The sequence below is a fragment of the Pagrus pagrus genome (genome assembly GCF_965226575.1).
Source record: "Pagrus pagrus genome assembly, chromosome: 14".
Lineage (NCBI taxonomy): Eukaryota > Metazoa > Chordata > Actinopteri > Spariformes > Sparidae > Pagrus > Pagrus pagrus.
The window spans coordinates 26,151,004-26,208,822 of record NC_140198.1 but is presented as its reverse complement, the minus strand read 5'-3'; the positions used below and the strand labels follow the sequence as shown (position 1 = coordinate 26,208,822).

Below are 57,819 nucleotides of genomic sequence, written 5' to 3'. Positions count from 1 at the left end.
ACACAGACAGGTTGTCCAGAGCTGAATAAAACAGTAAAATAGCCACTGCAGAGGAATGCTCTGTCCTGCTCTGTCCTACTCTGTCCTACTTCACTGTACAGTTAATGCAATTAGTGTAATTAGAAGGGTCCCCAGGGCGCGGGTGTGGGGGTGGAGGGTCTGTGGCGTAGGAGGGGGAGAAAGGACGGGACGGGCCTTTCCTCAGGAAAACATATCACCTTCCACCACAATAGAGCCCGTCAGGAAACCACAGGCAGCCACATTGCTCTCTTGAGTCACCGAGTACTCTCGGACACGCTCTCACACTCATCAGTCACACACACATGCACACACTCCACAGCCTGGCAGCCCGCACAGCCAGCACACTCCAGGATGACATTGTACTGAAACACTGCAAGGCAATCTCACCAGGTAAGTCCCATTCTCTGTGTTCACACAGTGTTGGAGTTTGGAGTCTGGTGCTTTAACTTTAATCTGGGTCAATAGGAAGAACTGTTTTGTTCATTCATGCATCCATTGATGATTAAGATCAAATGTTCAAATGATCGTTTCTCTGTAGAGGGCACGTTTTCAAGCTGACCCCTGCACAAATTGGTGCCTTTTTGTGTTTGTGGAATAGGTTTGAAATAGTTACTGTCACTAGAAAGTGAAGATGTGTTTGTTTGTTCAGTATTCTTGTAATGTTAAAGTGAGAAAAGTCACATTTGAATAGATTCTCTCCGTCCTGGTTTGACTTTAGTTCACACGATTATATGTGAACCTAATGAGGACTGACTTCTTTGACCTATTGTATGAAGACTTCTTAATGATGTCTGCTCTCTTCATATCACCTATTGTTCCCTGTACTGGTTGATAACTACTTTACAGCCTTTTGCAGATGTTATCCTGCCCTTCACTCTTCTGAGATATCTGATGAACAGTACAGATGAATTAAGTAGTTTCAGCGCAGACTTTGAAGAAGTAAAAAATGACACATGCATGATGCCACACAGGCAAACTGCATAAAAGCTGAGAAAAGAATGGAAAGCATAACAGAATATATACCTTCTTTACTCTCCCATTATGTGGCACTACATAATGTGAGATTTTTAAACTATAATGCAACACTGCTAGTGTCCACTTTGCTCTTTTAATTACTACAAACAAACTTGAGTATTAACAAATAGACCATAAATAAGCAGGAAGTTGAACTAGAACCAAACAACTTAAACCAGAAATACATGGACATGGACTATAAATTTAGAAGTCTCATTCACAGTAGAGTTCTTATGAAAAAGAAAAGCTTTTATGAAAAATACTGTGACTGTATGAACTGATGATTTCTTTAAGGATCAGCCTTTCCATGTGGTGGATAAATGATTCAAACGGCAAGAAATTAATTGTTTCCAGTATAGAAGCCAGTTTTTTACCAGTCATTATTTTCAATCCACAAAAAAACAGTAATCCCCACTGTCTGGACTGGAGCTGGGCAGCAGCTGAGGATTGTAGTTATACAAGGAAGCTTCCAGGTGTGCACATACACGTTGTGAGGGAAGAACACAACCCCGCTGTGGACAAAGAAAATGTGGATTTTAGACATTCAACATCCGGAAGGTGGCAATTAATTTGCTTTAGAATAACTTTGTTTTTTTTTTTTATTTCAAGATGCCCCCAGATGTGTTAAACTTAAACTAAAACTAAAACTAAAAATTAAAGTCTAAATATGTACTTTTGCATACACTTAACACAACATAATTTAGTTTCCAGGACCTTAAATGACATCACGGTTTGGATTATTACAAAGCAAATGTATTGAGAAATTGTAAAAATGTTTAAAACTATAGTAGAAATGATTTTTGTATAATATACAGGTGTTTTAAAAACAGTTTTTCTTTTTTAAAAATGCTTTAATTCTGTTAAAGACCACAAATATATATATAAAAACAGTGCTTAAGGATAGGTTTACATTTTCAAGTCTATCTGAAACAATATTCACATGCTCATAAGTACTTTGAAACACTTATTGATGTCCGTAATTATTCCTCCTGCCAATACTCACTGTGAAGTGATCACTTTTGCAGTAACAATGAAAATATGCGTTCTAAGTTACATTTGGATTTAATGTGAGACTTCAGCAGTCGCAGTCGGCTGTCAGCCACAGTTGCTGTCTTTATAGTAAAATGTCCTCTTTGTCTTTCCCTGAACAGAGTTTCCTCAGTGAGCTGCAGAGGATAATGGCACAAAGTTTCATAGTTAACAGTCCACTTGATATGGCTTACTCAGACTGCTAGTGTCTCATGTTAGCTTTGGTTGATTTAGGAAGCAATAAATAAATGTGGATTTTATTGGAGCTTGCAGCCAACAAAAGTTCTTTAACATCAACATGGACACGAGAGTTGTTTTAGGACGGAGTTGAAAAATGACAACAAAAAAAAGAAAGAAAAGAAAACAACACAGATGCCAGATCAAAATCTTGATTAACCACAGATCAGAAATGTTCAAACAAGGAACCAGATTATTTTCAAAGAAACAGATGATTGAATCAGAGTCTCCTCACAGTGAATATTTTGCTTTATATAGTTCTCCTGCTACTCGTGTTTTTTTCTTAACAAGCTGCAGATCGACTTTTTGTTTCTCAATTGTAAAATATTTATATAAGAGTAGTTCAGCACGTGTAACCGCAGCAATATTTTGGGAACATATTTCCTACTTGTGTAGCGAGGTGCGTTGCGTAAGCAGCATGTGAAAGGATGTTTTTGATTCCTGTTGTATAAACACTCAGATGGCTTACAGCAGAAAAACAGTTTCCCACATTAGATTAGTTATTAATTCTCTGTGTGTGTCAATGTTACCATACCAGATTCCTATGCACTGTGTTTAATTTTTAAAGAAGTACCGAACAGATTTCAAGTAAATGTAGCCAAATAAAGTAATTCATTCTGAAGTTGATTTGATAATCAGATGGTCATATATTTGCTGTTTGGTTGAACATTCTGACTAAAGCTGACATTGCTCTTGTATTGCAGTTTGTTAGAATCTCAAGTGTAACCATGCCCATTCTGAAGAAGCTCCCGGGAAGGTCCAAGAGCTGCCATGAGTTCCCCAGAGTGAACGGTGAACTGATCCTGCCCCGGCTGGACTTGGACCTCAGGGACTTGAATCATCTCAATGATCTGAAGGAGCTGAACGACCTGAAAGATCTGAACAAGAACCTTAACCCCTTTGAGGATGTGGACCTGGATGAGGATGAGAGAAAGGGAGGCGACATGGGCCTCATCATGGGGGAGGTCAGGGGTAACCTCCAGCTCAGGTCCTCCCGTGATGGTGAAGAGGAGGAAAACGAGGTGAACGCAGAGAGACACGGGGCAGGGAATCCTAAAGGGAGGCCCCTCAGGGGGACCCTGGAGAGGATCTGTGGAGTGTCGCCCCTCAAAACCCTTGGAAAACTGGGGAAGGGGCTGCGCATATCAGGACGCAATGTTTGGGGGAACAACACTCCTCACTACAGTCCTGGAGACTCAAATACTCTCCCACCCGAGAGGGAGAAAAGGAAAGGACTGCGCAGAGGCTCCGAAGGAATTATGACCCTGCTCCGGTGAGGAGGGGTGGGGAGGAAGAAGAGTTCAGATCTTAGAAGATTTTAGCTTCACTGAACTGTGAAGAATTTGGATTTCTGTTATGAAGATCTTAAATGCTCCAGCAGTTGTGGATGACAGTCATGTTGAGTGCTGTTTAAACCCAGAGATAGGAAAAAATGTAGTGCATTTTTACATTTTAATAGAACCATGATGGTAGAAAGCCTTTTTCAGGAGCTCTATGAAGTAAAATAAAATAAATTATAATAAAAAAGTGCAAAAAGCTTGTAAGATAAAAATAAATCTTCGCTACTTACTAAAGCACATTTTCAGGAATCAACTGCAAATGAATATCTAAAGAAATAGGCAGCAAATAACATCCCATAATATCAACAGAAAGTCAAAAGGAGGCCAAACACTACAGTAGTGCAGCTATCACAGAAAGACTGTTACCCAAATATGTGAGTCAAGGCCTGTGTGAACAGCTGACATCTGAGTGTGTGACAAATTAGAGTCCCAGAGGAGAAGCTGTTACGTCTCTGGTCAGTAATAGAATAACATATAGTTTGCTTATTTCCTGACGAGTTATGTAATAAGCTATAGCAATTTGTTGATCTACGGAAGTCTCTTTTGTTTGTCACTGACATGTTGTGTACTTGCTGTGCTCACTGAATGGGACTATTTTTAACTGAGGCAGTCGTGCTTACAGCAGCTTAACAGATGTGAGAATATGTGGCATTCCAAACATAGCTGCTACTGAGCCATACTGTAAAGAACAATACAAAGCTCACGTCTCATAATTGTCGTTCCTATTGTACTGGTTCATGCAAATCATGCAGTCTGATAGTGTATCTTGATCAGTCCTGTGGCATTCATGTTCTTTGTTGCTGCTGTGGATGCTCTGCAGCTTCACAGGTCGACGTAAGGAGGAGCGCAGAGAGAGCCTGCCCTGCGGAAACCTGTGCACGGACAGCGAGGCGGAGGCTTCCAGGCGGCCCTCCTTCCTCAGGATGGTCAGTCTGGGCAAGCTGAAGAGGGAATCCATGTCAGACAAGGCATCCCAAGAGACTGAGGAGGAAACAGTGGAGGAGGAGCCAGTGGTGAAAACCAGAGAGCCCCTCTCAGGTAAAAATCAGGGAAACATCAGGTGCAAAAAAAAAAAATCCAAAAACTACACTGACCTAGAAAAATCTGTCTCCTGCGAGGACTTTCCTTTAAGCTTGAGAACTTTACTCCTCCTGGTCAAGCTTCAGCAGTACTTCCTCCCAATCCTAGACAACTCTCTGATGAACCTGAGAGGTCCCCAGATCCCTGAGTCACTGGGTTCAATCACCACCAGACTGTGAAATCAGGAAATGACCGCACTTCCTCCAACCCCAGGTTCCTCTAGATAGAAGTTCTACCAAGCTACTGTTCACAGACTCCACAGGGAACCTTGCTAGGAATAGAAGAGTGTGCAGAAAGAGCAACAAATAACCCAGTTTGTCAGTCAGGCACACGCACAACTACTCAATAACCATAAAGATAGAAAACCCTTTCACTACTTGTTGGTCAACCATTGGCTTTGTGAAATAAACATTGTTTTTCTCTCCTTGCTCTCCACAGTACTAGAGATCCTCCAGCTGGTCAACAACAGGGACCTTCTCCTGGCCGACACACACATTCAGGAGCTGGAGCGAGAGTGTGAGCTGCTGTCCCTCCTGCCGACTACAACTAGTCCCATCCACACTCCTACCCTCTGCCCCAGCCCCCCTCCCACCGTGATCACCTTATCATCCTCATCCTTAGATGAAGCCCTCAGCTCCAATGCAACACTGGACTCGAGCAGGCGGAAGGCAAAGGACGTGGAGCTGCTGTATGAGGCCCTGCAGAGGGAGATGTGGGACGTAGTGCGGGAGTCCCTCCGCCAGCCCAGCGCTGGTCCCAACCTTGGTCTGGTGGTGCTGGTGATCCAACAGGAGGAGCATGCTGATGCTGCCTGGGCACAGAAAGAGCACACCAAGCCAGAGCGAGAGAGCCCTCAGATCCAGCCCAGCCACCGTCCCCGGCGGCTGAAGACGAAGTGGAGGCAGGCAGTGGCGGAGGCTGCAGACTGGAGCCTGCCACATCAGGTAGACACCCAGGCAGGCCAGCTGGCCTCTTACCTTGAGCGCCTGAGGAACCGGATGGTTGATGACCTGGATGCAGCGAGGAGGAACGCTGTGTCTATTTACCCAGAGGAGTTCACTGCCTTCCAGGTGTACGTGGAAAGTTACCATCGAGGGGTCGCCAAACGTCTTCGAACCATTACCAGCGGCCCGCTGCAGGTCACTGACGTCTACTCACTGCTTGACTGGTTCTACAACATCTACAACAGGTAGGGTTTCTTATTTGACAGCCGACCAGGCTCTCTTGTATAACAAAGCTAAAAAAATGAACTTCTTCAGTAATGATTTATAATTTTGTTTTTATCAGGGATGTCCTTGGAACTATTGGCACCACCACACCCATCAGCTATGCTTCACTGGAACCCATTCTGCCTCAAGACACTGTGGACAGACTGGAGCAAGACTGCATCAGTATCGTCAGGGTAAGAGATCTTACTTTTGCACAACTGCTTCTTAAAATATCTGGATGGTTGACACTTTTTAATTATAAGTTGTGATTTTCAGGAGAAGGTGACAACAGAGCTGATTCAGGTTCTGGATGAAGAAGAGAGGCGATGGGCCCAGACTCTGCACATAGAAGAGTATCAGTCCCACCTGGCACGCTCAGTCATCCAGGTACATTGTCTCATGTCATTATCACTGTGAAAACTGACTTTTTTATCATTCAGTTCAATTCAAACCTTTATTTAAGCCTCAAACATCATTGAGGTTTCCCTTATTTGCAATGATATTGAGAGACAAATCAAGAGACAGATCAAGAACCATCAGTATGCATTGCAAAGAACAATACTCAGTAAAAACAATTGCACACTGAGTTGAAGTGGTTGAGATCATGGTCTTGAATTGCTCAAGAGTGCTACTGAGTGTCCATCTCAGGAATGTTTTGTAGATGCCACCATGTGCTCAGTGCACAAAAACTCAAGTTCAAAATCCAGAAACCTGCAGGACTTGAAGCATAAGACAGTTAGTAGAATGAGTTTGAAAGCATCCTGTTGTCCAATCCAGTATAGATGGTGAATTAGGGATCCAATCACGGATTTATTAATGAAAAGATGTTTATTACGTAACATACAGCTGTCTAATCTCTCATGTCTTTCACATTTTCAGAGGCTGAAGGTGGACTTGGACAGATCCACATCTGTGAACCAGTTTCTTGGGGCAAGAGTGGCCCGCTGTAGTCTGATCGGACTGGCTGACTTTCTCTACAAGTGAGTATATGCTATCAGAGAGGCCGAAAACCAGGGGATTTAACAAACCTGTAAAAAATGTCACCCTTAACTTAGACAGTAAGTGAAATAAAAGATAAAAATTTACTTCAGCAGGTGCAAAGTTGAGAACTCCTGATGTTAGAATATATTCTTTTGAATGTGCTGGTGTTTTTTTATTTTATTTAAGGATGTCTTGAATACAGAGCACATTTTTTGGCCAAGCTGCAGGACAGTACAGGATTGTTCATTTGTAGACTGTATTAACATAGTCTGTACAGTCTGTAGGTTCTCATAAAACCTTTATGTGACCAGTTTCCAGAGGAAGGCGGAGATGTTTCATGACACTCAGGCAGAATTTGGAGACCGAGGGGATGGATATGTTTCCAGGACCATAGCTCTGGTCAACTGCTGCCCTCCTCTCAGGTAGATAACAATTCATTCATTCATTTCACATTTTTTGAAAGGATTTGGTGATTGGCTGAAGGTTGACCACCTGTGTATCCTTTAGGTCCTTGGTGGAGCGCTGCAGGCAGTGTGACCCACAGGGCAGCGAGGAGTCGGCACAGAGAGCCAACTCCTCTCTGGACAGGATCATCAACCAGTCAGTGAGGGTGCTGACTGACAGACTGTTTGAGCACATCAGGGTGAGTAAGTCAATGGGCAAGTCCCATCTCAGATCCTATCCTAAATCTTGTTTCCCTTACCAAAAAGTCCCACAATGTGCAGGATACATGATTAATTGAATTTTGACTGTGTGACTGTAAATGACCAGAATGGACTTTTCCGTCTCAAAACTTCCTTTCCTGGTTTTCTTGGATCACAATTCTAAAAGACAATCAAACGGGTTTCCACAGAAGGGCTCACTGCGGAAACAGAATTACTGCCATACTTATATATAAACAAGTTGTCTAATACAAAAAAGATGAGTCATTGGAAAATGCCATCAAATGCACTGCCTTGAAACACAAAGTTATCTATGTAAGTTTCACTTTCATATCCATGGAGCATGTCAGCTGTATAGTCAGCTGTATAGTCAGCTGTATAGCGGTGACATAAGTATTCAGATCCTTCACTAAGAAGTTTTTATGTAGCTGCTTTAAGTACATGTTAAAAAGTACCATCTGTTCAATTTACTTAAGTTAAAAGTACTCATTATGCTGCCTAATGAGCCCTGTCAGAGTTTTGATGTTACATATTTCCTTATTCCATCAATGGTTAATGCACTTTACAACACAAGTCAGCATTCACACACACATTCCTACACTGGTGCCGGAGTCTACCATGCAAGGCACCACCTGTTCAAATTCATTTGATCAATATTACTGATACATAAATGTGTAAGGCGCATTTTATTGTTGTAACTCAAGGTCAAACTAAGTGTAACTACTTTAAACTAATTTAATCTTCACAAGTCATCATATTTTATAAGATAATATGTTTTACATGTAAAATCGTCCAAGTAACCAGCAACTGCAGCCATCCAATAAATGTAGTGCAGTGAAAAAGTACAAGATTTACTCATAGAGGTAGCAAAAAATCTCAACATTGCACTTAAGTGCAGTATTTGATTAAATGTTAATCAGAACTTGGTCTGTTGCTGTCGTTCCAGCCTTTTTTCGACAAACTGATAAAGAGAAAATGGCTGAACAACACTGAGGCCTTTGAGGCCATTGAAGCCAGCATCAAACAACACTTCAAGAAGTTCAGAAGGATGGACCCTCCACCATATCAGGTAACACTTGTTTGATCAAACATGTTAAAGTCCTCTACAGCATTTGCTTGTAGGTCATCTATATAGTGGATGGGTGATTCATTGTATGAATGACTGACAGACGCTGGTGGGTGAAGTACACCGGCGGGTCCTGGTGGAGTACGTCCGAGCCATCATGCGGGGACGGGTCATCTGCACATCCTCCAAGATGAGGAAGAGGATGGCCTTCCGCCTGCAAGATGAGGCTAAACAGCTTAAAGGACTCTTTAAGGATCTGGTAAGTCTGTACTTGTATTAGACTTTAAAGAGGAGCCATTTAGTCTGATTTAACCTGGACATAATGCTCTTTAGTGTGACAAAAAACTGTTCGGACCCTTAGAAGGAGAATGAAATCCAGAGCATCCAAAACAGAACTAATAATTGCCTTTCAGGAGACCCTCAGTATTATAAATAATTCCAAAATGCTGATTCTTAAAAACACTGAGCAGATCTGGCGTACGTCTGGTGGCTGTGAATGGAGCCTGACCCTCGAACTTCCTAGGTCAGGAATAACTCAGACAGTGTTGATACAGTGAGCTCTGAAAAATGGCTGCTGTCAGTGAGATGGAGATGGATGAACCGGGCTTACGTTAGCACTTGCCAGAGGGGGGAAGAGGGTGTAAAACAACTGGGCCTGACAGCGAGGCATTTGCCCCCTTTCTGTGCGCGAGTTCAAACAAGTGTCCGTCACCTCGGCTGACAACAGGAAGCCGCTGTGTTCAGAAGGAACTTCCTGTTCCTGTCAGCTGGCTGGCTTTGATGTGGCTCTGGGATGGCCTTGATGGCCTTTTTCGCCGAGGAGCGGGATGAAGTGTCTGTGGAAACTGGGAACACGGGGGTGGAGGTGGGGGGTGGGGGTGAGTTTTTAATGGCTGTCTAAAAACGACGTCGTTATTTTTAGTGAATGCCAAGCCAAGAATTCTGCTTTCTTTTTCCTGAGTGTTTAACTGAAAAACAGGACCAAGAAAAACAGGGGTGGAGTTTGTTATTCACTTAATAAATGACCTAAATGTTTGGCCTCTGGCCCTCAGAGGTATTAATCTGTTGGCCGTGCCTCATCTGAAAAACACAGGGAAGAAGAAGACGAAGGAGAAGAAGCCATTTGAATAAGAGCAGTTAACATTACATTTAGTTGAACAAAGAAAGTTTGAAGTTTTGCTATTTTAATGAATACTTGATTAAACGATGATTAAAATGTTGCTATCATCTTTGTCTTCTCTCTACCTCAGGAATCGAGCTCATCCTGGTTGGACAGCATCATCAGTCACCTAGCTGACATCATTCTCCTGGAGGACACTCCCTCTATCCAGATGGAGGTTGCTGTCCTGGTGAAAGAGTTCCCAGATATACGGTGAGGGCTTTAACAAATTAACAGGGTTGGAACATTTCTATTACAACCAGGAAGCGTCTACAAAAACAGATATTCTCTGTACTGTACCCCCGAAGGTGCTATATTCTTTTATGCTTACGGCTACATATTCACAGTGCTGTTTTTGGCTCTTAGCCAAAGCAAGGAAAATGTAAGACTGTGTATGGGTTTTTTTTGTTGTTTTTTTGTCACAATGGATCAAAACAAGGAAAAGAGGCACGGAAATATATCTACATTAACTTTGCTATTTTTGGAGAGGTGTGCGGCTCTGTTTTGAGAATGGATGAGGCTGAGAGGCCTGGGGGGGCGTCCCCGCCGCTGAGGCTGTTTGTGAACAGATTAAGACTCAGGTGACGGTTGGCAACCTACGACCGCGTGTGACGCATTACCCTCTGCGGAGCAGACAGGAAGCTGCTGCCGAGTACTTCCTGTTCCTGCCACCCTGCAGGAGACAGACTGGTGCCACACTTGGAATCAAAGAGGGAGAGGTGTGGAAGAGGAGAGCAAAACATAGTAGTTGAGACCTGGAGACATGCTAACTGACTGCTTGACTCAACCCTTTTGTTTACTGTATGGCATCCCCTGCTGGTATTTTAAGAGATCAAAGGCTGCCGGCCTTCCTTGAGTTTTCTGGGTGCTTCATTTAACCCCGGCAGAGTCCATTCATGCACATGTGACTGTGCCTACACATGGTCAAACACGTCAGTCTTTGAAAATAGATCCTCCTCCTTATTCAAACATGTACCTAAATGCCAATGTTATGTTGCAGAGAACACCAAGGCCCAATCCCATTACACCCCATGCTCCTACAACTTAGCCCTGTGCTTCTGTTTTGCGTGTTGTTCTGATTCTTGCTGGGATAGGGTTAGCTTAGGCCCTCCGTGTGGCGTTATTTTTAGAGGCACATTGATCCCATATATCATCATCATGTCAAAATTGTTGCGGCCCAGATCCGGCGTACACCATATATGTGAATCCGGTGTAATCATGGCACTTGGGAGGTGCCATAATTACACATCTGGAGGTTTGCCAGATATGAGCCATTAGTAGGCCACACCATGGCCACATATCAGCCAACAGCGACCCGAATAAACCAGAACTGGCCCAATTTTTTTTTTTTGTTGTTGTTTTCTTGTCACAATGGATCAAAACAACGAAAAGAGGCACGGACACATATCTACATTAACTTTGCTATTGAACCCAATTTGGTTCACTCTTGGCAGACATTTGCCCATAACATGGCCTTCTCATGGCTCAGATCTGGCAAACAGGAGCAGACCGCCCAATGCCATCATTCCACGCGGTGTGGGCCGAATGCAGGTGTTAGGGGAGGGTTATGAGAACTCCCTGTTGTTTCAATAAACTATGGACCTTTTCTTTATATCAAGCATATAACAGTCACTACTAGTTTGTTCATGTCTAATAGCAAACTAGATAGCTAGCTAGCTAAAGCTACATTATTACTGTTGATTTGTGAATTACATTTATGTATTTCAAAGTTGCATTCCCCCCCCCTTTGATGGTAAATGATGCCTGAAATTTGGACTTTAGAAAGTCCGCCAGTGAAGGACTTTAGCATACTAGACTGGCAGGGTAGGAGCACTGGTTGCTAATGTTGGCCTATAAAGCACTTATAGTGACTAGCTAATGAAGCAGTGTTCTTTTTTAATTGATGACTCAACACAAGAGAGCTGAAGACAACATAATGGAAATGTGCGGTCACATCTGTTCACTGTAAACACTGTTAACGTCTACTGATAACATGATGGTCTTGAATGGTTGTTCCACTTAACAGGAGGAGATTTCAACCACTAACCCTGTAACTCTATTCTGAGGGGCACTTAAAAACTTGAATACAAAATGTACCCATTCACTGGGAAAAATAAGAAAAACTACTTTGTCGATGATTCCTGTCATATATGCTTATTTAAAGCGTCATCTTATCGACCTGTCTTATCAGCAGAAATGTTCATTTTGAAGCTGTTTTTGGTCGATACTGTTAACATGCCGATAATATCTTGCATCTGTAAGTAGAAGCCATTAATAAGAACAACTATTTCCACCTGCAGACTGGGTGGCTTATTAGACAGTGAGAGATGCATGCAGTATTACCAACATTTACAAGTGGGTTATTACCAAATGGGTAACAAATTCACATTAAGGTCCTTGTGAAAAGCACAAGTTAATAGTAATAAGGCCCTTATACATTCATATATTGTTGATGTTTTATCATGTTTATTAACTATAATAAGACTATTTAAGTGTTAATAGCATCATAAACACATTTATTGTATTTTATTGTATATAGACAGTTATAAGAACTTATGACGCATTAACAGTTTATAGACAGTTTAAGAATGTTAATAAAAGCCCTATGAGTTTGTTATAATTGTCTTTAATAGCATTAGAAACATTTATTGAGTTTAAGTTTAAAGACTTTTGCAAAGCATTTTTTCAAACTTGACAATATTAATAGGCTACATACTTTACTTTACTTTTTGCAGCTACTGGATCTAAAGGGATAACAATACTTAAACATTAAAGCGAATCAAATCTTTATTATGGACCGATTACAATAATTTCTTTAGAGAGATTTTTTATTACTCTAATAACAGTAATTTATACTTTTGTATTTAGTACAATAGCACAAAGCTGGAAGTGGAAGTGCTTATAAATGCCTTTTAATCTAACAAAAATGTTTTTATGATACTATTAACAACACTTAGATTTATTAATGCAAATTTTAAGAACTTATGTGTTATTACCTATTAGCTAACCCTTAATACAAAGACCTAAATATAAAGCATTATCATTAAATGCACATATACAAAAACAGTATCTATAAAGCATTAGTAATGATTTATTGACTGTTATTTAGTTAGATATATTAAACTCTTATGAATGTGCCTTTTTATAGAAAAAGGCACCAAATATCTGTCCTTCCCAGAAACAGATGATATGACTCAGAGAGATGTGACTGTTACTCAAAGTCATGGCAGAACTTTGACGACACCAAACAGACCCAAATTCCATTAACACCCGTCTGCCCCCCTTCCTCCCTGTATCCTTCCTCCCCACAGGAAGAAGCATGTCTCCACCCTGCTGAACATACGGGGGATGATGCGGCAGGCGGAGCGCCAGGAGATCCTCAACATCGTCAAAGACTTTGAATGCAGCAATGCCCTCATGTGCCGGGACCACGCCCTCTTTTCCGACATCCCCATCACCTCGGAGGTGCACTGCATCAGCCTGGGTCTCCTCCGCCTCGCCATGACCGTCTCCAACTGGTTCTCAGAGCACCGTCCGAGGCGAAACCGCCGGACAAGTGCCAGAAACACACCTCATCCTGCTGAGAGCCAGAAAATGGAGGAGATAAATAAATTTCACAGAGACGACTAGCTGTTGGTGTTTGTGTTAGGAGAGCACTCACAGACCTACTGTGAAGATACTGATGAGATGTACATGCACCTTGACCAAAAACTGATTGTACCAAATATTATCACCAGCCACTTAAAGAAACTTGACTTCAGGTACTCCTCGTACTGTACACGCTCACAGACTTATCAACATTTCTCCATCTCCAGATGTGCATTTTTAATGGGAATGTGAAACAGACTGTGTATCGTAATAGCTCACCATGATTTGTAGTATTTTTTAGCTGATCTACACATCCACAGAAGTAAAAGTGGTATCAAATATCCTCAACATGTAACTTCTTCAGTCTTTTTTTTTTTTTTGCCTTTTATTCCCCCATATCCAGTGTTGGGCAGTTACTGAGTAATGTGTTACTTTCCGCAGCAGTAGAGTAGTGTAAGGGATTACAATTTCTAAAATCAGCTATTTTATTACAGTTTCTATATTAAGTAACGCTGCATTACTGGGTCACCAGAATGCAATTAGTTTTTTGTCCTAGGTAGGCTGCCTTATGACAAGGTGTGTGTGTGGCAGGTCAGGGCAGGTCAAGTCAGCTACTAGCCAAAAAAGCTGAATGGCGGCTGGAGGATGAGGGAGAGAGGTATGTCTCAGTGAGTTTGTCCCAGTCAAACATGCAAAGAACATTGTTGTTTGTGCGAGCAGCAAAACGCTTAACCGCAAAAAAAACCAACAACATGTAATTTACTGAAGCATCTGATACCTTTGATTTCAGAGCAGGACACTGTTGTGGAGGGACCTTAAGTGGTCGAGATCTGAAGAAGCTTGTTTGTGGAGGAGATGTTAAAGTAATATAACGCGTACATAACATAACAAATGACTTTTGATACCAAATAATAAGTAAAGTAATATTACTTTTTAACGGAGTAATAAGTCAAAAGTAACTTATTACACTTCTGGAGTAACCTGCCCAACACTGCCTGTATCAAAGCAGAAACAACTGCTAGCAGATGCAATGCAATATGATGTTTTGCTGTTTAGCATGTATTTACCCAACCATATATACCCACTCTCTGGTATATCGTCCATATGTATGTGAGGATATAGTGTTTGGAAATGTAAATGTGTTGAACTCTCACTGTGAATGAAGTGGATCTGTTGCTGGAAATGTAATAAAAACCCATTGACTGGGTAGACTGAACAGACTCAGCAGCTCTGTCATTGTGAGTATAAATACACTGTCATGGTTATGATAGCTTTTATAATGGATGTGTTATTGTACAATGGTCTTAATCTGACTTTTGGTACTGTGGCCTCTGAGCATGGGAGTGTCAGACACCAAGTCTACAGCTATGTTAAACAATACATACCAAAAGGCACTTTGACAAACAGACGAGGTCCAGACGGTCTGACGCAGAAGCAATCTGCTAGTACATATACATACGTACTTTATGCCTCGATTGTTTATCTTAAGGATATGGCAGCTTTGTTCAGTAAACTTAGAGCTTGAAATATGGGGCTCCACCTCGGCTACTACATGCTCTGCCGCCGTACAACATTAGGGGTCACACACCCCGAGGCCAACAACGGGATGTTTTTGGATAAACAAAGATTTCCTGTTGTCCACCGAGGTGCCAACGGATGCTTTTATTGGAGCCAAGTTTACGTTATGTGCTAGGAGGGAACTTCCCCTCTGCTGTCCAGAGTGAAGGTGCAGCAGCCACAGAGCTTTTTCATGTCTGAGCTGCTCGTGGGCTTCTCAAAACAAAGTCAGCCAGCCTCAGCAGGGGTCATTCTGCACACTGACCCCTGTGAGTCAGTGGCTCTATATCTGAATCTGTGACCAGCTGGCTGCTCTGGAACATAGAAATAATTCCTGAGATCCACTGTTAAGTTGTTGCATTTTACAACTGGCGGTTGGACACACTGACACATAATGTATGTGAAAATAATGGCATTACAAAGTGTCTATGCACTGAGGGTTTGCAAATCATACTTGTGCAAGCTGCATATGAACCATGATGGCTTCCAAATGTGTTGTGATGTCACAGACAGACAACTGGATCATTTCCATTTTTATCAGAGTCACAAATAACAACAACACAGGACAAAACATAAGTTTATTCATTAATTTAGTTCTACAGTGAAACTGAGGTTTATAGTGAACCAATGTAAACACTGATGGTTTGATTATTTTATATCCATTACACCGTGCAATCAACAATTACTTCATAATGACACGCTGAAGCAGAAAACTTGTCTGCTGGCAGTTTAAGTTGAGCAGCAGCTTTGAAATGCAAATCTGTCTTCTAGTGTCATATTCTCTGATTCCCTCTGTTGACATGTACCTCTGTTTTAGGATTAGGTTGTCTGTCCATTACTGGCTGTTAAGTACCATGTGATTAATCTGTCAGAGGTTAAATGTAATTTACAGGGTACATGCTGTTGTGTGTGTCCCAAGTTGAATTGATTTTATAAGTTACATATTGGGTTGGAAGCGGGACATGGATGAGGGACAATGGATGAAAATTAGCCTTAATGGCTAACTCTGGCTCACTTGCAGTTTTTTTCTGTTGATCAGTGTCCCTGTCAAATAAACCAATAATAAAAAATAAAAAAATTAGTACATTATGTCTTATATAAAAATTTAATTTTGGAAAACTGTTATCAGCACCTGTATAATGAATGACAAGATATTAGACTGAATGTGCTTTTCTGATGTTTGGCTTTGTGGTTACACTGAAGAAAACTTGTAGCGTACTTTTTTATCTTCTTAGAGGACATCAGAATGCAAGATTAAAACCGTTTTAAAGACAAAAAATACAACATTCATCTAAACAAACTCTAAATTTTAAACTATTCAAAATTGCTTAACAACATTTTAAGCTCACCAGATGTGTAACAGCCAACCATTAGGACAACAAATGCTGCAGACAGAATCATAATCTCCATTGTGTTGTGGAAGAATGATTATTTTTATGCTGATCCATTTGACATTATACTCACTCATGGATACCAGCCACCTAAATACACCTGATTTCATTAAGTCCATGCAAGTGAGAGAACATTCCTAGAATCGTGCCTTAAGCCGGATCCACACAGAAACTAAATGGTGTCTATTCTGGGCAGAGACCCATCCTCCACCCAAGTTTCATGGAAACCCTTCAGTAGTTGTTGTGTAATCCTGCCAACGGACAAACAAACGGACATGGCTGAAAACATAACCTCCTTGGCAGAGGTAATTATGCAATGACAACCATATTTGAGCGTACTTGTTTTCTTTAATATGACATTGTGCTTTGCTTCAAAACAGAGCTCACCAAGCTCAAACAAAAATGGTCAAACTAGGCAGTGCTGATCAAATATGAATCAAGTGTGCAGGTGTGTAGAAGTGGACCAGATGTACTGACATTCATAATGGCCGCTGCTCAGAAATAACTTGTGTTGGAACATTCCTACACAACACTGCTTTGTTGTCACAGATTAAACGTTTCTGACTACATGCAACATGTTTAGTGCTGCAGCAGCTTCCTCTTATTGTCATGTGTTTGATTAATAAACATGTTCAGCATGCAAACTTGTGAATGCAACACAAGGGAAAGAATCAAACATTTTCTAAAAAAAGGTTTGAAACATCCTTCAACATGTCTTCAAGCTGTTTACCTGTTACCAACAATAGGTCTCACATATCTCTGACCTTGGACTGCACCGCACACTTGTTGTTTTTATTAATAAGTTCCACGAATTTGTGGGCCAGAACAGGAAGAACTTTAAGAGAAGTTGGCATCAACTGAATGTTAAGTTTGGCAGAGTGACTTCTGAGTCATATGTATATCTAAGAGTATTATCAGATATCCTTTCATATAGCAGCCTGAGGGCGGATGCTGGGCAGCTGTTTTCCAGGTATCCCAGACGGGGATTACCATCTCTGACTAAGGAGGGCAGGTAGGGATGAGGGCCAAACTCTTGGAGGTTTCCCTCGATCAAGCCGTTAAAGGAGGAACGGTGCTCAGTATCACAATACAATCCCTGGGAAGCACTCCCCTGCTTCCTCTCATTAACACAGCTCTGCGATGGAAAATCCATCTGGCTGTATTCGCTGTTTGTTTTCGGAAGCAAGCCGAGCCCTGTCTTTGTTCACACTGAGATGCACTTTTCATGGTTCCAGTCTTTTGGTTTGTTTTCTTCTCATGCAGACCTCTATATATTAAAAAGTACTCAATTAAGACTGAGTATTGTGGCTGAGAGGGGTCTGTTCTGATCGCTGGGGCTTGTTTAGTCTAGACGAGGTTCCTCCACAGTTTTTTCCTCAGACTATGGGACTAATTCTGTATACCAGCTCACTGAAGTACTGGACTGATATTGACCATTTGTAATCAGATATCAGCCAATTAGTGCTGTCCACTTCCAACGTGAAGGTGGGAGCATTAGGGTCAGTCTGTTAAAAGCAATGAAGGCTGGTTCCTGTTGATTCACGCTGCTTTAAAGGACAATGTCAGGGGCTTTCAAACTTTAACTATCCTTTTCAGAAACATGTAATTTGCTGTAGATAAACTCCTTACACCAAACATTTACTTGACTTATTTTAGTCACTTGCAGAAACGTATTACTTTATTATTATATTTATTATCGACTCACAGAAACAAGCAACTCCAGGAAGTGTAAGACACAATTGAATTATATGGTCCTTTTAACAGTATCTGTGTCTGTTTATAGTTTGCTGTGTTTGACTGTGTAATACGGCTCTAGAGCCAGAAGCGGCTCTCTTGCCTTTCTGCAGTGGCGCCCTGTGGAAATGAATAACAGTTATTTTTCTACCATTACCATTGTTGTAGGCCTGGAATGATTCTTATATTCTCCGATTCTGTGTTTTATGCTCAGGCCCGTGTGTTGATTGATGTACGTGGCTGAAGAGGATTACTTCACTCTGAATTGGACTTAAAATTAAATCGTATCTAACCTATGTTTTGTTTGTTTTTTTACTCCTTTTTACTGTTTTTAAGGCTAGGCTGCTGCTATATATTTAATTTACTGTCAAAGAAGGCTACTTTTTATTTTATTCATTTTATAAGGAGAGGACCCAATAAGGCATGCATATAGTTCTGTATTGCTACTCTGTTTCAAAGTAGGCCTACATATGCCATTTTCTTCACTTCACAAGTGTTCAGTTTGTGTGTTTTGTTGGTTTCAGCATCCCCCAATAAAAATGAGAAAAATGTAAACAGTTCTGTTGTTTCTCGTAGGCATGTTCTATAATTTCATAAATGCACCGAAACATGGTGTAATTGAAATGGAAATGCTGATTTGTGCATGTGAAAATATTAATGAATGCTTATTTATATTTATTATTAATTATTAAACTTTTTCACCCTCAACCCATGTTTTTGTATTTTTCCTGGTTTAAAATGACTACGTTTAAAGAACTTAATGGCCATTATTGTAAGTCAAAAAGTGGCAGCTTCATCGGCGAATAACAGTTTTTTTTTTTATTTAGTCTAGGTGGTTTTGGTTGTGACCTTGTCAGCCAACCCATTGCGTAACCACCCATAAACGCCCCGTTCTGACATGACCCATCAGGGCAAGATTCAATAGAAAGAACCTCCTGTCCTCTCCCATGACCAGTGTACACTGTCTGTCAGGATGGCTGCCCACTTGAACCAAAACAATGGTGCACTTCGTCACTCCTGATGGGATATCCTGATTTATGTTATCTGAGCGTATCCATCAAGTGGATCTTTATTTAGCGATGAGGAGGTGCGCGGCCCTGCCTGCCAGTGCCCACTCAACTCCACATCAGACGGAACAGACACGCCAACCTGTTTGTTTCATTATGAGCGGTCACACTGAATCATCGCTCTTCGAGCTCGGTCACAGACGGAGTGCATGAAGTTCACCTTTGTTCAAAACAGGGACAACAATCCAAAATAAACTCAGACAAAATCATTTGTCTTTCATAAAATTCATCAGAAAAACATGTGCATGCAGCAGCCTTTAATTCTTTGAATGTTGATGCACTTGATTTGTGCTAAAAGTCATCCTGGGTGGATACATGGATATAAATATTTTGCTCAGGTCTGCGCTGGCCTGATGCCACTTACACTGTAAACATCCCAACCTGTGGAGTTATTTGTTTTCCTTTGTTTAAACTATTTTGACGTCTATATAATAGTGAGAAAAAAACAGGGGGAGGCTTTGTTGGTCCTGATTGTCTGTATTTATGCGAGCACATCCCCTGGCCTCGCAGACCTGGCCTCATTACAGCTGGACACTCAGCATCAACGCCAATCAACCAGTGATACAGCAGTAAATACAGACATGAAAATCCTCTGATCTCCAGGTGCTGATCAGCATGAAAGAAGCACACCAAGTGAATTATTTTAGCCATAGTGGCATGGATCTGTGGAGGGCGGTGTTGGTCTGTCTGTCTGTTGGCTGGTCTGTGGATAGTAGATGAATTACAATTAAACTTTGTGATATTCAGGGTCCCCAGACAATGAAGACAATTGACTTTTATGGACCTCTGACCTAGAGTCTCTGTATTGACTATTTTAACTTTGCACCACCAGCACCAGGATATTTTTGACTTTTGGTGAAACATCCCACGAGACACTGGATGGATTTACATAACATACATTCTAAGTATAAAGACATTCAATGAATGATGAGCAGCTCGGTGGCTCAGTAGTTAGTACTGTTGCCTCCCTCAATCAACATGTATAGTAGCAGGCTTGGGGAGTAACAGAATACATGTAACAGGATTTTGTAATCAGGATACAAGAAAAAGGTAACTGTATTCTGGTACAGTTACAGAAAAAAAGATGTAATTAGAGTACAGATACATTTAGCAGAAAAGGAGATTACTACAGGATTACGATTTTAAAATATAGAACAATATACTCCACGAGTCTCACACAACATTACTCTGTTCTTGAGTGAAACCGAATACTCAAGTGTGTGTTCTGACAGAAGACACACTCGTTATTATGATTAAACATCTTATTGATATTTCTTTTCTCTAGTCTTTATTTGCATATGTTTGGTATTAAGGTAATCCAAAATTAATGGAAAGTAATCAAGTTAAGTTACTTTAATAAAGTGATACTTGGATAACGTTACTGAGTACAATTTTAATAGGTAAATAAGTAACTATATGGGAATACATTTTTAAAGTAACACTTATACCCTGTGTATGAGGTGAATTCTCCAGTCAGTGTCCTTGAACAAAGCACTGGGTTAAAGCTGACACCGGTGCCACAGCACCACAATGGCTGCCCAACGCCCAATGGGTTAAATGCAGAGCTCAGATGTCACTGCTTTATACTGTGTGTGATTGTATGTGATGATAAAACCCAATTTGCATTCCCATCAGGCTCAGCAGTGCTTTGTATTGAGTGCTAATAAGCAAATGTTAGCATGGTAACACGCTAAATGAAGAAAATGAACATGGCAAATATTGTAACTGCTTTGAATGTCTGCATTAACATGCTCTTTGTACACAGGAAGATTTACATTTATATGTAGGCTAACACTTACACTAATGTAAACCAGGGATTTTAGCCCACAAACATTCACATTAGCCCAATAAAGGTTGTTAAGTTTAACATTCATGTTAGCAGTCAATCCTCACCAGTATTTCCTCTGCATCATAGACCATATTCAGACTTCGGCCATTTTCCTCTGACATCGTGCTCAGGTTGGGAAGCCCAGATGATGTTGTTTGAAAGATAATGTCGCACTGCTGTTTTCCACTTTGCAAGTCTTGTAAAAGGAATCTGACAAATCCTTATGCTAACTTTCACTGGTTGATCAGCAACTGAAAACACTATGGATAGTCAAAATCAGGAGGGACATCAGCCAATAGTTCAAGGTAAAACAACATATGATAACTCAACCGCTAACATTAGCATTTAACCTAGCTAACATTACAAAACATGATAAGAAGGTTTTGAAATAATTCAGAAATACTGATGGACATCTTGGACACATGTCTAAGCTCGGAAGTAATAAATTCTGTATGTAATCAAGCTTGTAATGTAAAGAATGTTGTTTTGCCAGATTCTAGTTTTGTGTTGGTTGTAATCTGTATGAATGTTAAACACAAGTGTGTTCCAGTGAGCATAGTGTCACGCAGCATGACTGACTTAACCAGAACGTTTCTGAGATTGGTGAAGAGAAAGTAAGTAGTGACACTGCAAGCTTAATACCATGAAGTCAGAGTCAGAGATGTCAGAGAAAATGGCCGCCATGTAAATATGGTCTTTTGGGTGCCATTTCAGCCTTGTGCAATATGTAACTTCTGTCACTAGGGGGCTCTCTATCAAAACAAAACAAGAGTGTTGTGTGGGGAGGGCCAGGCAGAGTGGGGGCCAAGAGTCGCTGCTCTGTTAGAGAGTCGAAAGCAGACCAAGACCTTCTGGAGGAATAAACACCTGGAGTCACTTTTAGAAGTGGACTAATCTTAACACAGTGTTTATGTTCTATAACGTTGTCTGATGTATGGAGCTGGAGGAGAAATGTACTTGTACATGTACATCATGAATGTAATGTTAAAGCAAAGCTGTACAGTAACCTGTTTAGTTTTGTTCGCCAATTTCCCTACCCCAGAAGTAGCTGCAGGTAACCACATGAAATGCAGCGTTAACCTTGAGAAACTTGTAGATTTGTCTGGTTTGAACATCGTTGGAAACATTTAGGATAATGTAAGAACACAACTCAAAAAAAGTTGTTTTTTTTTTGTTTTTAGACATTTTGATGCAGAATCTCTGTATATTTTACATCCGAGTGGCTCCTCCTTACATTAAAAAGAGCAACATATAGCCAAACACTGTTGCTGTCCCCCATCTAAATGTCAAACATTTACATATATGCATTGTCATTATATACCAAGCAACATATAGGGAAATAATAACTGTACATATTGTTAGTTTTTCTCTGGTGCTGAGCTTGCATGAATTGAAGAGAAAAAATCAACATGCAACAGTGTTTATAAGATGATTGTCCACGTTTTAAAGAGGGATAAAGACCTCACTGAATCACAGGGACAGCATGATTAGAATAACTTTGCCTCTTTTTCTTGTTGGTGACGGAGGGCTGCATTCTCCACAGCTCCCACAATAACTTCACAAAAACAAGAGGTTAAAAATAGATGAGAGGCAAAAGAAAGAGGAGAGAGTGGGGATGACAGTGAGTGACTGTGCTGTCAGATCTTTTCATGGAAAATAGGGTGGACAAACGGACATCCTTAAAAGCTGTGTATTTTTGAGGGAAGTCCATGGCCTGTCCTAGAGGCCTCACCTTTACCCTCTGGGAAGAATTGTTGCTGTTGTTGTAACCCCCCAAAACAATCACAGCAGCCTCTCACAGGAGGAGACAGGAGCTGAGGTCCTGATGATCGGTCCTGGCTCATGTTGTGAAGTGTGAAACATGAAAACATCTGAACATGAAGTCTGAATGAATCAGATGCTGAAAAATGAATGAATCAATCAATCAATCAATCAATCAATATACCAATCAATGACTTGTTGCTTACATTTGAAAATGTCCCTGACTTTCAACCTGATGACAACATATTTGTGTCTGCCAGTAAACAATGGTGATGCAGTGTTTTTCCAACTCAAAGCGGCTCCTGTGTTCGTGAAGAAGCCTCCCCCATGCTATTTTGTCACAATCTTTTCAGTAAGTTGTCTGTTCCTACCGCTAACAACAAATTTATTGGCTCAGGCCGTTTGCAAGAACGGAAACTACTTTGCATGGCAAGGAATAAGTCTGGAGCTAAACAATGGTTGCTCTTGTGAAATATGGCAACAGGGTCTCACCTTTGGCTCCTTGTGCCTTCTCCCCCGTCTTATTTACGTAAGCAGGTTGTGTTCTGTACCCCATCAGGAAGAGGTGTTGCAGGAAACCCAAATCTGAGGTAGGATTTAGAGTAAACTCACAACATTAGACCCCAAAAGAGAGCTTATCAGATCTCTGAGGGAGGTGAAAGAAAGGGTAAACACAAGCGTGACCTGTGCACCAGAAGCCACAGGGAGCCAGAGATTCACTTTAGTGGGTTTGATTGGAGGCCGTGTTGTTTCCACATTGCCAGGAGGTTGTGCTGACCCACAGCATAACCTGTCTATTGTGTTAAATTCCAGCAATACTAATTATTGTGAAGCTTTCTGACGCACATAAAAACTTTCAACAGCTTATCACGTGATAAACAACGTGGTGAAAAGATAATAAAAACACATGAAGAAGTAATCAATGAAACACACTGAACATTGTTGAACATTGTGTACAAACCTAATGGACTGAAGGCTTTTCAGTCATACTACCAACGACTATAGCCAGTGGAAAAGTGACAGTTTGAAGAAAGTAAAAATCCTTCACTATTACTACTCACAAATTAAAAAGTAAAAGCCAGAATCATTCAGATCTTTTAATTCAATAAAAGTTATTTAGTGCAATTCAAACTTTATTACAGGTTCAGGGCCCAGATAACAGACACAATATTCCATAGAATAAAATAACATACAAAACCACAAGAAAAGATCATAGTTTAAAGGGGATACAAGTATACAAAGCTACAGCTGTATCTCCACAACTAGGATCGGTAGCTTGTAATGCTAAAACCTGATAAAACCAAGATGATTTCATTTTCAGAGACATTAAGACGGTAAGTACATTTATACAGGAGGTGTTTCTTTAAACAGACAGTATTGACTCCTGCAGCCACAAACATTTCACTTGCACTGCACCATCTAGGTCTCATGTAATATTCTTAAGGCATCATTATAAAAGCTACTTGAAGTCCATGTAAGCTTGCTCGTTTTGCAGTTTGGCCACAGTAGTGCAGTATAAAGAGGTCTACATTATGCTCTGAACAGAGACATCTTCACTCCATCCGTACACATGACAAACTTGCATGAGATCCTGTTTGTTGCAGCATTGCCCAGAGATATCACCATCATCATCTGTCATCTGCTCTGCAGTCACACTACAATTTAAAATAACTTTAATAAATGCTTGAATAATGGAAGCAACTTGGCATTATGCTGCATTTGTCCATTCAAAAGGTTGGATTATATACAGTATATTACACTGCCTGATTATTATTACTGCATTCACATACTTTACATGTTGCTATCTACTGATCTTATAAGCAAGAGTCTGGCTGCAGACCTGCACCAGGCCATGAACAGGGATCACATATTAAATTATTGAATAACTTTATTAAAGGCTATATTTGCAGTAATTATTTGGACTTGGCTTCGTCTGTGCTCTGATTTTCCTGAAGTCAATTTTCGTGCCAATTCACAACACAAGTTATCACATGACATTTTTAATTAGAGCAGGTCTAGGTTATACTCTTATGAATGAGTAATAATCAATATACACATTTTCAACGAAATTAGTTAATCATTAAATAAAGCAAACAGTCTGTCATCACCACCTTCTACCATTCAGTGTACAGTTGTACTAAATTGTCGTTATTATTGTCATCTACCAGCTGTAACCTTCTTTTATTTACATTTCACACTGGCTCCTGTTGTTGCTTCTCTATCCCTACATTAATGTATTGAAATATATTGAATTGTTAATCCTACATGGTAACTGGTACCACAGATATTCAAGATTTCACAGAAATAAATAAAAAAAAATCATCATAAATCAAATGTAAAAATCTTTGTGACAGTGAGCTAGATGTAAGTCAGTTCCTTGTGGAGTCAAGTTGTTCACTGAATGAGTCTTATTTTTCACTTTGTCACTTCTAAATTGGTTCTTTGCAGCAATCTATTGTGTAATTCTGAGAGGTTTGATAAACCCAGGCCCTCAGCGACTACTTGAGTTCTAATTAAAATGTGTTTCTTCGATATATCTCGGATAGATTAACACTAAATGGAGAACAAACATGTAACTAAAACATGGTGATGGAGGATTTATTGTGGCTGTCGGTACAACAGAAACCCTGCTGTCCACTTGGCTCGAGTACAACTGACTGTTAGTGTGAAACATTTGAGCTTTCCAAAGAAGTGGAGTGGAATGTGCCAGAAGACACAAATAAATGCTACTTCGGTGTTATCCAACTTTATTAAATTTCGATTTGGTGAGTAATATTCCTAACAAGTTTCAGACGTAGCATTCCTTTATATGTAGTTTCTTTCCATCTGACTGAGGAGAGATAAAGGAGAATAATTATCACCGGTCTATGCAAACATCAGCATTCTTCTTTCTTTCCAGATGTGCAAATGATTTAAAAGCTCCGAACACCACCAGTCAAAAATGGCTGTGAATGTATCAGCAGATTCTCTCACCCCCTCATGAACTCTGCACCATCTCTCATCAGCAGAGAGTTAGGGTTTGAGCCTAATGACTCCACATCCTCTCTGCCCTCCTGCTGACGGCGTGCCACAAACTTGCCCTCTCACACTTAACAATTGGTCTGTTTGACCTTTGACACATGAACCCACTCATCTTTTTCACACCCCTCGATGCATCTGTATTACAACCATGCTGTCTCCTGTCTGTTATACAACAGATCATGTGCACTGACTTGTGTGGATCATGAAATAGCTCAGGGGCAGTGGGGCAGCTGCCCCTCGGCTGAGGTATGTAGTGTTACATGGAAGCTCAGTGGTGAAACCTACAGGGTAGCAGAGGTATAGCATAGCATGGAGGCAACACTTTATACACGTTTATACATACATGTATGTATACTGAGCCCAAGCAGCAGGAGGCATCAGCTCCTATATGTGCACTCGAGTTAAATACAAGAACAACATTTCGATATCTAACCTTTTACATCATACTGCACATTAATATATCCAGCTTGATGATTGCAGAGTATATATGATGATTATTTAAAGCCACATGATTGCTGGATTAGTGACATGACACAAAATGGTTAATAGTGTGTCATTTTAAGAGTATTGTTGCCCTTTTGTTTCACACTTTCAGCATCCAGACAACAATGGTAAGAGACAACAGTTACACATTGCTGCCCTCTAGTGAGTTTAGAGCGACATTACAAGACCAAACTCGTCAGCCCTTCATCAAACTGTGTAAAAGGCAACACAACATTACTTGGTCAGCAAATTTCAAAGTTCAACATCTACATGAGAACAAGACATGCATCACTATTTAAAAGTACAATAAAAAATAGATCAAATGAAACTTGGATCACTGTTTCATGCCTCTGTGCATCAGTCAAGTTACTGTTCCAAAGCTGAGGCATTGAATCGTGGCCAGAACATGTTTGCAGAACATTATGACATCATAGTGAAGTTGACCTTTGACCTTTTGGATGTAAAATGTCTTCACTTCATAATTGTATCCTATTAGACATTTGTGTTAAATGTGGTCATAATTGTCATATGAATTGTTGGATAAAGGCCAAAAAGGGATTTTGTGAGGTCACAGTGACCTTCACATTTAACCATCAGATTCTAATCCCTCCATCCTTTGGTCCAAGTGCATTTGTGCCAAACTTAAAGAAATACCCTCGAGGCATTCTTGAGATATCGTCTTCATAAGACAGACACATTGCGTCCAGCCACAGTTGTCACCGGCATGGACGCATAATAAAATTAAAAAAAACTGACAGCTTTCTCCTTTTACAGCATGCAGGGGTTTAGTTTTCAGGCAAAAAAGAAAAATTTTCCAATACAAAATACACCATATTCATATGGCGGCCATTTAATTCTGGCATCATGCTCAGGGCGGGCACCTCAAATGTTGTTGCGCTGTGTTCCAGGTTTCAAGTCTTGAAAAAACTTGTAACAAATTCCTATAATTTCACTGCTTTCTGATTGTTCAGCAACTGGAAAAGTTGATGGATAATAAAAATCCAGAGGGACATCGGGCCATTTTTCAAGGTAAGACCAAAGTGTTTGTGCCCGTTCCATGTGCAGAGGAAGAGAAAGCTGTTATGTTGTATAACTTAACACAAGGCCAAAGTACTTGGACTTACAGTATAGTAGTCAGTAACAGTTCTTCTGTTTCCTTACTTAATGGTGATGATAGCTTCATGAGCAGGGCCGTCCATCAGGGGCAAAACTTTCTGGGCCTAGCTTCTGTGGGGGCAGCAATAAGAAGTATAGATCGCAAGAATCATGTTCATCCTAAATATAAGCAATGAAAACCACATTTTATTTTGAAGCAAAATATTCACCATTACTCATAAAAAAAAAGTGAAAATTCATTTTATTAATTGTTGCTCGACTAAAGTGCTGCCTGTTTCATAATGAATATTCCGAAATACGATGAATTTAAAAAAAAGAAAAAATGGGTGTTTGGAACCTGAAAACATTAAGAATGATTTGCAGGCTGCCAGCCACCTGACCTGTGAAATGTACTCATCTAGACTAACTATTAGATCATGTTGGAGTGAAAAAAATAAACCGGAACGCCAGAAAAGAAAGGAGAGAAAAAAGAGAGAGCTGGCAAGATCTTTAGAAGCAAACAATAATGTCATGACCAACTTCCAGCCAGGCTAACAAGGTGAATGATAGCTGGAATGCTAACAGCCTACATTTCTAGCCAAGAGGTACCTGAAGGAGCCAACACCTGGGAGAAGTAGTTGATTAGCAAAGACATTATGCAGAAAAGAGAGAACATACACATGTGTCGATGAGTAGAGGAGGTTTAAAGAGGGCTCATACTGCTTCTTTTCAGGGACGCAGCCATGTTTGTGTGCGGGCCTGGTCATGACACTTGTTTTTGCAGCACAGCAGCGTCTAGTTAATCTCTCAGAATTTCCATGCATCACATTTGATGCAAATGATTTTGTATCGTTCGACTACTTCTCCCATGCAGGTTAGAAAATAATATTTCTAGATTGCTCCTGGTGAGAAAATCAGTCCATTAATATGCCACCACGTCTGCCACATATGATCCAAATATGCAGCCCATGAGGACGTTCTGTTCAGCGTGTGTCGTATGCTTGAGGTACAGTTTAGAGAAGAGTTTGGCGCTATGAGGCTATATTTGGTCAGACAGTAGACATTTGAAGGTTTTCCTGTACCATACATACAGAGGCAGCAGTTATTTTACCATCTCTGAATGTGTCAGCTCATTGTGGTCAATGTTGCAATTCACTTAACAGGACTAATGGGAAAACTGGATTTACAGGATGTTTTGCATCATTGCATCATCCAGCAACTATCGTCATGAAATGTAGTACAGACACTCGTGTTCCCCTCAGGATGACTTTTAATAACTACTGGAATCATTTCACTGCAGCATCGTGCTCATAATTAAACATGTTCCAGCACTACAAAGTTTTGACATCACCATTAGCCTGAGCTGAACTTTGTGTTAAATGCATGGGTAACATCATACATCAGCATACTAGCCTGGTCACTGTCAAGATTAAATTGGATTTATTTAATTGATGTATTTGTTTATTTGACAGGGGCAGTGCACAGCTTCTTATCTGCAGCAGAGTTAGCAATAAGCTAATTTACATCTGCAGTCCCTGGGCAGGAGACAGACACAACATCTCTGTTAAGAAGATAGCATGTTGACTTGAGCATTTGGCAAAAGGCATACAGCCTCACAGAGCTGCTAGCATCTTGTTTTTGGGGTATTCATTCAATGGAGAAGCCAAAAATAGACATTTCGATTTCAATTTAAGGTTTCAAATTTTTATTTTTAGAATACATTTTTAGAAATGATAGAATCTTTTATTTATTCATTTATTTATTCATTTATTTATTTATTTATTTATTTTACAAAATCCGTATTTTCCACTGCTGACAGAAAAGGCACTCACAGTGGACCCGTGTGCCCTGATGACCCAAGTCATGAAGGTAGAATTAGACTCTGGATGACAGCCTAACTTTCTTGGAACAGACACTTGTCATCGGCAAATTTATGTCCAAATAACTATGATCCACAAAGCTTACTGCACAGATGAACACAACAACACTTTTTCTGAGGAAACATTGCTAAATTTTCACTTCTAAACAAATATTTTATTTTTTTAACATATTTTGAACTACTGAGAAGTTTTGAAAATCTCGTTCTATAGACTAAATTCACACAGCCGCCATTTTCCTTTGACTCGGGGTGGAAAACTCAGGCGTCATCCTGCTGTTTTCCCGGTTTCAAGGTTTGAAATTGTTATAGTTTCACTGCTTCCTGATTGATCAGCAATACGATACGATAGGAATGGGAGGAAATTAACTGTAACACATCAACGCACATCTTGGACACATTTTTTCCGGATGTGGTGAAATGATCATGATTTGTAAGACTGTACGCTGATATAACTTGCCTATAACCTTAACCTGGAGCACAACGGTAGGCTACAACGTTTGAACTTTCCACCCTGGTAGAGGAAAATGGCTGCCGTGTGAATGAGGTCTATGGGTAACTGTGGTGGGCCAATAGACAAGGCTTTGGATCTGTGATTGGACAAGAGAGCACCGGTTGGATCAGGGCTACACCCTGTAAACATACCACTGCTGGATCACTGTGCTGCCTCCTGAGCCACAGGAAGAGAGATGAAGGGATCCGCCTGGTAGAACTAGTCTGCCATTATGAGGATCACAGTGTAGCCATTAGAGGGTCAGTGGAAATAAGAGACCAGGGTGTCTTGGGAATGTTTGGGGAGTGTAGGTGTTCTAATGAGACACCTTAGCTGAGTAAAGTAGGCCAAGCAGCATCTAAAGTCTGGGTGTCACCTCTGTTCCGTAAAAACAAGGATGATCTGTCAGCTTTGTTCAACTTACGAACCAAAGTTACCTGGTGGATTGACTGTCCTGCTCTGCAGCACCTTAAAGGACAGGTTCACTACTTTAAGAGTTCAGTCTGAAAACAACAGTAGGGTTCTTGTATGGACGTTGACAATGCTCGCCCGCTGTTATCATTCCTCTTGTCCACACTATTGACTATATATAAAGATGTACGACATGACAGATGATGTGATGTTATGATTGACAGCTGTGCCCGATCACTGCTGTGAAGGACGGCAGCACCTGTATCTGGGTATTTTGGCTTCATGTTTGTGCAGTGAGGGGAAGTGGAAACACATTGTCTATTCTTATATACAGTGGTTCATATTTGGCATTAAGGGATCCCTTTCTACTGTGTCTCCAATATAAGTAATGGAGGACAAAATCCAAAGTCCTCATTCTGTGTAAAAATGTATTCCTGAAGTATTTCTGGAGCCAACATTACACTTCAACAGACAGCACTTAGCTAAATCAGGCAGATATCCCCCAAAGTTGCAGTCATTTTAGTCCAAAATTCCCTCTTTGTGTTACAACACCTCCACTGCAGCTCAACAAGGAAACTGTGTCCAAGAAACACAAAGTGCACGAAAGATATTAGAACTCTGGGAGATCTTCATTTAATTTGTCTCAGACTGCTGAAGCTCCAGACCTTGAGTTTCAGATGAACTTGGACTGCAGATTTTGTTCCTCATCACTTATGTACATTGAAAACTTTTAAGGAAGGCATCTCTTGTTGGCAAATTTAACCCGAAGGAATTATTACATGTTCATACGGGCCCCTGACTGTTGTTTCTAGACTGACTTGAACCAATCATTTAAGTCCCATTGCTAATTAAAAGAGTCAAAGGTTCATTTAATTGTCCTTTTACAATTAAGTGTAAGTTGGGGTTCCTTAATGCTATACAAGAAAAAAATATACAGTGGAGTTATGGTGAGGATGCATTCAGGTGTCTCACAATGCCTCTGCACAGAGCTCCATACGTGACATTATGCAGAACACACATACGTAGTGGTAGGACTGTGAAGTGCCATTACAAATCCAATGGGGACCAACCACTTCCAGCCACTCCATCATAGCAGCACACACACACTCATGTAATGCGTGCCCCTCTTTTCTCTCTGCCAACCCCAGAGATGACCTCTGGAAGTCAATAAGGCCCATTAGTCCAGAGTACAGCAGAGAGCACGCCGCGGACACAGTGAAGACCAAACCATGGGAGTGTTATCATTCAGGGGCTGAAGAACAGTGGGTGAGAATAAGTGCACAGCTGAGAGACTCATCAAATGGTTGTGTGTGTACATGCAGTGTTCAGTGACAGAGTTAGCATACAGGCCTGAAGCCAGTTTCAGACCAGTGTTTGCTCTCAACTGATAATAATTTGTTACACGCCTCATAATCATTTCACAACATTTTTTCCAGCCTCACAGTCAGGTCTTCATATGATTTTATTGTGGTACAGACAGGGTTTTAGGGATTTCATGTGGAGTGATACCTCTGTGTTTTGAAATGATTTGCTGTATCTGAAAGATGAAGCTGGACATCAGAGTACAGACTGCTCCTCTCTGCCACACAGCCTCTCTCAGACGGCTGATGTAAAAGCAGAACACCCTCGGATGAATGAGAGATGTGGATGGTGACACTCTGTACTTCGGCCATCTTTGGAGAGTTTATGCTAATTTACGCACAAATCTACGCTGGTAGAACCGGCAGTGGGTTGTGGTATGTGTGGACCTGTAAGCATCTCTGATGTGGCGCATCTCAGCTGCGTCAAGCGCAGTACGGGCAGACAGGTCAGACAGGAAATCAGGGATTTGCTTTTCAAAATAATAGTGTAACGGTTATCTCTGAGGACATGGGGCTGATCCATCCTCTGAAGGCCCATTTGATGATTTCTTCTCACAGGTAGTGAGGTCTCTCCCTGTAGGCACAGAGTGAAAGACAGGTTAACACACAGACCACACAAGTGCTCAAATAGAATATTTTGTGTGTTTTTGGTTTCCTTATGAAAAGCATCCTGCATTATTCTGTTACAAGCAATCAATTACCTTCAGCTCCTTAACATAAAGACACAGTGACCAATGGAAGAAAGTGAAAGAAACATAAATATAGCATAAATAAATACACAAATATAAAGATATTTTCAAATATAAGATGATATAATGTATATATATAATCTGTATCTCTCACTGTTAATGCAGTGAAACACATTTGCTTTCTTACTTTGTTTATATACAAAAGAAAAAACCTAGTGTCTTTGGCTTTATTATGAAACGCAGCAGCCTCACCTCACCTTCAGTGACCCGTCGATGACTCAAGAGCAATTCCTGAGTGGGACACCAAAAGTAGTGCTGTCACTCTACTAACAAACACTCCCGGTTACACTCCCTGGGAGCACTGCATTTCTATATTTGCTAACCCAGAGGGAGTTAAACCTGTGCCAACAGCCAAAAACCCCAGACAGCCTAAATTAGCAGTGTATCAGTATCAGCTTTACTAAATTAACTTGTATAGACTCATTCCAGGGTGACCTCTCATGTATTGTGAAACCAGTGATGGTCTGACTTTCCTAATCTTTGTCTTATGATATTCCAAAGTGATAGTTGAATCAACTCCTCCATAAAATGATGGCCCCCCTGACAGATTTCCATAGATGGGGCAGAAGGGGCTGGCTTTGCATTTCTTATTCTCATTCACGCGAACGAATATTATAAACATACATTATTAATTCACTGTTGAAACTAAACTTCACATAATAACCTTCATTTACTGCAGACCTGTTCAGACTGCACTCGACTGCATATTGCAATAGATTATTGTTGATTCATTAAGGCTTTTACTTCAAAAACCACAGACCGGAAGTCCCGTCCGTGCGCACTCCTCCTGACTCGACGGTGGTGCGCATCTCACCGACCGGGAATACCGATTTCTGAACATTTCGGCCTTTTTCCCCGCTGCACCGTAAGCTGTGTTTTTCTGCGAGCGGCTGCACCGGAGGAGGGAGCCGGCTGAAGGAGAACGCTTCCCTCGGTCGGTGTTATGACAGACGGAGATGACACACATCCAGAAGGAGCCGTGTTTGTTTTGTATGGCGAAATGAGGCAGGGGGTGGAGAGTCGCCACAGAGACGCTGGGCTCCGGCCAAACATCACCGCAGTTTAGCACCTATTCGATGCTCGGGATTTGCATTGCATTGCATCTGCTGCATCGCTGATCGGCCCTATTTTTGCACAGTGCATGGTGGAAAATGCAGCTTGTTTGAGGACACCCCCCCTCCAGATATCCGTTGCTGCCATGATAGGCAGAGGTCTCCTCTCGACCGCGGCTCGGCCGGCTGGAGAAGAGGCAGATTGATTTGGGACGGTGGGTCGCGTCTGCGGATGTTATTCTGTCTGTGGAGCCTGTGAACAGCATCCGCGCAAACACACCGTGATTCTTACTCAGGGAAAGAGGAGAAGGAAAACAACATGTCTTCTCGATCTGCATTACCGTCTGGAAACGACAGGAGTACTGGAGACCATGTAAGTGCAATTACAGCCTATAGCCTCTATTTGTGTGCATGCAGAAGATAAATCGTGCATCTCTGAAGGAGATCTCCTCATAAATGTGGCCTTTGGCGTTCACTGGGTTTGTTCACAGTGTGGATGAGGGTCATATCTGGGGCTGGTTCTCCTCATTAGCTGAAAGGACTCTGGAGGTGATATTGGACGGATATTTCAGCAGTACAGCTCTTTGAAAATGGGCTAACCTTGAGTGTCTGCGCAGGGAAAGAGCTGATGGCAGGCAAACAGCCCGGAATGAGTCCATCCGCATACGATAACACTCAGCGGATATGCGCAGAAAGCCTGAAAACCAGCCGTCACCTCTTATTATAAGGCTGTGGAGAGATAGTGATGTCACATTATACTCCTTGCTGCTGCTGCTGCTGCTGCTGCTGCCAGTGTGTGTGTGTGTGTGTGCGTGCGTGCTTGTGTGCATGCGCGCGTTCGTGTGCGCGTATTCCCCTAGAAATTGGATGGGTGGGAAGAGAGCACAGGAGGCCAAAATACATGTATAGAGAGGATATCTGGGCTGTTCGCATGAAGCGAGGGGATTACTGCGTAAAATGATGTGCAGTCCATTGCTGCGCAGCCTACAAAGCGCCCAACCCCAGAGCCAGTGGGTGTCAGACAGCGCCATACATTCAGTACAGTGGAAAACAGTAGCGGCCTGCTGTACGAGGGGGGAGAAGCAAGGGGGATGTATTCATGTGAGGCAGACAGAATAGAACAGACTGTGCATATGCATCATCTCTATCTATCTATCTATCTATCTATCTATCTATCTATCTATCTATCTATCTATCTGTCTGTCTGTCTGTCTGTACACACTCCTCATTCATGTAAATCAAAATGGTGACATGACTGATTGACGTTGCATTATGTCATTTCTCTGCCCTAAACACTTCTGGCAACAGTCCCCCCCATCTGTTTGTTAGCAGAGCTTTCAGCACAGAGGGATGGTTAAGCCAGTAGATTTGTGTGTGTGTGTGTGTGTGTGTGTGTGTGTGTGTGTGTGTGTGTGTGTGTGTGTGTGTGTGTTTGTATGTGTGTGTAAGTGTGTGAGATTTTTTTTACGAGGTGCATGATTGATTATGAATGCAGATCCGTTCCTTCCGTTAGAATGGATGTGGATCTGCTGTCATCACTCCACAATTAGGCGATGATGACAGAGGAGCGGATCGACCGGGGGGAGATGTTGTGTTGCTGTGTTGGCATAGGTGAGGCTCGGCCTGGCGTGCGCCTTACAGTCGCTGCGAACGCCTCCGGGTGGGACTCGTCGTCTCGTCTAGATTGTAGAGAGGGGGGTCTGAACTGGCTCTAGGTGGGGCGTGAGAACAGGAATGGAAGCATGGGAAGGAGGGAGTGTCTGAAGGTGGGGCTTAAGGCTGCATGGTTGTGTTTGTGTGTGTGTGTGTGTGTGTGTGTGTGTGTGTGTGTGTGTGTGTGTGTGTGTGAAGCTGAGAGCAAGATGACATGCTGGGGGGATGGAAGTGTGATGCCTCAGGGCCTGGGACTGGCCAGGGACCACTGTGCGGGCATCTGCTCCCTCTTTTACTCTTTCCTCCCATATTCCTCTCTCCCTTCCTGTGCTCGTCTCCTCTCTTCCATCAGATATCTTTGTATTCTCCATCTCCTGGTGCTGCCTTTTGTTTTCCTCCCCCCACTATCTATTCTCTGTCTTTCCTCCTCTGTGTCGTTGCTCGGTTTGTCACATGACAAGAAGCTGCTTCATACTGTAATACATCCAGCTTTTGTTTGTGTAAATGTACATTGTTGTCCTCCCTTTCTCTTCTGCTCTGCTTCCCCGGCTGAAAATGATCTGTGACTCAAGCTTTGGACTCTATCATTGCTGCACAACAATGCTCTGAAGCGTCGGGGTCCATAATCAAGGTGGTAACATGCAGCAGCAGCAGCAGCAGCAGCAGCACTGCTAAACTGTTTGCAGGCCTGTTGAAGCCTCAGTGCTACCTCAGACTGCAGGGAGAATATTAGCTTTACACAAAGACATCTTCCAGCAGTCAAGTAGTGAACCTGTGAAGAAAATGATACTGAAGCCAAAATGGAAACAGTGTGTTCATGTGCTGGACAGCAGCTGTTAACCCAGAAATGAGGGGCATGTATTCACATGTAGCTCAGCTCAGCAAACATCTGGTTGAATGATTCTGGTAATGTGGCACAGACCTGGCACTCTCTCAGTCTATTAGTGGATTATATATAAAGCCGGGCGTCTTATTGTAAGCATGTTTATGTCAGTGAAACAGTTAGCCACTGAGGGACGATGACACAGCCTGGCATGGAGTTCCTTGGACCGTTCACATAAAACAGTTGAGTTGCTGCCTATAAACATCATATTTTATCTATATTCTGTGGTGAGCAGAGGTTACACAACCAAATAACAAATATACATGTTGGCAATGTACATTTCTACAAAACCACAGATGGGTTAAACCTTCTGTTGCTTTCCATTCAGTTTTCCATTTTATGCTGTGATTATACTGTGCCAATGCTCTGGTTAGGTTAAGGCACAAGGACCACTTGGTCAGGGTGAGGACAACATCATGTTATGTCCCTAAAATACATGTCATGGTTGCCACAAACAAGGCTGGAAATTGTCTCCTTGTCCTTGTCCCCCCCCCCCCCCCCACCTATATGTGACTTGGGTAAGAAACATGTAATGTGAACGTGATATGACATGTTTTGTAGAAAAGCCTATGACATATACAAATGTGACTGTATCAGTGATTTGCAGCAACGTTAACTGCGAACATTTTGTCCTGGCGACTGGGCTGGTTCATAACCAGCCTGCAGAAACAGAAGGTGCTAACACCACATCGTTCTGCTTCTGGAGACCATCAGTTCTCAATGGGTACAGGCAGTCCTGGAGGTCCTCTGCCAGCCTGCTGCTGCGGCTGCTCTATGCGATATTGGTGTTGGCACAGTGAGTAACCCCCTTCTCCACTTTTCTTGCAGCATGTGTCACTGGGGGCCAGCCGCGCAGACAAGGCCACCAGCCAGTCCAGCCGCTCGCTGGGCGCCCGGTGCAGGAATTCCATCGCCTCGTGCTCCGACGAGCAGCCGCACATCGGCAACTACCGTCTGCTCAAGACCATTGGCAAGGGAAACTTTGCCAAGGTCAAGCTGGCCCGCCACATCCTGACGGGCAAGGAGGTGAGACAGGGGGTAGCGGAGGTCCAGGGTGGGAGGGAGGGGGAAGGACATGGATGATTAAGAAAAAGTGATGTTTGCAGGATGATGTTGCTGGTGTCCTGTAGATGAGGTTTGGTCCAGTGTTGAGTCTGCAACATGATATTTTTCTACATATTTTTAAAGAAGTAAATGTTATTATTTCATGTTGACATCTACTTGAATCTCTTCTAACATACATTTCTGTACATACACATCTGTATGAGTCAGACAACATCATGCTACTAGATTGACTTATATTCTGTGAAGGCATCCTGATATTAAGCCGAGGAAACTGTAATTGTAGGAGAGAGGATTCCAATCAATTGTTCAGTTGCTTTATGAATGACAAGATTTAAACACTGAATACTAAATGATGGCATAAATGGGCACCACTTTGTGATAAGGTACACTTTATAAAAGGATTTGTAACTAATTGCTTTTTAAATGTTTAATAAGTCTTTTAATAAAGCTTTATAGCCCAGTTAGAAACCATTAAGAACAACTTTTGGGATGTTAGGTTGTTTGACTGAATGGATCATGTGACCACTTACTGTCATCTTAATGGATCACCAACATTTGTAACTGCATTACTACCAAAGAGAAAAGATGAACACTGGGAAAAAAGATCTTTTACAACCTGGCAACCCAAAATGTGTTATTTTAAATGGGTTATGACTTATCTATAAGGCTTTAATACATGATTTATTTTAAAAAGGTGGCTGAAAACCATTGAAAGATGGCTGATGGATGATTATTAGTGCATCATTTGTTATTTCCTAAGCTGGTATTTTGGAAAGGTATTTTCATTATCGATTAATCTGCAGATGATTTTCATTATTGAAAGACGAATTGCTTGGTCTATAAAATGTCAAATAATTGTGAAAAATGCTTATCACATTTCCAAGAGCCCAAAGTGAGGTCTTCATATTGTTTCTTTGTCCAACGAGCAGTCCAAAACATAAAGACTCTTCATGTACAGTCATAAGTGATAAAGAATAGCAGCAAATGCTCACATTTAAAAAACTGGAACTGGTAAATGCTTGACAATGTTGCTTAAAGAAATGACAGAAACCATTAATCAAATATCAGAATAGTTGTTTTTTTTTTTTTTTTGAACAACTAATGAATGAACTAACTAACTGATCAATGCAGCTTTGCAAAGAAAGGCTTCTGAGCATCGTGTATGGAGGTTGTTATAATAAAATGTTGTTATGGTGATGTCTTTACTTTCCTCCTTTATTTCTCCTCCAGGTTGCAATAAAAATCATTGACAAAACTCAGTTGAACCCAACCAGCCTACAAAAGGTGAGTTACCCTGTTTATTAATGAGTGCGTGCATCATGTCCTCATTGTCCACTGCTACAGTGTCTAATACTGTCTGCCTGCACAAGCAGCAGCCAGGCATCAGAAATATGGACGAGTTGGTCACATTGATGTAATTCAATGAAATACCGATACGCCGTCAGGGACTTGAAGAGGTTCAGGTTTATCCTCAGCTGTTTCCTCCTCAGAGAGGGCAGGAATGGGAGAGCAGCTGATAGAGAGAGGGCGCATGGGATGTGATGCTGTTTGGCAGGTGCTAGGGACTGGATGGGAGCGAGAGGAGACCTCTGCTCCACAGATCATCTCTCGTCTCTCTCTGGGCTAATCACTGCCCTGAGAGGGGGTGACTCATCTCTGAAACCGCGGTCACCCAACCCATCGTTTTTTTGTTTGTGTTCTTAATTTGTCTTCCACGAACACACGTTCCTGTGGATAATAAAGAAAACCACAATGCTTTTGAAGCTGTATGGTGGTCAGTGATGTTGGGTTTGGTGGCCGAGCGCTGTGAGAGATGTATGATAAAAGGGATGCTTTTGATAGACTGGTTTATTTTTTCCTGCTGGTCAGCATGTTGAGTGCTGAGCCTGAATGGTGGACACTCGAGGTTTGTTGTGCATGAAGGTCAGAGGCTACCCAGTGGACACTTTCGGTTTCCACAGCTATCAAGGGCAACCTCAGAGTGACACACACTCGGCTGATTCAAGAGTTGGAATGGTTGACATCTGGAGCAGGAGACCTGGACTGGTAGACACCCAGACACAACATGGCTGACATGAAGGCCATTTGATCACATGCTCAGATATCTCCATTTGATCTCCCAATCACACCAATCAAGAGTTTTTCTGCCATGTCATGTGTGGCTCATGTAGCTGGTTCACACAGTCAGCTAAAGAACTATTTAATGAAGGAATACGTGTGAATCAAAGCACAGATAGACAAAAGATGCAGAAAACCCATATTTGTCCATGGTTAAATATACCACCATGTTGCTGTTGTTCTTACAGCATCATCATTAATGTGCTCCAGGACCATCATTGCAACTGACGAACAAGTGAAGTCCACACCAAGCAAGCTGTTGTGACTGGATGGGTCAATTATAGGTATCTGACCAAGGACATTGGGGTTCATGTCCTGCTTGGGCATTATTGTTATTTAGGTTTAGACAACAAAAATACTTGGTCAGGTTTAGGAAACAAGACTACTTGGTTAGGTTTAGGAAACAAGACTACTTGGTTAGGTTTAGGAAACAAGACTACTTGGTAGGGTTTAGGAAACAAGACTACTTGGTAGGGTTTAGGAAACAAGAACACTTGGTAAGTTTTAAGAAACAAGACTACTTGGTTAGGTTTAGAAACAAGACTACTTGGTTAGCTTTAGGAAACAAGACTACTTGGTTAGGTTTAGAAACAAGACTACTTGGTTAGCTTTAGGAAACAAGACTACTTGGTTAGGTTTAGGAAACAACAATACTTGGTTAGGTTTAGGAAACAAGACTACTTGGTTAGTTTTAGGAAACAACAATACTTGGTTAGCTTTAGGAAACAAGACTACTTGGTTAGGTTTAGGAAACAACAATACTCGGTTAGGTTTAGGTAAATATGGTTTGGGTTTGGGTTAAACGTCTCTCATGTGGGTATTTTTCTGGGCTTTTTGCTGAGTTGCTAAGCTTTGACATTAAAACATATGATTGGTCAGTTGCAATGACAGTCTTGGAGCAACATTAATTATAATGTTCTAGGAACAACAACAACATGGCAATATCAGATGAAGCTTTTCTCCATAATGATGCTTATATGCACATATAGGCCAACGTGTCTCCCTCACTTAGCCTGCCCCTCGCTCTCTCTTATCTCTTTCTACCTCCCTCGGCCTGTGAGAGCTCCTCTGCCTCTGGGCAAGAAGTGAACAGAGCAGAAGGATCAAATCAGGGATGAAATAATTGTTCTGTATATGTGTGTCGATTTAGGTTGACTGGAAGACGCCTGTATGTTGCTACATGCATTATAAAGACCAGTGTTTCTGCACTTGAGATGTAGAATTACAGTAGCAGGAGGGGCAGAGCTGGATTTCTGGGTCCCTAAAGAAATACTGCTGGAAAAGGGACTGCCTTAGTTCTGTCATGCATCCTACTAACTGAACATATTGTGGGGTCCCAGAATCGTTACTATCGTTCACTTAAGAGGTAACGACATTATGAAAATGTCCAAGAAGATTTGCCCAGAATAGACTGCGATTAAAGAAAATAATCCTTTCGGTCACATTTAGCTTCTTTTCATTCTCTTTTTGTAAATAACCTTTTCCTCAATCTGTGTATTTGCAATGCACCACTACCAATGACCTTGGGTTGTTACATTATTATCAAGGCTTAAGTACAGAAATGCAAGTTCTCATTGTTTTCCTTTCCCATAGCCGTCTGTTGCCCTTTTGATCACTGGCTTTCTGTAATCCTGATACTTTGACTCATCATATTTCTGGTGCTTATATCATGACAGAAAATGGATTTCCTGTACCTAACCTGGCTAGAATATGAAATGCTTTACAGGAACTGTGATCCCAACTTTTATCTCTCTGCCTGGTGCTTTTCTTGGACTGGACCGGCTGCTGTGAGAAACAATGGTGCAACATTTAGGACAGGATTGAGGAGAGAAGCGAAGGATTGGCTACTGATTGGAGAGAATACTCCACAATTGGCCGGTGATGATAGCGGGCTTCTTTACATACCCGTGGGCTCGAGAAAATCCTTAGTACTGAAGACATGAAAGAGCCCATATTAGCATAATCTGGACGGTAATGTATGTAGAGGGGAGAAGGAAAGAGGGGGATGTATTGTACAGGGGTGGGTAAAAGAGGGGGAGGAGGGAAGGAAGGAAGAGGGAAGTGAAATCACAGATGAGAAAATCAAACCTCAACATCCGTGAAGAGGGATTTCTTATAAGAGGAAATGGCAGATTACAGGAGGAGGTTTTTATACTGGCCTCTCTGATGTTGGAGGACACCTGGAAACATCATGTATGTAAGACATTGAATTAGGTCTCTTTTTGATAGTATCTTTTTGTGCCACAACACATCCAAGTTGAAACCTACATTTTAATACAATCTGTTTCCATCTGCTGGATTTGTAATTAAAAGCGGGAGCCTTGTTGCCACAGAGCATGTGTGTCTATCCCTGTCAGCTTTATCGTAGGATTGCTATTTATTTGCGGTCATTAGCGATGACCGGGGTCGAACATGTTGCCGGGGGATTGTTTATTGTTTTGACGGATCTGACCGCTCAACCCTGCCGTGACGAGAAGGGAATTAATGGGACGCCTGGATGATGAGAGGCTTCAGCACTACGTATCCCAAGATTCCCTCTAGCACAGCTGGAGAAGCTGGGAAAGAGCCCGGTCTTAATACCTGGGTCGCTATGGCAACAGTGACGTTGGGGGCACTGCTAGAAGAGAAGACTGCTGGAGGAATTGAATGAAGGAGGAGGGAATGGAGGGAGACACGTCGGAAAATAGGAGAGGGGGAGGATTGAGAAAAGAGGATGGAAAAGCTTATCGCACCATCTTTTTTCTCCCTAGTTGGAGTTGATGATGAGGAGGAGAGTCACTGGTTTTTCAGCGATGTCCTTTTGCTGAGAGAGTGTACTGTTATATACACGAAACCAGGGGAGCTGGCTCAAATTTAATCCCCTGCTCTGCTCTGGCAAAGTGTACAAATATATCCCCCAGAGTAGACGTATCACACGCAGTGAGAAGAGCTCGGACGGAGAGTAGAAGTTGGTCTGTTTTTGGCTGAAGATTCATCACATTTGTGTGTGGGCCATTTGTTGTTGTGTTTTAATGATGAGGAGGTTTTGTTGGTCATTATCACCCTCGCAAATTCTCATTTGGATGACTATTAGAGGCCGAAAGTGATACTGTTATTTTTAGGACTTGCACTGGTCCAACCCCAGTCTCTTAGGGTTTATTTTGGTTTGTAGCAGAGTTGTTGGCACATTAGTGTGCTATAAAGACTTTATGATAAACAACCAAGCAGCACTTAATGTAACCTTTACACTCCTTTCACCAGACTATGGAGTACTGTATTAAAGCTCCCATATTGTGCTCATTTTCAGGCTCATACTCTTATTCTGGGTGTCCGCTAGCAGATGTTCACAAGCTTTAATGTTCAAAAAAACAAATAATTGTGTCTCTTTAAGACACCCCTCCCTAAAAGCCCAGTCTGCTCTGATTGGTCAGCTCTCATGCCCATCACAACGTTACGGAAGTCGTGACAGCTCATCTAAAGGCTCAGTTTCTGAACATAGGCTGTGTGCATTTCTCTGTGGGTTTGAGCATTTTGGTACTGTCACAGTATGTATTCACACATAGACCTGATTTAATAATAAAAAAAGACATGGAAAACTCACTTTCTACATTATAGGGACATTTACAAAAGTCATCCACAGTCTTGGCATTGTGCTCCTTATTATGGTCTCTACATTACCAACAATGGTCAGAGGTTCGGGTGAGTTATGCTAATAGTGTATAATTTAGCCTGGAGCCTCTGTCACATGTAGAGAGTTTTTACATTTTCAAACTTGTAGTCATCAGATTTAACCGACTCTGCCTCAAGTGACATCACTCGAGGACATGTATCTGACTTTTCCATGTTAGTGACTATGGATACAGTTGGGTCACTTCCCATGTTAGTTACCAATTAACCTCCAAACATTACTCAGGACAAATCGTGACTGTGACCCAGCAGTATAGTAAATTATTGAGTCCACCTCATGTTCGACACCACAGGGAGGAGCTGCATGAATGTCAGATGCTGCAGCTGCAGGTCTTTGAATGCTACAGTTTGCATTTGGAAAACAATATTAAAGTTAACCAGTTAAAGGCACAATCTGCCAAATTTACGATGAAGAGAATTAAATAAAAGTTAAGACATTATTCTTCACCCCGTTTTATCTTGTACCTCTGATGAAGAGGTTGTCACTCTGTATGTCAGAAAGACATTCACATCTCATGAAGTTATTTCAGGTAAATCTGGTGGACAGTTTAGTTTTTGGCTTCAAACATTTAATGATAAACAGGTTGGTGATGATCAACATCTGCCATTCAGTGGACTTTTTTTTTCTTTGGTAGAACTGTGAAAATCATGGAAATCAAGATTAACATTAAAATGTTTGCTTAGAAGAAGTCATTTTTACTTCAAATGTAAAAAATTAAGAAACATTACAAATGTTTTGATGGTCCTAGTTTCAGATATTGAAATTAGCAACCATCAGCCTAAAATGAGAGGCCTGAAAAGAAAATGCCTACCAAGAAAAAGTCCACCATATTCATTTTCACATGACAGTTCTCTGGGTTCATATGATTTCTGGGACATACTGTACATACAGGATCATGGGCCAGAGAATGCTTAGAACATACAGTACATGGATCTTTATAATCTTAATGTATTTGCCATGAATATGATGTTATCATTGCTACAAATCTTTCTTAAATCAAAGTGAGACAATGTCACATTTTGACTGCAACATAAGATTTCTGTATGTCTGATGTTATCAAGACATTGAAATGTTGTTTCTTCTCTCCAGCTCTTTAGGGAGGTCCGAATAATGAAAGGCTTAAATCACCCTAACATAGGTAAGGCACATACTGTCCATACGTCTCAATGGGCTTTGCGTTTGTGTGTCTGTGTGTGCGTCCATGCGTGTGTTTTACTTCCATGTGTGTGACCAGACGGAAGTGTAATGCTTTGAATAAGCTTTAGAACATTCATTGACCGAGCTGAAGCGAGCGCCGTCGTATAGAGGTCACGAGGTTGGATTTATTAAGCTGAAATGCCATATGGATCAAAACCCCCCACAGCATTAGCAGCGGGTTGCTTGGTATTAAGACAGACAGGCAGACGGCTGTGCTATCATTTCTAATGTGAGCAGGATTTGCTTATATATATATTTGATTTTAATCTGATTCTGTTTTGGGCTACAGTGCAGCTGTTCGAGGTGATTGAGACTGATAAGACCCTTTACCTAATCATGGAGTACGCCAGTGGAGGTGAGTACATCTGCCGTCATGTCCAACAGGAAAACAGGAAATTCCCGTTTAACAGGAAATTCTTGTCTTTCCCTTCCATGTCTGATGTACAGTCTAAAAGAATAGTTTGACATATTATTTTTAATAAAAATGCACATGCCATATCTAACAGACTCTGTCCGAACTTTTAAAAATCCACCTTCAACACTCTTGTGGTTACCATGATGTTGCCAGGCAATTTGCCCAGATTCCAGGAAGTCATTGAACCTGGCCAACAAATAGACCAACACTTAGCCCTCAGTACATTCACAATGAGTCAGGAGATGCTGGTAGGCAGATTTTTCTTTTTCACCTTTTTTTTGGACAGATCTAGGCTAGCTGTTTCCCCGTGCGTTCAGCCTTAATACAAAGCTGAGGTGATCGTGTGCTGGCTGTAGTCTCACATTTACAGTCACCTACATGAACTACTACTCTCAGCAATAATAAGCATATTTGTCAAAAAATGTTGACATATTCCTTTATCATCTGCAGCTTTGTTCCCTCTACATTTGGGGAAATGAATAGAAGTGATAGCTTGTACCATTACTGTTGCTGAAGACAGTTCAATTCAATTGTATTAGACATCTTAGTGGTTTAATCTTGGACTGTACACAGTCTGGAGCTAGTGCCTAAAATCAGTCGATGTCCCGTCTTCACAGTGTACATCTATCTGTCTCAGTCATGTTCTGGTGCTCATGTATTAAGTTGAGATGAAGTGGACAAGAGTAGAATCATTTCACCACTTCCATTGTCTTTTTCAACTGATTTAAACACAAATGTAGTGTTTATAGTGACATTAAATTCACTCTCTGCCCATCCAAACACTCAGAGCGAGCATGTAGTCACCATAATATAACAGTAGACTCTCCCCTTCTATGGCTCTCCATTCAAACTTAATAGAGTATGGAGCCACAACATACATAACTGAGCAGCCTCTGTGCAGTAACGATGCTGCTGTTAAAACCGACTTTAAACACAATTTCAGGACTAATGTCGGCACGTTGTGCTGATGCTGCTTTATTCTTCTTTCATGAGACTCTTTCATGTTTCTATTTGTGTCCATTTCTTGTCACCAATCCTGTTTGTCTGTGTTTTGGCCCTAACCATATTGGTTGCTCACTGTGACCTTGGAGAATGTCACAGACACAGTTTCGAATGAGGCTTTCTTTCAAGCCCATATTACTTTAATTTGGAGCGAAAAGATCAACAGGAGATATCGGGGAGTTAAACAACATCTAAGGGACTGTACAGACATTTTTGGGAGGGGTGGCAGGTCAGAAAAGGGATGGGGTTATGTTCTTTTGAGTGGAGTCCTCAAAATATGTTGGGGGAGAGGAGGGGAGGGTCTTAAATCTCTTTGTAATCCCAGATTTATATTTTATTTCATTCTTCCCTGTGAAATGTTTTGAAAAGAAAAAATCACGTTTATTTTTATGATTTGGAGTTCAGGGTGTAGAAATAATATCATGGGGTGTAAGACAAAGCAGCCAAAGCATAAACACTTCATAGTTCAGATAGCTGCTGTACTTTCACTGTTTTTCATAAAGAAATTACTTTTAGATATTGTGGGGGGAGTGTTGCACTTCTTTCTTAGTCAACAGTCCAAAGAAACTAATAACACTGGGGATGGGTTTGCTCTTTTTTATATGTAAAATAAAATATAAAATTCAACTGCACCAACAATACCTCAATAATTTTCATACAGTCCCTAAGGAATTCTTCTTCTTCTTCCTTTTGAAAAGAGGTTTTTCTGTCCAATATTTCCTGCCATGAGTGAGAGCTCACAGTATGTGGCAGTAATGAAAGAGATGGTGTGAATCTGTCTGGTCTCAGGAATCAAAGGATGTTACCAGATTTGATGACATTGAATGAAATACTGTATGGGGTTTAACAGTAATGCATGCACATGCACACACATCGTGTTAATAAATGTCACTGTTGTGTCAATATGTATGAATGAGTACAGCACTGAACATGTCATCTCCCTAACATGACTGTCATGGATCATAATAGCCACTGTAAGCTGTTAATTGATGAGCGTTAGAGGTGCTTGTAGGCAGATGTTGTTGTTTTGGGACACAGCTAGGCTAGCTGTATCTGTCTTAATGCTATATAGTTCTATATATTGCCTAAACCATGTAATTACAATGGTACCTGATGCAAAGTGGCCCAAAATACTTTTTCCCAAGCTAACATTGTGAAAGAAGCTGCTATAGAACGATGGATAAATGTTTTTGACTACCAGAATTTGATCCATGCGGTCAGATGACATTTAGACAGTCTGGAAGAGCTAGCAAAGTTAACTAAGGGCTAAACTGGAAGTTAGCCGGCTCAACCGGCGGAAGTCTCCATGTGCACACTTTATGGGCCCACAACACGGAAATCTGGGACATTTTATACTGGAGCAGTCTGATTTTTTGGCTACGTGCACCACTGAGCGGTTTTCATAGGAATGAACGGGCCCCACCTCTAACGCTGTGTGATATATATCCATTATTGTCTCCTCTAACTCTGCGCAAGAAAGTGACAAAGTGTGTTTCCCAGAATGTTTCCTTTCAGGCTGTGTATCTACAGTCTTTGTTTTGTGTGGCTACTCGACAAATACTCCCTTGAGGACAATAAAGTTAAAGTTGACACCCTCATAAATAATAAGTGAACGATGTGATTGGAATTGATTGTGCATCTGAGCACTATATAATCAAATAATAACAAGGCTGTAGTGCTTCTGGTTTTATGAGCTGCCTGACCTGTCTGTGCTGTCCACACTCACAGGTGAAGTGTTCGACTACCTCGTGTCTCATGGGAGAATGAAGGAGGTTGAAGCCAGAGCCAAATTTCGACAGGTAGGAATACACCCGGCCTTCTGATGCCACATTGTACCAATCCTCACATTAATCGTCAGCACTTCAGCTTCGTCTGTCTCCTTGTGTTCACAGATTGTTTCCGCTGTCCACTACTGCCACACGAAGAACATTGTCCACAGAGATTTGAAGGTGAGAACGCTCAGAAGATGTTTTGGGCTGCTTTCAGTGACGGCGGATTAAGGCTAGTCCAAGACTGGGACATTTCTTTCACTGACAGATTACACTGAACGGAAAGTTATAATCTGGGACTAGTCTTAATCTGTGTCTGTGAAAAGGGCCCTTTCACATCCTAATCGCACAGGAAAGCACTGATGAGAGGAGAGGCTGGTTTTTTTACCAAGCTGGAGAGGGTAGGGGGAAGTCAGAGCCTGCTCCTGTTCTCATGGATTATTACATTCCTAAACACTCACAGTGACATACAGTACGTACAGTATGAGTCATGTCCAGTATCTGTGTTGTTGGACAACACGCAAGCACCACCCCCCTCCCCATCTGTCTCTCATGCGCGCTCTCTTTTTCTCCTCCATCACAACTCCCATTCTTGTGTCCTCCTACTTTCTCATTCCTCTCTTTCCTCCCCCATCCAATCATTTTCTCCGCTGCTCCCCCCTTTCCTCCCCCAACGTATTGTTCTCTGTACACATCCCTCTCTCTCCCCCCCCTCCCGCTGCCCATCCCTGCCTCCTCCTCTTCTGCATCCATGTTTGTATGACTCAGGCGGAGAACCTTCTGCTGGATGCCGACGCCAACATCAAGATAGCCGACTTCGGCTTCAGCAACGAGTTCACGCTGGGCAACAAGCTGGACACGTTCTGTGGCTCGCCGCCCTATGCTGCCCCTGAGCTTTTCCAGGGCAAGAAGTACGATGGGCCCGAGGTGGACGTCTGGAGTCTTGGAGTCATCCTCTACACACTGGTCAGCGGCTCACTGCCCTTTGACGGGCAGAACCTGAAGGCAAGTGGATGGAGGGAGAGAGGGACTGTATTGTGCTGTCTGAAAGTCATGTAGAGCAGAATTTTGGGGCTGAATGTGGATGATACAGTTTAATAGAACAGCCCTTTTCTGCCCTTTGGGGTAGTTTGATAAAGTCTGAATCAAATCCAGGGCTGTAGTGGCCCCCTCATGGCTCAGTGGCTCAGTGTGTGACATGCAGTCATGGCATCCTGTTTTGAATATGGTCCAGGACTCTTTCCTCCGGTCTTCCTTCTTTTTCTTCTTTTCCAGTGAAAGAAACAAAAAAATATTCTTACTGGCTGCTTTATAACTCAGTTCAGTTACTTGACAGTTCACATTTAGTAATTTACTTGAATTCTTTAAATTACTGCTTGCTATATATATATATATATATTCCTATAAAAAGTGGCAGTGAATTATGGTTAAAATTTGCCCTTGAAAAACAGATTTTCGAGGCCATTATTGATATTTGAGAGCATAGAAATCTAAAACAATGCATATCACATAACATAAACTTTTTTGATAAGGATCCCTTAAATTAATTCACCCTGCACTGCCACTGGGGAGTGGGGTTACCATGAGGGGCTGTAGCTGGTCTGCAGCGGTGTTTGAGTGATTGTTGCCTGTCAGGTGGCCTCCACATGAGCTCCAGGACCAGAGGTTTCCCTGCAGAACTTTGTATTGTAACAAGATGATGAATGTTATTCACGTCACCTGTCTGTGGTTTAATGTTGTGGCTGATCAGGGTATATTACATATAAACATATAAGAAAATATTCAGAAATCCCTTTGGTACTGAAGTGTTTTAGTCATTACTCTTCAGAGCCATTCATTCTTATCAGTTACGATCAAAAAACTGGTGTTATGTGTGGACGGTGTACAGTTACAGTATGTACGGTATGTTCTACATGAGTCTTGATGAAAATCATGGGACTTCAAAGATCCCACTTGTTGTTGAGGACACTGTTAATATGCCTTCATGATGCTCTTCATGCAGTCTTGCCTCTGTGTCCGTCTCCTGGCAACCTCTAAAGACTTTTCACCCTGAAACATTCAGAAGGTATCAGAAAAGTTCAAGATTAAAATAAAGATTTAACCTGTTGACTAATGAAGTCAATGTTTAGTGTGTACAAAGTAAATACAAAAAAGTCCTAATCAGGTTTTTATACACTATATAATCTTATTGTTGCCATGTGACTAACCTCAGGTTTACATGTGCATAGTACCTGATGTATTTCTCTTCCAGATGTCACCCTGCTGATATACAGCAGAGTGGAAACATTATTCTCTGTCTTCTCTTTGTTTGCGTGCTGTACTGTCATTGTACCCTGTAGTAGAACTGCTGCTAACAAAAAAATAGTACAAATAGTATTTTTATCCAAAAATCCAGCAGATGGCAATGAATGGCCCCCCAGAGCTCTACCAGAGGGTGGAGACAAATGTGTCTTTAACCCCTCTCATATCTGACCGCACCCCAGCATACTGCCTGCAGCGAGGGACCTGGGGATTTACATTTTTATGCAACAGACACCATTACATCAGACTGGTCTTATCACAGAGCTGAAAGACTTTTATGTAGTGTTGGATATGTGTTTTAATTAAAAGTTCGGTATAAACCAAAGTGATTGTTATGAGTGGGATGAGTAGTAGCCGAGAGTGTAACCGCAGCGTTTGTAGTTCGATTCGCTCGTCCTGTCTCTGTCTCTGTCTCTGTCTCTACTGTCACTGTAAAATAAAGGCAAAAATGCCCCATAAAAGCATCTTTAAAACAAAACAATATTTCTACTCTGAAGTGTGATTTTGCAGCTGAATCTAAATGTGCTGTATGTGTAACGTGACTGATTCGGCCAACAGGAGCTGAGGGAGCGCGTGCTGAGGGGGAAGTACCGCGTCCCTTTCTACATGTCCACAGACTGTGAGGGGATCCTTCGCCGATTCCTGGTGCTCAACCCCTCCAAACGCTGCACCCTAGAGGTGAGGGTGCCAGACACACAGCTCCTAACTCGTAACTTTGCTCATGTGGAATTCAAACTTAAGCTTTTATTTACTTTTTGTTTCTACAGCAAGTCATGAAGGACAAGTGGATAAATGCAGGGTATGACGGGGACGATCTGAAGCCCCATATAGAACCTGTTGAAGATTACAGTGATCCAGCCCGCATCGGTAAGTCGGCCGGGACACTGTCACTGCAGCTGCAAACAAACATGGTCAGTGTAGCTGAAAGCAGTTTAAGATGAAGTCCGTCTCTGTTCTCACCTGTCATGTGTGGTTGTTGTGTTCCACAGAGGTGATGGTCGGGATGGGTTTCACTCCAGAGGAAATCAAGGACTCTCTGCTCAATCAGAAGTACAACGAGGTCACCGCCACCTACTTACTGCTGGGCCGCAAAGGCGATGTGAGTTATAGATCTACACTGTATTAACTTATGCCAGGGCTCTTCAAAGTTTTTCAGGCTAAGGACCTTTAGCTGGTAGAGATGGAGCAGGGACCCCCCACTACATCTACTGTATACATTCTGTTGCATATTAAATTGGGCCTACAGTTACATGTAGGGTGGCCTATAGTGCCATGTATAAATAAATCAGCAGCAGTTGTAGCATGGCAAATGTCAGGCGTGCTAGCCTCACTCTGCAGTTTCTCCAGTGGTCTCTGAGGTGGAGGGTTTGTCGGAGTCTTTGCTCGATTGTTACAAACAAACCACTGTGGATGACACGAATGTTCAGACATTGGGATAATAATACAGATAATATGAAGCTGACTAGCTCATAGATATGGATTTGGTGTTGCACAGAGATTTAGCATATGGCTAGGTTAGCTTGGTTATTTATTTGTGACTTGATGTTTGCTAATAACATGTGGATTCACGTTAATCTGTATTTTCAGACACATTTAAAATTTTGAAAAAAACTTTAATATGGATCCTCCCTGGAGTAAATCCACGGACCCCCTAGGGGTCTGTGACCCCCTGATGGAGACCCAGGATTTATTCATCTTAAGTATTTAGCTTACACACTCACCAGAGCAACTGGCAATGGAAGAAATACCAGGCTGACCTTTTCCTAGATCACCAGTTACATATGCTGTGCTGGGTATTTTGCCATATTTTGCCATATGGGTGCCAAATACAATAATTATTCGATAATGAATTTTGAAAAAATTAACCATTTTTTAAATGCATGTGTTTTAATTATGTCTTAAAACAAACAGTCATACAATAAGTCAGTTTAAATGAAGTATAAACTACAGTTAGAATGAATTATTTACAACTCGGCTGTCATTGTACAGACATCTTCCTCGCTCGTCAATAAAATGGAAAAAATATCACACAAATGAATTATCAGCTGGTAGATTTTAAATGTGTAATAACTTAACTTAACCCAGAGGAGAAGGATCTTTATTAAGACTGCAGTGCCTCCTAATCTGTAATCTTTGACACTGCATATGATGTGCTAATGCCCCTCTGTTATATATTTTTAGGAGCAGGTTAGTAAAATTATTTCTAAGATGACTGAACCTCTCTTCCATCATCCAGTGACATTATTAAACGGAGATTGTAACTTGAATGTAACCGTCTTTGAACCGTCACATCTCAATCAGCTCAGTAAACACTGAGGTTCAGTACCTTGACCCTCTTATCAGAATCTTGAATGAATACGAGGGAGACTGAAACCTGCTGTTACATTCAATCAGCCATCTTTCATTCTGGCTGTGATGCCTTCAAACACCACACTGTGTCACACTCTCTGACACCTTTCTATCTGATATCACTGGGACGTTGTAGGAGGCCAGTGAGGCTCGCACAGCCAGTAGCCTGTCCCTGGCGAGGGTACGACCAAGCCCCATCACCAACGGGACCAACAAGCACTCCTCCGCCACTGGCTCCTCCTCCTCCTCCACCTCCTCCTCACATAGCAAGACCCAGCGCAGTGCCTCCACCTACCACAGGCAGCGACGACACAGCGACTTCTGTGAGTCTCTTCTCTAACTTCTTAACTCCTCATCTCTAAATGAGCTGTACATGTGTTGACACACATGTTTTTATCTGAAATAAAAGTCACTTGTGAGTCGGTTGATAACGGGGAAGAAAGACATAAAGACTCAGAGCTCAAGATTTGGTCAGGTAAGATGCACTGTTAACCTGGCTGATGTCAACATGTCTTCACCTGGAGTCTTATTATGGGTCTTTTGTTCCTAACATCAGGCTGTATGGCTGGGTTATATGTTGCAGTCCCTGCCCTATATGCAGAATATTCCTTATATGAGTCCCTGTGTGTCTCTGCTCTGCTGTCCTCCACAACAAAGGCGGGCCCTCCATGCCCGTCATGCACCCCAAACGGAGCCCGACCAGCACGGGCGACCGGGAGCTGCGGGAGGGTCGGATGCCTTCTCGTAAGGCCAGCTGCAGCGTGATGGGGAGCCACAGCCTCCCTCCCTCCAGCCCAATGGTCAGCAGTGCCAACAACCCCAACAAGTCTGAGATCCCAGACCGCCGCAAAGACATGACTGCCACCACGGTAAATGATAGATTTCCTCCAAAGGTAGGGAGGAGACGTGAGTCTCAGATGATGGTCTGAAGGGGGGCCAGGGTTTTGCGAACAGGGCTCCTGAGCCGAGGGTCAACAGCGATCGTGTCACTTTTTAATGATATGTTTATGGACTTACTTTCATGAGAGTTATGCTGTTTCATTTTACCGTAATAGTGTTTCTACCCTCTGTTTACAACATGTTTGAAGGTCTAACCTGACAGCAGACAAATACAACAGATGTTTTTGCAGAATAAAAAGATACAGCTTTGTGTTACACCCCTGGTATTAGGAACTGTGTCATTCATATATTGAGACACTGTGCTCCTGTATACTGAAGGTGACACTGTAACAAGGTATAGAAGATTTGGTTCCACTGAATATCAAAGTGACTCTTAGATAATATCTGCCTCTTACCTTCTTGCGCTCTCTCTGTAGAATAACATCCCCGGAAGCGCCATGACACGCCGGAATACATATGTGTGCACGGACCGCTCGGGCGCTGACAGACACTCTCTTCTGCAGAACGGCAAAGACAACAGGTATCACTTCAGTCACAATCATATATCTCAGTACACATCTTTTAATGGATGTCAAAGAAGGTACCACATCAGCACATAGAATATGGACCTGTTGTGTACGCAGTAACATAAAAAGCTCAAATGGTAATTAACTTTAAAAGGTAGGTGTAAGATGGATGCTCCAGTTACTTTGCCTGGTAGCATTCAACACCTTCAGCTCCTCTTTTGTAAGGAGGACGTGTGAAAAAACTGAAATAGAACTTCTCAGTACATTTTGTGTTTGGACACTTGCCGACTCACTTTGTACAGTTCTACCAAGATTATGACCACATTTCCAAATCTGACAAAAGTAGACGTATTTCCTCCATCTTGTTAGCTGTGAAGCACTAAGAGCCACCTTAGCTTCTACACAATGGTATGTAGAGATATAGCAGAGTCTGTTGTAGATGTCAGTACCAGGAGAAAGTCAATGTGTGTGAAAGCTTTAAAGCAAAATAATCCATAAATACTTGAAATAGTTTTATGCAATGAAGCTATGAATGGAACCATTTAAGCCAAGGGTAGGGGAATGGGGTGTTTAACTAAATAAATTATAAACATTTCAGAAAAATTATTATAAAGAAACACAATCACTTCCCCGTCTTCCCTGCAGCTCTCTGGGCCACCGCATGACTGCAGCGTCTCCCTCCACGCTCAGCATCTCTGGGGCCGGAGCCGCCTCCTCCTCTTCCTCCTCGGACAGATGCCGCCTGACCCGCGGCTCAACAATCCGCAGCACCTTTCACGGGGGACAGCTGAGGGACCGTGGGCCCCCGGTGTACTCAGCCCCACCCACTTCACCCACCTTGTCCCACCATGACGCCAGCCCTCTGCCACACGCCCGCACCAGGGCAACCTCCAACCTCTTCACCAAGCTGACCTCGAAACTCACGCGCAGGTAGATGCTCGCCACACGTCACATATCACACGTCACATATCACAGCGGGAGAAGAAAACACCAGGTTGTGTTGATGTATTTTTGTTGATGAGGTGTGATAGGTTGGAAGCAGTCCTCTCATAGACTGGAAAATACTCTTATTTAAAAATGTTAGGTCTTTAAAATGTAGCATCACGGTAGATCAGTGATTAATACTTTAAAATGGGTACAATTATAAAGGAATAGTTCAACATTTTGGACACTTGAACCTATTTTGTTTATTTAGAAGAGAAGATCAATACCACTCGAATGTTTGTGCATTTACTATGAAGGTACTACGGCTAGGAGTCTGTTAGCTTAGCTTTGGACAAATAGAAAATATTTTAATTGTAAAAATAAGGCTAGCTGTTTTCCTCTGTTTCCAAACTCTCATCTAAGATAAGCTAATAGTTGCTAAGCTAATCTTGACTTTAGCTTTATATTTGGCATACAGACATGAGAATGGCATTGATCTTATCAACTAACACTCAGCAAGAAAATGTCAAACCAATCCTTTCACTGCAGATGTCACAGATAGGATATATACCCTTACCCCAGGAAATTAGAAGCTGACAGGACAATGCCAATGTTATCATCTCCAGCAGGCTAACATCACTGTTTGCCTCACCAACAGGCGCACAACAGTGTTAACTTCACCAACAGGCTAACAACAACGTTAGCTTCTTCAACAAGCTACTATCAGTGTAAGCCTCTCCAACAGGCTAACATCAGTGTTAGCGTCTACAATAGGCTAATAACCGTGTTAGCTACTCAAAGTGGCTTACATCAGTGTTAACATCTCCAACAGGCTTACATTAGTGTTCGCTCCTCCATCAGGCTAACATCAGTGTTAGCATATCCAATAGGCTAACAACAGTGTTAGCTTCTCCAATAGACTAACATCAGTATTAGCTTCTCCAACAGGCTTACATAAGTGTTAGCACCTAAAACAGTTGTGCTTTGAGTAGCCTTTTAATCATACATTTTGGTGCTCATGTTCCTCATCTGTATTGTCATTGTCATACAGACCTTACAACAGGAGTGCTTCTGTTGTCCGCAGTTATTTTGAATATAGGACAGGCTCTGTGCCGTCTTAACTGAGGATTCCTACAGGAACTTCTTCAGTTAGGACAGTTCTGTAACAGTTCAACAACAGAGACGAGTTAGGCGTTTTCCTAAATGCAGTTAGTAAACATGTTCCTATCATACCAAAAATCCTAAATGTCATCCTAAACGGAGAAAAGATAGGATTTCCAACTTTTGTTGGTGTGGTTCCAACAAGTTTCTGTAACGAGGCCCCAGAGCACAAGGGCCCTGATATTTGTATTCCTGTGATTGGGAGCTTATAATTTTTGCAGTTCATGGTTTGTTCTGCTGTTTCAGTGACTATTTGCTGCTCTAAAGAGCATTTGGCTCTAATGCAGAATATGTCCTCAGAAGACACGATTCACATTAAATCAAACCAAGGAAATCAACTTTGTGACATCATGTAGTGTTGACAGTGATTCCTTTCAGCCTGAGCACAGCCTGGGTATGGATCCATGCTTATCAGAACATTTTATTCACCCAGGCCTTTTGGCAAGTCCTTCTGTGGCCCTGGATTATCCTCTGCTCCCCTCTCCCTCCCAGTCGTCATAATCACACATGTCTAATCTTATCAAACCTCAGCTTTATCCTTGCCAATCAGCTCCCGCGCTGCGCTCTTTTCCACCACTTGCTCTCCTGTGATTCAATTATATTCTCTCTTATCCCCACCCCCCCCAACCCCCCGCTCTTACCCCATATTCCCTCTTTTTCTCCATCTTTATCTTGTTGTGCTTCCCCTGTCATGGCATCAGGGTCAACCTTGACCCGTCCAAGCGCCAGGGCTCAAACAAATCAGTCTCGGGTTGTACTCTTCCACAAGGATCAAAAACAGTTAGTAAGTTCCCATGTCTCTCGCTTCTTTTCTTGTCTGCCTGTGCTGCCCCATCTGTCTGCCTGCTCACACAGGAATTTCAAGTCCATGAATGCCTGTCGACTTTTTTTCATACCTCTATCTATGAGTTATTGCTTGTCTGCATGACTTGTTAATCATCTTCATACTGTCAAGGTCCCACACACTTGCTTTCAAGCATGGTAGAATCAAGGAAGATTCATTTATTGTTGTTTTCACATTTCAGTTTCAGGATCGATGTTATTTAACTAGTGTTTTGTGATAAATCTACCCTTAGAGATGGTTTTATGGTTTCATTTTGTATCTGTGGTTCATGGGTTGAAAGCCATTAAATGTTTATTCCATGTGTTGTTAAGAAGAATCATTGGGAATGTGTAGTGTTATGTGCAGAAGTAGTTACAAGTCAAGAACTGCATTTATAGATGCATGATGTAAATACTACGAGCGATACAAGGTGAGAGTGTATTCCTGCCAGGTGAGCACACACCGTTCTGCACATCACGTGCTTGTTGTTGTCGATGCTTGCTTGGTCTCCCTGTGTGGTATCCACTGCTGAATGCCATCTCATCTGAGAGTTATGGGTTGATCATAAGGCTTGTCGTGCTCTGGTGGATTACCTCTTACCCTGCCTGTTTGTCCTGCAGGGTCACAAATGAATCTGAGGGAATCAGGAGATTTGCGGTCACAAGGTCAGTACATGTCAGCACGTTGAAAACAGATGAGTTTATAAGTTATAAGACAGCTGTGGTCCGATGTTTGAACATTTCTCTCATGTTTCCTCCGGTCTCTAGTTGCCATCTACCTGGGTATCAAAAAGCGTCCGAGCCCCGGGCCGTCGGACGTGGCTGGGATCTGAGAGGCGGTGTGCGGCGGGACCCTGCGGAGGTGGTACTGGCTCTGCGGGAGGCGGCGCTCGGATGTGGCTGCCAGGTCCACCATGCTGGCCCCTTTCTGCTCTCCTGCACCCATGGCGTGGCAGGGGGCCGCGTGGCTTTCGAGGCCGAGGTGTGCCATCTTTCCACGGGCACCTCCGAGACTTCTAACGGGGTGCGCTACACGCGACTCTGGGGGGCACCGCTAGCTTTTCGGGACATTGCCACCCAAATCTCTAAGGACCTTGAACTTTGAACGGAGGGTGTGTTTGTGTACCAGTGTGTGTTTTTGTGTGAGTGAGTGCTGATGTGTGTGCGCAAAGGGAGGGGGGTGGAAATAATTGATGAAAAAAAAAAATTGCAAAGAAGGGGCGAGGGGCTGGACCCGAGAGAAAAGACTACTCCTTCTGTCTCTTTCATGACTACCCCACCTGCACACACACACACACACACACACAAACACACACGCACACACACACACAGATACATGCACACCTGACCCGTAAAAGTCACACAAACTGAAGCACCCCCCTCCACCCAATCACCCCACCCAGCTCAGCCAAGTTCTTCACTGAGCAACTGCACCCACTGGACCTGGATCAGACGGAATCTAGTTGAATATTTTTTATTGCTACTCTAGCCATAATGACTCTTTATTTTGTTATTTATTGCTCTGATCATTATCCCACTGTCACTTTCACCACCACAGAAAAACATCATCTCTCGTGTATCGGACGTCATCGACCAGCCAGTCCTTTTTTAAGAAATGTTCTTTTATATGTCACCTTTACGCACACCGTTCATTTCTTCCCTGATGTGATTATCTGCTGACTTTTTATCACCTGGGGACAACAACATGCACAAACGTGGAGATGGCCCAACTCAGTCATCAGATAAGCAGCCGCAGAGGGCTGCATCGGTTTGATTCGTGTACATACAGCAGTGACGCCTGCACTGGATTAGGGTCAGTGGGA

At 42.0% G+C, this 57,819-nt stretch overlaps 2 protein-coding genes across 2 annotated transcripts; both read left to right on the top strand.

Moving 5' to 3' along the window:
• The first annotated feature begins 285 nt into the window (after window positions 1-285).
• Window positions 286-14,601, top strand: exoc3l2a (exocyst complex component 3-like 2a). Its single transcript, XM_084373351.1, has 13 exons — window positions 286-411; window positions 3,006-3,574; window positions 4,462-4,679; window positions 5,160-5,910; window positions 6,009-6,123; window positions 6,206-6,316; window positions 6,809-6,909; window positions 7,222-7,332; window positions 7,418-7,553; window positions 8,519-8,641; window positions 8,742-8,897; window positions 9,889-10,010; window positions 13,109-14,601. Exons 2-13 carry the CDS (start codon window positions 3,030-3,032, stop codon window positions 13,425-13,427), a joined length of 2,808 nt encoding a protein of 935 aa, XP_084229477.1. The 5' UTR covers window positions 286-411; window positions 3,006-3,029; the 3' UTR covers window positions 13,428-14,601.
• Window positions 14,602-33,001: 18,400 nt separating this feature from the next.
• mark4a (MAP/microtubule affinity-regulating kinase 4a) lies at window positions 33,002-56,929 on the top strand. Its single transcript, XM_084374089.1, has 18 exons — window positions 33,002-33,637; window positions 36,629-36,826; window positions 38,096-38,149; window positions 43,740-43,788; window positions 44,137-44,202; window positions 46,993-47,063; window positions 47,157-47,213; window positions 47,802-48,038; window positions 49,893-50,012; window positions 50,102-50,201; window positions 50,324-50,433; window positions 51,820-52,006; window positions 52,341-52,552; window positions 53,000-53,103; window positions 53,735-54,019; window positions 55,876-55,958; window positions 56,618-56,662; window positions 56,765-56,929. Exons 1-18 carry the CDS (start codon window positions 33,584-33,586, stop codon window positions 56,827-56,829), a joined length of 2,097 nt encoding a protein of 698 aa, XP_084230215.1. The 5' UTR covers window positions 33,002-33,583; the 3' UTR covers window positions 56,830-56,929.
• The last annotated feature ends 890 nt before the right edge of the window (window positions 56,930-57,819 follow it).

Excerpts from the sequence above, each read along its gene's own strand:
- exoc3l2a (XM_084373351.1), top strand. The coding sequence starts at position 3,030 with ATGCCCATTCTGAAGAAGCTCCCGGGAAGGTCCAAGAGCTGCCATGAG. Across the intron at positions 6,124-6,205 it reads ACTGCATCAGTATCGTCAGG|GAGAAGGTGACAACAGAGCT; the intron begins GTAAGAGATCTT and ends TGTGATTTTCAG. Across the intron at positions 6,910-7,221 it reads CTGGCTGACTTTCTCTACAA|TTTCCAGAGGAAGGCGGAGA; the intron begins GTGAGTATATGC and ends TTATGTGACCAG.
- mark4a (XM_084374089.1), top strand. The coding sequence starts at position 33,584 with ATGTCTTCTCGATCTGCATTACCGTCTGGAAACGACAGGAGTACTGGA. Across the intron at positions 47,064-47,156 it reads CCAGAGCCAAATTTCGACAG|ATTGTTTCCGCTGTCCACTA; the intron begins GTAGGAATACAC and ends TTGTGTTCACAG. Across the intron at positions 53,104-53,734 it reads CAGAACGGCAAAGACAACAG|CTCTCTGGGCCACCGCATGA; the intron begins GTATCACTTCAG and ends TCTTCCCTGCAG.